The following is a 72,089-nucleotide window of genomic DNA, read 5'->3' on the forward strand; positions in this document are numbered from 1 at the left end:
AAACATAGTTCCATAACCTAATTTTCAGATTTTCTTTTTGTGTATAAAAATTCAATCGTTAAATTTTTATTCAGAAAAAAAATTAAAATAATTTATGAAACTAAATCTTTTAGGAGCCTTAAAATGTGTGTCAAACTCTTGTCCTCCAACATAAACTACTAGGGCACATATGGAGTACTACTTATAAAGATATAGACACATATTAAAATACCATAATATTGGAGACTACCACTATAATTAATTATATACTACTATAATTATAATAATGCTAAAAAGATTAACATAGTGTTAATAATCAAATACGAACCTAACATTAGTGATTAAAAAAAAATCCTTACCCAGCATTAGTGACAAAAAGAAAAAGAAATTATAGTTTAGTGGTAAGTTTAAAAATACACAATAAGTTGGGTGGCGAAAAAATCAATTTTCCCTTCTTTTTATATCCGCTAATACTCCTAAATTGTGATAGCGGTCGTTTGTGTGAGTTTAAAATAAGTGCTTGCTTAAAGTAAACAAGTGAAGTAGAAGTTAGAAGCAAGTTAGCGACCGAACGCTGTCTTTAAAAGTGCCATATCACCACAGTTTCAGCAACCGCGCGTGGTTGCTAAAAGCGGTTGCTATAATATCCCCCTCCCCCGAACAAAAAAGAAGAAGCAGATTTTGTCACATTTCATGTGCGACGAGGAATATTAGTGACCATATGCCGTAGCAGAAAGCTCCACTTCATCAATTAGCTATGAAAATCAGTCGTGGAAGGTGGTTGCAAATGTAATTTTTTATTTTTTTATTTCTTTTGATACTGAGGTTTTTTTATCAGTTATATCTTAATAAAAAATATCATTTTAATTTTTTATTGCCAGTTAATGAAATTTTGAATTATCTATATTATTTTCATTTTGTTAAATAAAAGATATATAGAATTTAGATATTATAAAAATATAATAAATTTACTAGTCTTTGTTAAGATGGTTGAAGCTTTCAGGTGAGTAACTAGATTAGAGTTTTAAATATAAGCCCGATCTTCTCTGCTCTACTTAAATATTAAATTTTGGAAATTCGAATTCATTCTGGTGATAGCTTAGATAGCTTTGCTGATTTTCTTGATCCGTAATGTGGATTTTAAAACTATATTCAGACATTGATACAATTGATTTTGAAAGTATTTTGGAATGAAAAATAAAGAATGTGAAGTTAATAACAAAGATTTTGAATAATGTGCTTAGCATAAGAGACTAGAGAGTAGTATAGTTGTTGAGCGTGTAAGGGGGAAGACTTTATGTCCAGGCAGAACCAAGACTTTATGTTAATGGTCACCCGTATCGTCCAATTAATTATGGAAATGCATCATCTTATTAAATATTTTCAGAAAATTATTATTATTATGAAAGAAGTCTTAAAAATGATAAGTTTAAAAGTTTCATAGAAAGGTTGCAATTATAAAATTTGAACAACAAAGGTTGTTTCGATAATTGATTACGCTCCGAATTTTCGTATCTTGAAAATATTATTCTATTCATTATTGTTTTCATTTAAAACCAATTCTATTGTAATTGAAACAATCTTCTCAACTGAATTATATCCTACTATTTTAGTTATATTATATTTGAAATATATTATATACTTGTGAATTATAATTTTTGGTAATATAAAAATATGAAATAATAAATAACTTATAAATAGTAATACGTTTACAACATTGTATTAAAAAATTTTAAATAATAATATTATTTTATATTGTATGAATAATGATAAGTAAATTATTGAATCTAATAAAAAAATTAACCACAAAGGGATATAGATATTGGTTCACGAATCTTCTCATGCTTGTATAAATTTTTGAAATTTTTGACTGTAATTGCTAAAAATTTAAAATTTTGCACCGTCTTTCAACATGCAAAGACAAATATCCTCAGTTTTACTACCAAACAGGCAATCCACGAGATCCAGGTCATCTAACATCACAAATGTATATAGTCTTACACGGTAATGAACAACAGTTCCACCTGTTTAGCACAAGTTTACAGAGCCTGGTTATGACTTCTTTTCCCAAAGCTCCCTCAGTGATCCAGACCTAAAAACAAAAACATAAATGCTATGCATTAGCACCACTTCTAACAAATAATTGCAAGACACCAAATTTCTCAATATTCAACATGACAAACATATTAAATCTTTTGAGCAATAATGTACAGATTAAAAGTTTGATGTGTTTTCTCGAACATTTCGCATCAACTTCCCCAAATATGAAGAGAATTAACCTCCACCAACTAAATGCACATGACGAGATGAAAGCTAGTTGTGCAGGTGCTTTGTTGAAAGATATGTTCAGGCTTTGCAAGAAATGATAAAGTGAACTTCTCTTCATATTTGGAAATTGCATATGGCAATTGAGGCATTAAAGAACCGTTAAGTTTTGATGGAAGGGGTGCAGAATGAAGCACATAAAATAACCAATGGGTTTCCATATGCAATTTATAAAAGTTTGCATACTAAAGTGTTTTTGGGCCCAAGCATAAGCATGCGAAATACAATTAACTCTTTTTCCACTCACGTTTGTTTTCCAAGGAATTTGATTGATGAATGGTCGAATTCTAGTATTGAACACAATTAATACTTTGTATGTATAAAGAAATTATAGTTTTTTCTCTTTATATTAATTGAATGAAGAAATTATTGCTAAGTATATAGCAAGTGATCAATTCAATTATATAGGCCTATATGTGTAAAAGAGCTTACCACTTTTTTAAGCCTACCTCCGCCTCCTCGTGACGCGTATATCAGTACAGATTTCTTCTTCAAAGTCCAAGTCCTCAACCACATTGACAACCTGAAATGTGGTGGTGCGTCGAAGAGTTGGCATATCATTTGATGGATCTTGATCTTGAGAAAGTAGTTCCTCCTTTATGAGTGGACCCTGTGATGACGGAGAATGTCCTGAAGGTGCTACTCGTAGTAAGTCACGGGCCACAAGACCTGCTACACCATCGGTTTCCCCAATAGACTTTGTTATCCCATAAAGTTCAGACACCAGCATAGTCTTCTGCAGTTTTCGTGGACGAATCTGTCGTTTTTGTACAACCAAACCTTTCTTGGCAGCAGAATCATCATCGGGGACATAGTCATCACATTATTTTCTTCTGAAATTACATATTCAAGAAATCCTCAAACAAAGAGGATAAATTGCTACAAAGGAATGTGAGAGCTCGCAAAAAATCTACATGATAGTATCAACTATCAACTACCTTTGATGACTTCACCTAGTGCTTTACTCAAGGAAACCTCCAATGTGTTATCTTCCATCGGTTGATCCTCATTAGCAACTCCTAATTACAACGTAAAATATTAGTAGAAATAAACAAATTACAAAATTGTCATATAGTGGGCCTAATTATACATAAAGCATCTTACAAGTATGTGTATCTTTAGGGGGGGGGGGTGAGTCTGTGGTTTTTCTCTCAATATGTGAAGCTAAAGTTAGTGTCGGGAAAAACTTTAAAATCATGTACCCGTGGTGATCGTCGCATTCTTAATTGGTGATTTGTTGGCTGCAACTACACTTGAATTTGGTTGTAATGGAAGGACCTCACCGCGTTCTTCATATTGCTTTTCGAGTCTTCTCAGCAACATATTCTCTGCGTCACTTGAGAATATTAAATAAAGTAGTGCTGGTGGTTTAACATCAGCCAATTTAGTTAAATAGGGACTCTATCGAGTGTATATATATGATCAAGTTTATGGCTAGCTATAGAAGGAAAGATAGATTAGAACATTTGCCAATGAAGAAGAGAGAATACTGAAGTCGTTGGTACAATTTCATAACAAATAACTTCAACACCGAGCTCATTCAAATTTCTCTGAGTTTTCTAATCACCCTAAAAATATGTTTGTTTTGATAAATGTGTAATATGGCGGCGGCATAGCCCGTGTATAGCCATCCGACACCAAATTTTTGAAAATAATGAAGAATGGAGGAAGGAAGGAAATATATAAACAATTGGTAACCGCTAAAATTGATGAAGATGGAGTTGATCTTTCTGGGCACCACTGTACATCTGGAAACAGTATTTTCGGGGTTATTCTTCTCCATGCTACAACACCATGCACATCACGCATATGTCTAAGAAATATCGGATACATAAATAGTACTCGGCCCATATATTTCCTAAAAAATATCAATTTCGATTTCTATATTACAAAACTTATCAAAAATAGTAATCTTTATCATATAAAAAATATAATATTATTTATCTCAAATCTTGTCCCGTATTAATTTATTAAATGACATGGATCTGCTTTTAATTTGGTGGTTTATGTGCGTATAGGGTCCATTATATTTAACATAACTGGAACTAATCAAACACAGCAAAGTACCATTTGGAAAAAGTATTTGGGAACAATTTTTGGGCACCTAGTAATTTCCATATAAAATCCAAGTGCAGGCACTTACATCCATCATATTTAGTTTACGCATTAAATATCACATTGTCCCATCACTATACTCATTTTGCTTACTTTCATCCATAATTTTACTCATGTTCTTAATTTCCAAGTCCCATCCAAATGCTCACACCATATGCTAACACGTAGATAGTGGATTTGATATAATTAATACCATCACACATGTGAAAAGAAGCTAGCTAGAGTTTAGCACCATATATTAGACAACCAACATATTTTTGGTGATCAAATAAGTGTGAACATAAAGTTAAAATGACTATAAGTTTTGAATAAGAAGAGAAGAGAAAATTTCTTCTTATTTAGCAAGGAATCATTTTAAGTATTTGGCAATTAATTAAGAGGGGTGTGATTGAAATTTAAACGTGAAAGATCCTTCTTTATGGCTTAGAAAAAATGCTGATTACTCAAAAGAAAGAGAAATAGTATTTTTATCTTAACAAGAAGAAGTTGGAGTCATGACTGAAAACATATTCAAAGATGAAAGTTATTTTTTAGGGTTATTATATGGGCATCAAGTTCCAAACTTGGAACTTTGTAGATTATGATAAAAATATGTAGGTGAGTGGATGGAAAAACAAAACAGGGAGATGAGGATATAAATATTATTTAGAGCAAGATTAAAGGTGTTCGAATGCATTTTCTTATATATATTATGAAACAAAATATCTTTGTGATTTAGCATTACTAATTTGGATGTAAACTTCCAACAACAATTTCTTTGTATATTATTCATTTTATTATAATAATATATTTAAACCAGTAAAGAAGAGTTTGTATATTAATCATGATTCTTATCATAATTATGTATATCAACTATGAAAGGGATAATATATAGTGGGGATAAATGACCTCAGATATATAAATTAGCGGGTTCAATAATATAGAAAGAGATATAAATGAGGTTAAAGACAGTTCAAAAAATAAAATAAATTGCTTAAAGATTTTTTTTCTCCGAGCTATATTTCCCCGCCTAATTATGGTCATTGAATAAATGAAACTTTGATGAATAACTAATAGATTTTCTTTCTTTCTCTTATTCCCCTTTCCTAGTCTATTAATAACAAAGCTTTTTTCCAATGTATAAACTAACAATTCCAATGATTTTGGCTATTATAACCTTCCCGACCGCTATTTTTATTTTTTCGAGACATTTCACTTCGAAATAAGAAATTCTATTTCAAGCAACAAACTAGAATGAGGAAATTCCAATTATACAATTTATACAATTTTTTGTTTTCATTTTTTAGGGCTCTAGGGATATACGGACTCGAACCGTAGACTTTCTCTGTAAATTGGATCAAACTTTTTATTAGAAAATATGGGGATATCCGATACTTACTGCTCACGGAAACTCTTTCTTTATATCGAACCTCAGGCCAATTTTGAATCTAGCCAAAGTGTGGCGATCGGCCAAAAACAACAAATAGCTTCGGCGGCACTTTTTCACCCACTCTTTGCTCTGGACAGGAGCGCTAGAGGAGACGGGGAGGGAGCAGGTGAAGTGTGCGGAGATCGATTGATCAATATGAATCTCGGGAGTGGATGGTTGTTCGCCGCCTCCATGTTTTCGAGGCTCTCTACATGAATGGTGTAACAACTGCCTCGCTGTCTCTGACATGGACCGCGTGAAATTGAATTTTGTTCCAAAAAATGTAATAGGGAATGATTAATTATTACCAAAAAATATGACCTAACTAGTGTTACAGGGATTTAGGGAATCCATGTAACATTGTTGGAGCAGTATTTTATATCACATTCCTTATACTTAAGCTTAAGAGCTCATTTAGATAAATTGTTGGACTTGCTCTTGGGTTTAAAGCATAACTCGTAATTTGTTGAAGTAATTATCTATGAGTATGTTCACAATTCCTTATGATATTAAATTATACGAGGGAGTTGCTTTAGAAAGAAGCTCATATCCTGAAAATTCATTCTTCTACAATGGATCACGTTTACCTATCTGGCTAGTAAGTTTGTGTTACATACCAAATTATGAAATTACAAGAAACGAATAAATTATGAGAATACAAGAAATAAGAGGGAACACAAAATATTCAGATCATAACCAAAGAGTGCTCGCATACACAATTTTTCAAAATCTAAGATTTTAAAAGAAAAGTCTATTATGATCATATTTTATATCAACAACATGCATCAACTCAACCCATAAAAAGGTAACTTTAATTCTACTTGAGCGAATATATTAATCTTGGTTCAAACCTTACCATACTAAAAAAAATTGAGATTTTAAATATGTAGCAATTTTAGATTGAAAAGATAACTAGTACATCAGATTAGGACGTTTTTAGCTTACAACAAACTCTTATCATAATCTTTTCAATTAAGTTCAAGCCATAATTTGACATATAATTTTGTTTATTATTTATATTATATTTTACGATAATACGGTATTTATGAGATGATCTCACGGAAATGATGAGCATATACACGGGTATAAAAAAACATTAGTGAAAATATTTTGTTAATAAAAATACATGAATTTATGGGTCCTTCATGTTGTCGTTATGACATATCACATGATGATGGTGTGAAGCACTTTAAGCCTTGGACAAGGAGAAAGACATATTGGTGTATAATCACTAAATGATAAAATGCTCTAAGAAATAAATAATTAATAAGATACTTGACACTTATGTGGACTACTACTATAATACGGTATTATAAAAAGAATATTTCTAAGAATTTAATGTTTTTCTTCATACTTCATTAAGAGCCTAGTGAACATATAATACCTAAGTAGTACTAAACACATAATACCTAAGTAGGGGATTTAATATACAGTTAATTATAGCCTCATACCATACAATTTAGTTCTTAATTTTAAACTCATTACTTCTTGTGACCAAACAATATATAAGATGGTTGGAGTGAGAATAAGACAAGTAAATCATAGTTGTAAGATTTTAAATTATTGGTAATATTTGTTTATTTGATAAAGAAAGAGACCAGCTAGACTAGCCAGTTGATGGGAGCAAAAAATGCATATTTTCCAGTGAGGTAATATATACTAAAGAGGCACTATAGAAGCCAATAATATTTAAATGTAGATTGTTCCTAGAATAAGCTAAGAAATCATTCTGGTTCATAATTCATTTAGAATACTATTAATCTGGTCTAACACACATTAAATTCACATAGATGAGTAAATCCATTTTAATATCAATGATATGGCTGATTAAAATGAAGAACCTCACAAAAAATTATCAAATACATAAATTAAGTGGTATACTATAATTAGATTATGAATACCTGGGAATGTATGGCAGAAGATTAATCTCCTTTCAAGCAGATGCAATCTCCTTTGGAGCAGCAACGAAATGAAAAGACGTAGAAGCTTGCGATTATTGTATATAGCTGAAAGATCGTGGTGGCTAAACACAACTAGGATTATCTTTCTTCTTATATATATTTATTATTATTCATGGAGAAAAAATAGTTATAATATATCTGTACTTGAGAAAACACATGTTCACAACTGAAAGCCCACCTAACAGCCCACCTAGCATAAAAAATATAAATAATTCATTAAATATTGTTTCTTTAACCAAACTTAAACTATCCAAGTAAAATATGGTTCCTCGATAAAATAATCAAAAGATCAAATATTTATTTTGAGCAAATTCTTAGCATGAGAAATTTATTGATAAACTATGTTATGATATATAGTTAAACTATTTTGTAATCAGATTTTAAAATTCAGGATACAATTAGTATAAAAAACTTGTTCTAGTTATTTGTAATTGTCAAAAGAAAAGAATATTAATTTAAAATTAATATTTTCTTTTAAGCGCGACAAATTACAACCTTTTTTCAAAATCATCACCCTATAATTAGTTTGTGTTATATCTCAATAATATACATGCGGATTTTATCAAATATTTACTGCTATATTGGAAAAACCCTTGCAACAAAGATAAGATATAACATTATGACAAATTTTTGTTACTATAATAACACTCGAAATATGATTTGTTGTGCAAGTAATGTCTAATATTATAACAATTCTTTGTCACTATGACTCCTTTGTGAAGTCCATAAAAAGAGGTACAATACAATACTTTTCTTGGTCATGTCTCAAGATTCAATAATAATGTTTGGAAAGAATACATTTTGTGAAGTGAAAGAAATTTACGTAAGTTATGGACAAGTAACATATGCATTACCTGATGCATTACATGTCAAGAACTCTAGTTTGGTTTATCACAAACTCAAGATATCCACAAGTGTTCGAAAGCCTATGATGATGTCTATCGCAGAATCTCTCCACTCTACGGTGATGTCATCTCCCACAAAGTCTAGGATTGTTACTTGTAGTGAAGTCCATTTACCCTATCTTGAAGTGGAGATGTCGATAAGTCAATATTAATTGTAGTTAACTCAACTTATCAACAAGTCAAATTAGTTGTCGTGAAGTAATGTTGTCGACAAGAAGAAAATACATTGAGAACTATTATGTTGTTCAAACTTATCAGAATAAATCAAGAAGACAAATAAAACAACCATTAGTACAATTATTTCTAGCGATCGTTTTTTGAGAGGACAGGTGACAAGCCTAAAATTCAACTTAGAGTTTACTCAGATATGGATGTATACGATATAGAAGGACAGAGCCGTTATAACAGAAAAGATGTTGTTGTATTTTTAGATTGATTAATACAAATCAATTGATTAACTAAAGGTCATGCTCAGATGGCCCTAAAAATTTAGTCAATAAAACTTCAATGACTGAAAAGAAAACCCAAATAAAAGACACAAGATCCGCAGGAAGGGAGAAAATAAATATGGAGAGAAAAAAGGAGAAAACAAAGCGGACTGAAATGACACAGTTTTTAATTAACGACAAAAAATTCACAATATACGATAAAAAAACCCATCAACTATGGCACTCCCTGAATAGGAACACAATAATTTAAACAGATGATATAAAAAGCTTTAACACAATTTGTAATATAAAGCCTTTTATATCTAGTTATAAATTAATCACAAAAATCAAACTATAAAATATATAATCAATAACAAAGGACATATAAGACAAATGATTTGGAACTCATATCATCATCGTTCGGTCAATTCACACGATTCTTACCTTATCGAAGAAAATAGATGTATACACCGGTTATGTAATTATCTAATTATAGTTGTTTAAAAACGGAGAATAAATGAGAATGATATGTTCTATTTTTCCGTCGTAACTAAATCGCCCTAAGTTAACATATTTAGCTAAAAAACAAAATAAAAATGAAAATAAAATGGTTTCCGTTCCGTCGCAACTACGCGTTGTAAGCTCATATAATTACTTAATTATAGCTGTTTAAAAACAGAAAATAAATGAGAATGATAATTAATCACAACTTTATAAATATGCCTTAGAGCTACTTTTAATATGAATGCTGTTGCATCAGAATTATTGATTGTTTGATCGATTAAAACAAAGACAAGAAGGTGTATTTGTGAGAATGAAAGGATACTGTATTATTTACCGCTTATGACTTCTAATCGTCTTTTCTTCTATGTACAGGGGATGGCCCCCGCTGTAGATGATGGGGACAAAAACCGGGATTAGAGTCCGGAATCTGAAGATGGTGAAACCCATCAACCACCTAATGTAAGATCTAAAGATAGTCCCGTGATCAAGGGTTAATTAACAGTAAATAGGTGGTTAAACTTCGTGAAACAGTCAAACAAAGCTTTTGTATATGTAGTACTAAGATTACGCCGGAATTTTCGGCACCAATGGATGGCCTTTTAAGATTCTTTGGCACAAACGAATAGCCTTTTTTTTTAAATGAGAATAAATCTCAACGAGTAGCTTCGGCAAGAAGATCCTGTCGTAGGGGTTCCTTTCATTCAAGAAAGCTTATCATGTAACCATCGGACTTGCAAGATGACCACGGGCATTTAGATAATAAAACTTTAATGTCTGATAAGAAAGCACCTTTCTTCCAGACAACGTGAAATAGAACACAAAGTGTCATCTCACTGACAAAAATTATCAAATTACAAATAAATATTCTACACTATCAACCACTAACAAAACATTTTGTATAAAAAAAGGTAAATGATATTTCATCAGGAAAACAAAAAATAAAAGCAAAACAAAACATAGTCTAAACATATTACGGACTCCATTGTTTCTTTCACTTGCCTTTTTCTTAGATTCTTCCACCTGAGATTTCCTTTTTTCCTGCTTATCAGCATTGTCCTTTAATAATTTTTCGAGTTCCCTTGAGGTATTCCTGCACACAAGTATTGTTTTTCATATTTCCTCCACACCCTTTCTCATTGTTTTGATTACTTAATTAAAGATCATGAAGCAATGTGAGCACACGCCAAGTGACTACAGATGCACAATTAACTGATAGTTGGAGAAAAGACAGCAAAATGTTTAAGTTTAAAGGTCACCTTTTTGGTAGATTTTTGCCATGGTTTCCACCAACTTGCTGTATTTTATAACAGGTGAAATCAATGTAGATGTTGTTGATCCTCGTGGGTGCAACTATCGGTCTGGAATTACGACTTCCAGGGGAAACAATATTTCCTGGTTTATTGCCATCCATGTCAGAGATGAATACCTGCAACATCATATTACTGAAGATGTCACGAGACTACACATTACGCATATGTATAGAAATATATAAATCTAAAAATACAGGATATGTAATTTAGTCCATATCATGAACCTTCTCATAATAAGAAATATTGTGAAGAGATAGACTATATTTCTTATTATCCTTAATAAAGAACTTGAAAAAGTGAGCAAGTAATATTTAGACATGGCATTTAATAAATCACATCTTACAAACAAATATGAAGCTTGTCATTGAAACTGTGAGTTTCCTTTCCTAGTTGACACATCTCCTTTACGTGCACCATGGAAACGCGTCAATGATATAGTAATTACCAAGATCTTGAACACGGTCTCGAATGATATCAGTAACAGTATGCATTTTATAGATAGTGCTTACGCTATCTAGAATGAACTCGCTCAATAATTTTCTGCAGTTAGTAGTCACAAATTTTATGAAACTCAGCGAGTTCTTTTGAGGCTCGAGCTAGGGAATGACTGAGTTGAGGTTTAATTTCATAAATTCAAAAGATTTTTAAGATGAACTTCAAGCTTTTCAACCTCGTGTTAAGTGCACATGTGCTTCTTCTAAAGATTGGGCTATGCAGCTTGAGAGGACTCGTTTAACTCAGTTCTCAGAGGTCTTCATTCAAGCCAAACGGCAGTTCGTGGTCAACTACTGACGATGAATCATTGGTCGTCTATTAATCAGGCTTTTATGTTCCTCAAGCAAGAAAAAAAATAGTTTCAGTCTCATGATTCTGCTCGAACACCATATTTAGCAATGATGGTCACCTTGCCAGGACAATCATCAACAATTTCGGTCTAAATCCCAAACAGATCCAGTAATAGACCTTCCCTACCAGTTTTTCTGTTGTAAGCTTCTCATTGCCATCTTAAAAGGCATACTAAAGACAAATGCTATAAGCTTATTGGCTATCCCCTCGGACCATACCTTCCAAATAATAAGGGAAAGGAGAAATTTAATCCTAACAGATTTGCTAATTCTTGTGCAAAATCATATGATTTACAGGTTACAACTGCTCCTGATTTATCTACAGAATCTCAGCAATTGTCCTCTAAAAATGGAGGCCTTGGCGAATCGATTTAACACTCAGTCTCTTTGATAAGGTTCTGGCACAACTTCTCATGTGTCTTCCTCTAATCCATCTACTCAATTCAGACTTGCTACTCACATTGCAAGTACAACCTATTCTTTATCCTCGATTATTCACACCATCTTTTATCAATGACCCCATTGACAATTTTCAGAGTCACCCATATCACAAATCACACACTATACCACCTACACACTACACCACCTACTCCCCATCTTGTTTTTCATTAATTGTGAAGGTGAATAATAGAGAGGAAGAGACAGAAATGAGTGAGTGTACTGTTTTGAGATTAGGGATGGGCACGCCGCACTTCGGCGTGGGGAGTGCTATGCCCGCCCCTCATACCCGAATTCATTGCCCATCCCCGACTCCGTCCCACTAGGATTTTTTCCTCCCCGCTCCCGGCCGGGGGAACGAGGATCCCGCGGGTATTCGCGGAATTTTATTCTTTAATAAAAAACATAATAACTGTATAATATATAATATACATTTTAATAAAAAAACAAACCCCTAAATAAATACTAATAAAATTATATTATCTCATATTTTCAACATCAAATCCTATTAAAATAGGTTTCTTATATAAATAAACGACAATTATAAAATATATTATACTACAATATAATTATAATTGATTAATAAATATAAAGATTATTTTCTAATTTTTATAATGTCATAAAAAGTATCTATTTCTTATAATCTATTTAGTATAATATATACAAATATATTATTATTATTTATATATATATATATACAATCGGGGTCGGGGATGGAGGCGGGGCGACACGAATCCCCGCCCCCATCCCGATCACCGAATTTTTTATAAAACACATCCCGGTCCCCGCCCTCCCCCGAAAAATTCCCGTAATCCCCCACCCGAACGGGGCAGGGATGAGATCGGGGTTGGGGGCGGGGTGAATGCCCATCCCGATTTGAGATATAACTTTAAAGAGTCTTTTGTTATAGACCATTATTTTATTTTTTTTCCTTTTCAATTTAATTATTTTAAAAAATATTTGGTTGCTGGTGGTATATTTTACACAAATGTTAGCCATATTTAATTTTTAAGATCTTCTTTTGATCGGCCATATTTTAGATTTCAACATCTTCTCTTCGTGGGCTATATTTTAGATTTCATATCTTCTCTAGCAAAAGTTGGTAGAGAACATATTCTTACCTGACGCGGCCATTGAGTCTACAGTTCCAGACATTTGTGAAGCACTTCCTTCATTGTTTACTACAAAATTTTCAAGAGCCCACGAATCAATATATTAGTAATAATATGATAAAATAACTTTAAAATAAAGTTATCCAATCTCTCATATCTCTCTCTATATATATGTGTGATATTACTTATATGTGTAACCGGTAAAAAATAGAATTGAATCTTTGGATGATGATACAGTTGTACATAATATAGTATCACAAAAATAATTTTAGATTCTATATATTTCTATCATGACTATATAGAAGACACATGGATAGGTGTTATGCAAGTGTTATATAACCATGGTTTAAAACCCAAATAGCAAAGAGTTTTAGGTTAAATGCCTATACACATTTGACACATATTAGATGGCATACATAATTATATACTAAGCAGAAATTAATACCAAGATACCAATAAAGTAACCTATAACACAATTACTTACCATATAATAGTTGAATAACCATATAATTACCCATAAATTAGGAATCCAATCACAAATATCTAAAAGTAAGGAGCTAATGGAGAAAATATTTAAAAGTAAGGAGCTAACGGAGAAGATAAAAAATAGATACTATTAAGATCTAAATCGTAGGTAATGTAAACTTAATTTATCAAACATATGTTGGATAAGCAAACAAACACAAATATAACAAATTACACAACTTATATAAATTCAAAATACAAGTTTGAGTCAAGTGAGTTGGGTCGGTTCTTAACCCTGATTTCTTCGAAACACCCCCATTTAAAACACACATATGCACATTTTACGAAATCACTAAACTTGGTGGTAATTGAAAAAAAAACATTAATTAATAAATTTGTGTGTGTCATCTAATATGAGTTTTACATTTAATATCATCCAACAAAATCATTCACACAACTACACAACTAGAGATACGCAAATGAAAAAGGGAAAAAAATTAGAGATGATTTATAAAAACTAGAGTTACCTGAGAAAAAACACCTGTATTTTCATCGTGTGTGATGGTGAATAGTGGGGAGAAAGAGAGAGAAATGAGGGATCCAATAGGATTGACAATTTAATTTTGAAGAGCATTTGATTTCACATATATTGTACGATAATTTGTCTCCTGCTCTCAACCCTTTCATCTCTCAAAAAACCCTAGTTTGGTTTCTTAGTTGGGGCTGTCATGGTCCTTTATTTTATATTTTGTTATTCAATTTTTACGTCCAAACATAATCTTTATTTGTTGTTTATTGTACCCCATTATCGGGCCTTATTTTAGATTTCAACATCTTCTTTTGATGGGCCAGATTTTCGATCTCAACATCATGGGCTATATATTTTAGATTTCAGTATCTTTTGGTGTTAGAGTTGAATCATTTTGTTCCATGTGAGGATGGGTCATTTAACTTTTTATTTACTATTAATACAAATATTTTGTTTTACTATTGTAGTTCAATGCCTTTGATTGTATGGGTTCCTTAGTCATCAGCTTTTTTCCACATATTTAATCAATTGTATGAACACTATGTTATAAATATGTGACATTAGTTATAAATGTTTTGTTCTTATAATTAATATTTTAGAAATTAAAAAATTTGTAAAATAAACTTTTCATTTAGTTATATAAAAATATATAATTCATTATTATATACAAAATAAAGAAATAATAAAAATATTATCTATAATAATGATTTTGAAATATGGTCATAAAACAGAGTACAATGGATGAACGTGAATTTAATCTATAGATTTTTAAATAAACAATACTAAATTATAAGCTTGATTCGGTGTTCTTTATCATAGTTTTATATACCTATATATATTTCATTCCAATTAAATTGATTAACATTGGAATTTGTCAAGGACATATCAAAATAAAATGTTGGTATAATTATTTTAAAGATAAAAAAGGTTCAAATCACAAGAATCAACCATATATTCTTATATAGATATGATTATAATTTTCGCTCCAATGAATAATAGTATAATCATACACAACATTCATTTTCAAGTAAATAATTTGAGGATAATATTACAACATCGAAGATAGATATCTTCCTCTAAACATGAATTATACAGTAGTTTAATATAACCTATAGATAGAGTGCTAGACCACGAAACAACCTATTCAAGGATTTTAACTAGATATAACTAAAAGAAATCCCGTAAAAAGTTGATTTTATTCAAAACAAAGTTTACCTTGAAAAATGATCCTAATAGTTAAAAAGTGACCACACCCCACACATAAAATTTCATACGGGTTCCAAAAAAATGATCATAGAATCTAAGACAACATTAAAACGGTGGAAAATGAACAAATGAGGATACACTAGTATAATAAGCCTTGACAATAACCTGACCTCATGCTCTTGAGACCTTGAATGAAGCAGGTCCTCCCCTAAATTTTAAGTTTGAGTCAAGTGAGCTCGCTCCGTTCAGAACATTGAATTTCTCAAGACTCCTCAATTTAAATCACACATATATGCATTTTATAAAAAGAAATAAACTTGGTGGTAATGGGTAAATACAAAAATTAATATATTAGTGCGTGTCTATAAATATGAGTTTCACATTATTGTCATGCAACAAACTCATCCACATAATCACACAAGGAGGGATAGAAGAATTGAAAAAGGAAACAAAAGAGATGATTGATGAGACAATAGAGTTATCTGAGAAAAAAAGTTGTTCTTGTTTTTCAATAATTGTGAAGGTGAATAATAGAGAGGAAGAGACAGAAATGAGTGAGAGATTAGTGATGGGCAGGCCGCACTTCGGCGTCCCGGAGTGCTATGCCCGCCCGCCATACCCAAATTCATTGTCCATCCCTGACCCGGTTCCACTAGGATTTTTTTCCTCCCCGCTCCCCGCCCGGGGAACGGGGATCCCGCGGGTATTCGGGTAATTTTATTCTTGAATAAAAAAATAATAACTTTATAATATATAATATACATTTTAATAAAAAAAACAAACTCCTAATATATACTAATAAAATTATATTATGTCATATTTTCAACATCTAATCATATTAAAATTGATTTCTAATATAAATAAATGACAATTATAAAATATATTATATTACAATATAATTATAATTGATTAATAAAAATAAAGATTATTTTTTAATTTTTATAATGTCATAAAAATTATCTATTTCTTATAATCTATTTAGAATAATATATACAAATATTATATATATATATATATATATATATATATATATATATATATATATATATATATATATATATATATATATATATATATATATAATTGGGGTCGGGGATGGAGGCGGGGGGACAAGAATCCCCGCCCCGTCCCGATCACTGAATTTTTTATTAAACATTCCCCGGTCCCCGCCTTCTCCCGAAAAATTCCCGTAATCCCCCACCCGAACGGGGCGGGGATCAGATCGGGGTCGGGGGTGAATGCCCATCCCGATTTGAGATATAACTTTAAAGAGTCTTTTGTTATAGACCAGTATTTTATTTTTTCTTTTTCAATTTTATTATTTTAAAAAATATTTGGTTGCTGGTGGTATATTGTACACAATTGTTGGCCATATTTTAATTTTTAAGATCTTCTTTTGATGGGCCATATTTTAGATTTCAACATCTTCTCTTCGTGGGCTATATTTTAGATTTCATATCTTCTCTAGGAAAAGTTGGATCATGTGTCCGCTGTGAAGATTTGGTCTTTAACTCTTGATTCACAATTACACATATTTGATTTTGTTATGATAGTAAAATGTCGTTAATTGTATGAATTCATGATTGTTTCATAATTATGGGCTTATAATGTAGCTTTAAATAATTTTTAACCATTTGCTTTAGAGTCTCCAGTTATTGGATTACGTGCCTACCTAACATACCTACTAAGATGTTACACAGTGCAAATTGTTAAATGTTAATTTACCAATATTTTCACAACCGATTTAATTGTATTAACAATATGTTATAAATTTGTAACGTTTGTCGAAAACAATAATTAAGTTTATAATTATTTGTTATAAATTTTAAAAGGAATATTTGTAACATAAACTTTTCATTAATCTACATCAAAAATATATAGTTTAGTATTATATACAAAATAAAAGAAATTAAAAAAAATAGCTATAAATATATTTTTGGATAATGACCATGAAATAGGCTAAGAAATAAACTATAGAATTTTGAATTTACTCTATAGATTTTTAATAACTAGTAGGAACTCATAATCATTGCCATGCCGCGGTGTTTTTTATTAGGTATATATATACATATATATATGTATATGTATATATATATACATATATATATGTATATGTGTATATATATATATATATATATATAGACGTACTTATAATACTTTATATCATTTCAATAAATCTAATGTGAATGATTAAATAAATATTTAAAATACTGTCAATGATCTAACATTGGAATTTGTCAAGGACATATCAAAATATCAAATGTTGGTATAATCATTTCACAGTTACAAAAGGTTCCAATCACAAGCATCAACACATATTCTTATATAAATATCATTTTAACTCACCATCTAATGTATCATAGTTTAATCATACAATTACATTCAATTTCAAGTAAATAACTTCATACCTATCTTGCTTTAAATAAGATACAATATTCTAATGTAAAGTAGAGATAGAGTGCAAGACCATGAAAGAGCCTATTCAACGATTTTAACAAGATATAACCAATAGAAATCGGGCCAAAAAGTTGAATTTACTCAAAACAAAATTTACCTTTGAAAAAAGATCCCAATGGTTAAAAAGTGATAACACTCCCACAGCTAAAATTTCATAATAGTTTTGGCAAAATCATGGAATCTAGAACAATATTAACATCTTCTGAAATGAACATATCTGGATACACTAGTAACAAGACTTGAAAATAATAAAACCTCCTGCTCTTCCAACGTGTAATGGAACACGTAATGCTTGTAAATTGAAAAAAAGATCAAACTCCTAACCTTAAACTAGCCACAATGCTATTTGGTGTTTTAAAAACATTATTCAAAACGGACATGTGAGAGGTTATCCATTGGTAAGGAAGACCTTGACAATGGTGATCTTGCATACAACCTTCGTCCAAGTCCGTTAAAGTGGGTCAAGAAAGAACCAAATTTATATTCAGAATAGGGAACATCTGTGACAAGAATATATTTAATGTCGCTGAGTTTAAATCATCACACGGATGGCCATCTCCTTCGACTTTAAGTCATTCACTAACTCTCAGCTGCGAAGAGCTCACCAGTGTTACCTTTGTGGAAGTAACACCAATCAGGGTTTTTAGTATTCTAGTATAAATCTTTGATTTTAAGTTTCGGTTTGAAGAAATATCAAATACAATGTGGTTTAGAAAACTTCCACTCAGAGAAAAAAAACAGGATTAAACAATTAGGTTACCTTTCCGAGCAAAAAGCGAGCAACTTCAATTTCAGCTCCCGAACATCATTTCAAGCTCCCGACCTTTTAAATAGTATACCGTTAAAGTAATGATACCGATGAAACTTCTTAAATCCATCTTAGGGTCAAAGATAATTTACGGACCATGTGTATGGAAATATGTACATAATGGCTCTAAAATTTGCAACTTCTCAGAAAATCATGCATTTGATTAATAATATATTAACTAGAATGACTGTGAACAAAACGTCACAAAATTGTTTTTAAGGTACAACTAAGAAGGTGGAGCACCCTCAATATACTACAACTGTGTCTCGTGCAGATTTCTCAAACACAAAACTAGACTAAGGAAATGTATATCCAACCAACACTTTTTTAACGAGAAGGAAGGAGAAGCCACATGTTTGCCCTGTCAGGTAAGAAACAGGGCAATCAGTGATATGAATCTACTTGCTCAGCAATAAAGGATGGTTCAACCCCAAAAATCTATGAATTGTCTTATACCTAAAAAATTAATAATAAGAGCAAACACTTTAATTCTTTTTTATAAGGTTTTCTCCAAAATTTGCTCAATACCTCTTTGACCGCAAATAAAATCCAACAAACACAACTTACTCTAAATTATAAGTAAAAATTCTTGAAGAATTTTATTTGACCAACGCAAAGCTAATCTAGTAATGAATAAGTAAATGTCAACGATTATAATACCGAATTTTCTGTACCAAAGTCCCATAAAACTACTAACTTATTACCATTTGGTATTGCTATGAAATTAAGCAACCAATCAAAAAGGTAGAAAAAAGAATAACAAAAAATGGCATGATAAGTGAATAAAGACAATGGTACGTGGAGTTTTATAATAGATTCACATAATATACAAATACTTCAGACTTGGAAGTCTTAGAACATAATGTCTTACACAGATATGATCCTAGCAAATGCAGCGGCTCGGCCCGGTGACTACACCAAAAAAAGTATAAATATCACCGTAGCTCATAGGGCATGTGTTCCGTTGTTGCCATCCCCTATGCAGTACAAGATGAAAGTGAAAATGATTCACTACACATCATCACATCAACCAATGAAGAGCACCTGCATTCATAAACTAATAAAAATATTATGGCACTTCATCGAATATCATTCATAAAATTATCACATGATTAGAATCAATAGTGCATGATATGGATCATGTATTAATGTGTCCATTTTTTAACAAAATAAATGCCCCTAGATATTTTAGACCTCTCAAAAATAAAAGGTTCCATAACTGCATCATTCTTCCTGGCGTCTTTCTTAAAACGGAGGCATTAGTTATGAAAGACTACCAAGACAAATACTTAGTGCGGCTTAAAAGTTATTTACATGATAGCCCAAACACTCTATATTATATCAAATCTACACAACCTGCCTATGTGAAATCATGATTCTATGAAGTCATATATTTAGATCAACCTAGAACTAGAACATTCTTTTAAAAAAATTTCATTAGCCAACAATGTGCTTCAATGCAGATTTACCAACACCATTAAGATCAAGGACTACCCTATTCCCTTCCTCAGATAATTGTCCCAGACTTATTATATTGTTTCAAAGGGTTGGTATAAAATATACAGCATTTAAAATTCTCTCTTCACCATTTTTGCATTTAAATGAGATTGATCCCTTACCTTTAATTTCAACCATTGATCCATCGCCAAACTTCACCATTCCTGTTGCAGTCTCGTCCAATTCTCTGAACTTTGAGTGTGCCCCGGTCATATGACTACTGGCTCCATTATCTAAATACCACACATCTATTTTTTCTTTGCAATCTCGAGTTGCTCCTCCAACTTTTTTTCCCTTATCTTCATTCACCAGCAACACTTTATTCTCTTCAATCGTAACATAGCAGAAAAAAAACTTATCTACTTTTACTATCCCCATAATGGAAATTTAATAACCTAGTAAGTTATGGAAGACTACCAAGACAAATACTTAGTGCGGCTTAAAAGTTATTTACATGATAGCCCAAACACTCTATATTATATCAAATCTACATAACCTGCCTATGTGAAATCATGATTCTTTGAAGTTATATTTAGATCAACCTAGAACTAGAACATTCTTTTAGAAAATTTTCATTAGTCAACAATGTGCTTCAATGCAGATTTACCAACACCATGAAAGAGGCATTAAGACGAGATTAGACTCTTGGTTCTAAATAACAATAGAGACAAGGACCTTGAATATGGGAAATTTAATCTGTAAAGACTACGGCATTTCGCAATTATTAGATATCATCTAAAGATGATGGAGATTCCAATGCTCACATACAACATTCAAAAGTTCTACCAAATTTAACCATCTCTCCATCAACACAAACCAATATAAAATTAGATCCTTCAAATCAAAAAAAATTGTGATATGACAATCATGAATCAAATAATTAATAACTGAATCACATGTGTACATCCAATATTCGACAAGAACCCAACTACTGCAATGGTTCATGGTAATAGACAATTCATCAATTATAAACTACAACAAATGATAACAATTACTCGTGTTTCTAGTGTATCACATGTATGGAACCAACAGATGGTGTAAGATATGTCATGTGAACATATTCTTACCTGACGCGGCCATTGAGTCTACAGTTCCAGACATTTGTGAAGCACTTCCTTCATTGTTTACTACAAAATTTTCAAGAGCCCACCAATCAAAATATTAGTAATAATATCATAAAATAACTTTAAAATAAAGTTATCTACTCTTTGATATCTCTCTCTATATATATGTGTGATATTACTTATATGTGTAACGCGTAAAAAATCAGAATTGAATCTTTGGATGATGATACAGTTGTACATAATATAGTATCACAAAAATAATTTTAGATTCTATATAATTCTATCTTGTCTATATAGAAGACACATGGATAAGTGTTATGCAACTGTTATATAACCATGGTTTAAAACCCAAATAGCAAACAGATTTAGGTTAAATGCCTACACATTTTACACACATTAGATGGCATACCTAATTATATACTAAGCAAAAATTAATACCAAGATACCAATAAACTAACCTATAACACAATTACTTACCATATAATAGTTGAATAACCATATAATTACCCATAAATTAGGAATCCAATCACAAATATCTAAAAGTAAGGAGCTAATGGAGAAAATACCTAAAAGTAAGGAGCTAACGGAGAAGATAAATAATTGATACTATTAAGATCTAAATGGTAGGTGATGTAAACTTAATCTATCAAACATACAATTGGATTAGCAAACACACACAAATATAACAAACTACACAACTTATATAAATTCAAAATACAAGTTTGAGTCAAGTGAGTTGGGTCGGTTCCTAAACTTGATTTCTTCGAAACACCCCCATTTAAATCACACATATGCACATTTTATGAAATCAATAAACTTGGTGGTAATTGAAAAAAAACATTAATTAATAAATTTGTGTGTGTCATCTACTATGAGTTTTACATTTAATATCACCCAACAAAATCATTCACACAACTACACAAATAGAGATACGCAAATGAAAAAGGCAAAAAATTTAGAGATGATTTATAAGAACTAGAGTTACATGAGAAAAACCCCCCTGTATTTTCATCATGTGTGATGGTGAATAGTGGCGAGAAAGAGAGAGAAATGAGGGATCCAACCGCATTGACAATTTAATTTTGAAGAGCATTTGATTTCGACTCCCTGTGACCCCCAATATTCTCAGAATTTGTTAAGGACACGAAGGCAATGTTATGCCCCAAAAGATGGGCGCCCGTGATCCACTCTCGACCCATAAATGGGCTTTTGAGTGAGGGGGAATGTTAGAATATGATCCTGGTAAGCCCTCCTCCTAACACCTTGAGGTTTTAGGTGGTCACTTAACATATTCTACTATAAATTTGTCTCCTGCTCTCAACCCTTTCATCTCTCAAAAAACCCTAGTTTGGTTTCTTAGTTGGGGCTGTCATGGTCCTTTATTTTATTTTCTGTTATTCAATTTTTTCTTCCAAACATTTATTTTATTTTATGTTATTCAATTTTTTCTTCCAAACATAATCTTTATTTTTTGTTTATTGTACCCCATTATCGGGTCGTATTTTAGATTTCAACATCTTCTTTTGATGGGCCATATTTTTGATCTCAACATCATGGGCTATATATTTTAGGTTTCAGTATCTTCCCGTGTTAGAGTTGAATCATTTTGTTTCATGTGAGGATGGGTCATTTAACTTTTTATTTACTATTAATACAAATATTTGATTTTACTATTGTAGTTCAATGCCTTTGATTGTATGGGTTCCTTAGTCATCAGCTTATTTCCACATATTTAATTAATTGTATGAACACTATGTTATAAATATGTGACATTAGTTATAAATATTTTGTTCTTATTATTAATATTTTAGAAATTTCAAAATTTGTAAAATAAACTTTTCATTTAGTTATATAAAAATATATAATTCATTATTGTATACAAAATAAAGAAATAATAAATATATTATCTATAATAATTATTTTGAAATATGGTCATAAAACAGAGCACAATGGATGAACGTGAATTTAATCTATAGATTTTTAAATAAACAATAATAAATTATAAGCTTGATTCGGTGTTCTTTATCATATTTTTATATACCTATATATATTTCATTCGAATTAAAATAAAATGTTGGTATAATTATTTTAAAGATAAAAATATAATGTTGGTATGATTATTTTAAAGATAAAAAAGGTTCAAATCACAAGAATCAACCATATGTTCTTATATAGATATGATTATAACTTTCGCTCTAATTAATAATAGTATAATCATACACAACATTCATTTTCAAGTAAATAATTTGAGGATAATATTACAACATCGAAGATAGATATCTTGCTCTAAACATGAAATATACATTAGTTTTATATAACATATGGATAGAGTGCTAGACCACGAAACAACCTATTCAAGGATTTTAAGGAGATATAACTAAAAGAAATCCCCCAAAAAGTTGATTTTATTCAAAACAAAGTTTACTTTGAAAAAAGATCCCAATAGTTTAAAAGTGCCCACACCCCACACATAAAATTTCATACTGGTTCCAAAAAAATGATCATAGAATCTAAGAAAACATTAAAATGGTGGAAAATGAACAAATGAGGATACACTAGTATAATAAGCCTTGACAATAACATGACCTCATGCTCTTCAGACCTTGAATGGAGCAGGTCCTCCCCTAAATTTTAAGTTTGAGTCAAGTGAGCTCTCTCAGTTCTGAGCATTGAATTCCTCAAAACTCCTCAATTTAAATCACACATATAGGCATTTTATAAAAAGAAATAAACTTGGTGGTAATGGGTAAACACAAAAATTAATATATTAGTGTGTGTCTATGAATATGTGTTTCACATTATTGTCATGCAACAAACTCATCCACATAATCACACAAGGAGTGATAGAAGAATTGAAAAAGGAAACAAAAGAGATGATTGATGAAACAATAGAGTTACCTGAGAAAAAAAGTTGTTCTTGTTTTACATTAATTGTGAAGGTGAATAATAGAGAGGAAGAGACAGAAATGAGTAAGTGTACTGTTTTGAGATTAGGGATGGGCACGCCGCACTTCGGCGTCGGGGATTGCTATGCCCGCCCGCCATACCCGAATTCATTGCCCATCCCCGACCCCATCCCACTAGGATTTTTTTCCTCCCCGCTCCCCGCCCGGGGAACGGGATCCCGCAGGTATTCGGGGTATTCTTGAATAAAAAAGTAATAACTTTATAATATATAATATACATTTTAATAAAAAAACAAACTCCTAATATATACTAATCAAATTATATTATCTCATATTTTCAACATCTAATCAAATTAAAATTGATTTCTAATATAAATAAACGACAATTATAAAATATATTATACTACAATATAATTATAATTGATTAATAAAAATAAAGATTATTTTATAATTTTTATAATGTCATAAAAAGTATCTATTTCTCATAATCTATTTAGAATAATATATACAAATATATTATTATTTATATATATATATATATAATCGGGGTCGGGGATGGAGGCAGGGCGACACGAATCCCTGCCCCCGTCCCCATCACCGAATTTTTTTATAAAACATTTCCCGTTCCCGCCTCCCCCCGAAATATTCCCATAATTCCCGACCCAAACGTGGCGGGGATCAGATCGGGGTCGGGGACGGGGTGAATGCCCATCCCGATTTGAGATATAACTTTAAAAAGTCTTTTGTTATAGACCATTTACAATATCCCGATATTAAATTATTATTATTATTATTATAAATTAAAGATATTTACTATATAACATTATGTGTTAGGTTTTATTATATTAATATTGTACTGAGATTCATCGTTGAATCTTAACAGAAGAATAGGATATTGATAAACATAAGCTAGTTTGTTTATTTAGTTGATAACTACGACTATTGTTTTCACATGGATTATGGTTATCTTTTAGGCTTATAAATATATTTTCATCCATAGCTATTCTAGTGTACAACAAGTTCTCGAGGAGCGAGTCAGGTAGGCGTGAATTGAGTTGTCTATCTATATTTTAGTTAGCAGGTATCTATACTAATACTCCCTCCGTTCCATTTTATGTGACCTCATTTCTTTTTTGGTACGTCCCAAAAAGAATGAACTTATTATACTTATTATTTTTGAACACTACTTTTCACTATTACACCCACTAACTCTATATCTTATACTCCTTTTTTATTAAATAAACACTATTACACCCACTACTTTCCTCCACTATCTCCAAAACTATTATTAAATATTGATAGGTCCCACCAATTTACCCACTTTTTAACTACATTTACTACTTTTTTCTTAATTTCCGTGAAAGTCAAACCAGCTCACATAAAATGGGACGGAGGGAGTTGTATTGTTCTAAATTATGGGTACGCAGGAGTAGGCCTGTCAATGGAGCGAAAATCCGATCTGATCCGCTCCGATCCGAGGTCATTTTAGCGGATATGGATTTGATTTAAAAAAATCCGATCCGGTTAAAAAAATCCGATAATAAATCGATTGGATATGGATTTAGTGTGATTCGATCCGTTTATAACCCGATCCGGTTGATATATATATTTATATATATATAATAAAATTATATATATATATATTAAATATTGTATATTACATAATAAAGAATCAGGACTCTGTCTGCTAGTAGAATTATGGTAACTGTGCCCCTGAGTATATGAAATTTGGGGTGAATGTAGGTTTGAGTTTCATACAGTATTATCTGACTTCAATCTTCTGCCAGTGGCTATATGTTTTGACTTTTTTATTGAAATACTCCCTCCGTCCCCTGAGTTATATACATTGGGGGACGGGGACGCGGCACGGACTTTAATACTCGCGTAAAGTATAGTTCTGTAATTTATATTCGTCTTTATGTTAAATTACATACAAACAATGATGGACACCATGGGATTTAATATCATATTAACTCCCTCTCCCACTTAGAATTTACTTTGAGGATTTTAATCTAGATGCATCGCCCTATGTTATTTCTTCGAAGTCCACATGCATATTATCAGGGTCATAGCAACACAAAGAACACATAACATGGCAGCATACTAACATGATTAAAGCATTAATGAAAAACATCCCTATGTCCATGTCATTCTAGCATGCGAATGGTTAGTATCACAAGGCATAACAACACAAACAAGAAACACATAGTAACAATAATCAAGAATCATAATAAAACACATCCACTATTATGGCCCCGGAAAAATCAGATTCGAAATCAGCTTCCAGAAAACTTCGAGAGCCCGTTTGGAGGCCTAAACGGCCTCAGAATGCCTCGAAAAATTCCGAAAACAGCCTTCGAAATCACCTCAACCGGGCATCGTAAAGTGCTCGTTCGCCCAAATCGGACATCGTATGCAAAAGTTACGGCCAAAACAGTGCAGCACCCCCGAAACCCTAAACGCAGCAGCGGAAGATCCTTGTTTCTTGCAGCCCCGTTGATCAAACAATTACATACAAATTGTACAGATGAACCAGCCTATTCTATTACATCAGATCATAATCTAAAACAATTACAAATTGAATTACAAGATCAAAACTATCATGATCAACCCTCGTGATTTACAACAGCCACGATAAACCACGTGGAATCCAAACATAACAGAATAACCACGTGGGATCCAAAACACATAATTAAAACATGGCCATAATAGTGGATAACAACCTGCATCACAGAACCACTAATCATGACATGGACCACATATCATAAAACGCAGAACCACAACCTCGCTCTAATACCATTGTTGGAACAATGGGACCTTGGCCCTGCGTTTTATGATACTAATTGAAAGTTCGAACAGAATATTAACCTTAATCGTCACGGCGCAAGCGATTCAAATCCACGTCTTCTACTGTATTCCTTGATTCTCCTTGGACGAAGTGTGGCCTTCGATCTCCCAAGGTGTGCCTCTCCTTAAAGCTCCGAAAACCCAAAACCCTAGCTCTCTCCTCGAGAAAAACGTTTGCCTATCTCAAACTCTAGGGTAAATCATTTTGGTGTGTCTTTCAGCTTTAGGAGAACGAGAATATATATAGGCTACAGTAGGGATCATAGATCATTAGGTCAGGCCTTCCAATGACATTCCGGGCCAGCCCCAATGTCATTAAATATTAATTCTATCCACTAAAGAATTAATATTTGCACTACCTTTCCTAATTCCGTAAATTAATTATTTAATTTGGCTCCCATATTAATTGCTTATACATTCCCCATGTTTAAGATATCGCATGTGCATTAATTAAATTAATTTCTGACAATTAATTTAATCAATATCTTCTATTTTTGATCATCCACTCAACCTTATAATTATGCAAGAACAAATCTGCCTGCAGGACTAAAGCATAATTATCTTTATGAGCTTTCAAGAGGACATCATCACCCGAATATATTTTTCGAACACGGTTTCCTTCTATAGTCAATATCCCACTTTGTATATAATGTCATTGCCCAATACATAAATTCGTAATTTAAAATAAACTACTTAACTTATGAGTCAAGGCATGTGCATTAAATACAAGTGTCAATCACTATATCCGGATTAAGAACTTAAGCATTAATAACATCATAGAATCTTAGTTCTTTATTGTCAGAATTAAAGAAACAATTATTCTACTATTTTGATCCCGTTCAATATACACAAAGTATATAAGTATTATTCAATAGTCAAGATAAACTATTTCCAAATAATACTTCAGTCGTTCCAATGGTTTGTCTAACACCATTTACACTGTGAACCTTTATTATATTATATAAGGAACTGGACAATCTAATCTTCTACTATCCCATTTGATACTAGATTGTCTACAACATATAATATACAGACAATGTGAAAACATGCATTCAAGATTCTCAAATAATCGTTATATACTTCAAACGAATATTTCAGTATAACCCTAACATCTATGCTCAAGCGTTATCTGCCTGATTCTAATCATGTGATAGAGTATGAACCAATATAGATCCAGCCAGATCTGTCTTTTGTAGAGAGGCCAGTACAGATATTAGACAGGCGAGAGAAAGTACTTAGAAATAAGCCAAGTATCCTCAGTTGTTTTCGTAAATTGATTCTGGGGACAGAATCCTGTTAAGGGGGAAGGATGTAATGTCCGGGAAATTTTTGTGGTATTATAATTATATATATATATATATATATATATATATATATATATATATATATATATATATATATATATATATATATAAATGACTATTAAATGTTTATCTGGCCATGCATGATTATTGTCATTTTCATGAAGCACGATTATTTTATTAATTGCCAATAAGATGAATTCTCGCATAATTGAAAATTTTGTGATTATATTAATTTTGGTGAATAACATGATTAATTGCAATAATAATTGTTTGATGCCATAAATTGATTTAAATGTGGTACGTGATTAATTTTATAATTATATTGTTTATTCTCGACCCGAGTGAGTAGTTTAGAATTCGAGATTATTAGAATTTTTGTTAATCAGAGTTGCCCTTTCGAATAATAAAAATAATAAAATCCGTGTTTATTTATATTACAAAATATTGTCCAAATAAAATTACCAGAATATTTGAGTTTTGGTATTTTTATGTTTTAGCTGATTTTAAAATATTTATAAATCTCGCAGATAATTATTTCGATTATTTGTACTTTTAAAATTATTTGCACAAATTAATTTAAATATTTAAAAGTATTCAAAAATAAAACTTTTCACGGATATATTCCATTTAGAAAATTTAGAATTTTTGGGTATTTTAGTTAAGTGTTTCAGAGACTATTTTCGAGCCCTAAAATTTTAGTATTATTAAAATGCAGTCCTTATTTTCTTAATTCAGGGACTTGGATACTATTGGAATGGGTAGTCACCAGAGTAGAGACGTGTCTAATTCAGGTCACAACGTAGCGCGTGTATTAGACTAGTAATAAACACCAGATGTATTAAAAACAAAACAAAACCCACACACCACATAGACAAAACAGAGTCATCGGCTTATATCAGTAAAAAGGGAATTAGGGTTTCGGTTCTAGCAGCTAATAGATTCAAGCAGGTGAGTTTAGGTTCAATCTATATGATTGGGGTTGTCTATACTATTGTGTGTTGATTGTTATGTGTATATTGGTAGGGCGAGTGTTATGTTGGTTGGTTTGAAATCGAGACCGAGGGTGCAGAGGCGATCGGAGTGGGTGGAGTCGACGGCGATGTCGCCGGAGGGATAAGGGGAAGAGGTTGTCGGGACGGCGAGGCGGGCTGGAAAGGAGACACTAGTTGGTTTCAGGCGGAGACGCCGCTCGTTTATGGAGTGCGGCGGAAAGAGGATTACTACTGATTGCTAGTACCACACTTGTTTAGTTATTAAATAACATGCTTAGTCAAGAGCTGACATTTGTGGACAAAAGCAGTGTATTAACAGACATGGATATTGAATTGTTAATTGTTGAGGTATATTTTCAGGAATGTGTTGTTTGAATCTTTATGACTTAGTGATTTAAATTAAACTAGACGCATGAATAGAATAAACGTCCGAGTCAATTATATCTAATACTTGACATGTGATACCATGAATCGCATATTACATAAAATACCAGATTATGTGATACGTGAATTACGTGACAATACCATGATTAGTATAATCGATTGGGTAGTTTATATTTCGCGAGACGTACAATTACGTCAATTGAGTTGACCCGAGTTGTTGAATCAATACTCTTTGATTTATAGATTCAAGAGTTGATAGAGACTCCAGGTTCTAAAGCAAGTACCAGTTAGAGTACAGCAAAAAGGCAAGTACTTCTAATCTTCTCTTATTTATTAAGAGCAAGTGATTTTATTCCACCACTTTTAATTATTGCCAATGCAACTAGTATATTCTGTATTTCAATTCATAGAATATCATATGCTTGGAATATAATTATTGTTCAGTATTCCATTGTGAAACACACCATACAGATACTCCAATAATGATTGAATTCAATACATTCCAATGATTGAATTTACTAAGTTCTAATAATCATTCTACTAGAATCCTCGAATTACTTTTAAGATAGAGAGTGAGAAACTATGCTATCCAGATATACTCCAAACAGTACAGAGTTGAATTCATAATTAGCAAATAACTAATTATTCTAGTTATGTTGCCATCACTTGATGTGACTACTCCGGACCATGTGAAATGGGGAGTTGAATGGATAAAGGAGTTGATTGATGTGACTCCTTTGAAAAGAATATTTTACTTGTGCATAGGAGGCCGGGACGGTGGTCCAGCGGAGGGCTATCTAGGTATTATTGAAATATTATAATACTTTTCTGCCAAAAGCCAATGTGTTGCCTTGTTTGGTACCATTTTTGAGGCATGTTTCTACGAAACATGGCTCTGTATTATCACACGGACTGATCAGCTGTGATAGTATGCCGTTGACTAATAATTTAATTCAAAATTTTGATTCACTGCCTAAGCTGATATAGCTTTATTCCATTGACATTGTCGTTGATTATCTTATTCTTTCCGAAAGATAGCACTTATTAATGCGTTACATTTAAGCATTTTATATATATTGTTGGGCCTTCTAGTTGCTCATTATTGCTTTGTTGTTGCAGTGCTAATCTTTCAGCGAGACCTAAGTATGTCGAGGATGCGCCTTACTGCTCGCAAGAGGGTCCCACTTAATCATCCTCAATTGTTTCGGTTCAATCTTCCTGCTCACGTAGGAAGAATCCAGAGTGTACATAGACTTTTGGTAATGTGCAATAAAATATGAACTAGTCATAAAATTTATCTAGACTTTTGGAGGATTTGTGTAGTTTCCTGTAGAAGATACTCTAAACAGGTGTGTAGTGTGTAATCACATAATGATTTTATTTAGTGCTTGTTTCATATCATAAGTTGTGTACGATCCAGTTGCATGCAGGGGTCATATTATTATCTTATAATATTAGCATTTTATTCCGCTGTGCATATTATATCATTGCAAGTCAGGTTGTGACCCCGAAATAGAGACCCCTGGTTTGGAGGGCGTCACAGTTTGGTATCAGAGCTACAGTTTATGTTCACTGAAACAAGCTTAGAAGTTGAGTTAAATTGAGTCATAAGAAGATCACATGAGATAAGTACGTTGTGTAACTCATATGGAGTTATCCAGGTTATTCAGTATAGTCTTTAGCCTTAAGTTGTACAGTTTTTGGTATCATTACTATTCTACAGCAGATCTGATCGTGGTTATTGTGTGTTATTCCAGGAATCTCTCACTGAGAATGATTCGGATGGAAGTAGTGTTGAGAGGAGTCCCCGTGTACCCCCGTTACAATCGCATAGTACGTCAGCAAGTGTTGATGTGAACCCAGTACTGTCAGATCCTGAAGAAGACCCGGAAGAAGACTTCACCTAATGCTTTACTCAAGGAAACCTCCAATGTGTTATCTTCCATGGGTTGATCCTCATTATCAACTCCTAATTATAACGTAAAATATGAGTAGAAATAAACAAATGACAAAATTGTCATATAGTGGGCCTAATTATACATAAAGCATCTTACAAGTATGTGTATCCGTATGAGGGGGGCGGGCGAGTCTGTGGTTTCTCTCTCAATATATACATAATATGTGAAGCTAAAGTTAGTGTCAGGAAAAACTTTAAAATCATGTACCAGTGGTGACCGTCGCATTCTTAATTGGTGATTTGTTGGTCGCAACTACACTTGAATTTGGTTGTAATGGAAGGACCTCACCGCGTTCTTCATATTGCTTTCGAGTCTTCTCAGCAACATATTCTCTGCGTCACTTGAGAATATTAAATAAAGTAGTGCTGGTGGTTTAACATCAGCCAATTTAGTTAAATAGGGACTTTATCCAGTGTATATATATGATCAAGTTTATGGCTAGCTATAGATGGCAAGATAGATTAGAACATTTGCCAATGAAGAAGAGAGAATAATGAAGGCGTTGGTACAATTTCATAACAAATAACTTCAACACCGAGCTCATTCAAATTTCTCTGAGTTTTCAGATCACCCTAAAAATATTTGGGAACAATTTTTGGGTACCTAGTAATTTCCATATAAAATCCAACTGCAGGCACTTACATCCATCATATTTAGTTTAGGCATTAAATATCACATTCTCCCATCAGTATACTCATTTTGCTTACTTTCATCCATAATTTTACTCATGTTCTTAATTTCCAAGTCCCATCCAAATATAAATATTTAGATGGGACGAAGAGAATAGTTGGTAAAAATCGTCTCAAATTCATATATAGGGAATCATATCTTCTATGCTCACACCATATGCTAACACGTAGATAGTGGATTTAATATAATTAATACCATCACACATGTGAAAAGAAGCTAGCTAGAGTTTAGGACCATATATTAGACAACCAACATATTTTTCGTGATCAAATAAGTGTGAACATAAAGTTAAAATGACTATAAGTTTTGAATAAGAAGAGAAGAGAAAATTTCTTCTTATTTAGCAAGGAATCATTTTAAGTATTTGGCAATTAATTAAGAGGGGTGTGATTGAAATTTAAACGTGAAAGATCCTTCTTTATGGCTTAGAAAAAATGCTGATTACTCAAAAGAAAGAGAAATAGTATTTTTATCTTAACAAGAAGAAGTTGGAGTCATGACTGAAAACATATTCAAAGATGAAAGTGTGTTTTTTAGGGTTATTATATGGGCATCAAGTTCCAAACTTGGAACTTTCTAGATTATGATAAAAATATGTAGGTGAGTGGATGGAAAAACAGAACAGGGAGATGAGGATATAAATATTATTTAGAGCAAGATTAAAAGTGTTCGAATGCATTTTCTTATATATATTATGAAACAAAATATCTTTTTGATTTAGCATTACTAATTTGAATGTAAACTTCCAACAACAATTTCTTTGTATATTATTCATTTTATTATAATAATATATTTAAACCAGTAAAGAAGAGTTTGTATATTAATCATGATTCTTATCATAATTATGTATATCAACTATGAAAGGGATAATATATAGTGGGGATAAATGACCTCAGATATATAAATTAGCGGGTTCAATAATATAGAAAGAGATATAAATGAGGTTAAAGACAATTCAAAAAATAAAATAAATTGCTTAAAGATTTTTTTTTCTCCGAGTTATATTTCCCCGCCTAATTATGGTCATTGAATAAATGAAACTTTGACGAATAACTAATAGATTTCCTTTCTTTCTCTTATTCCCCTTTCCTAGTCTATTAATAACAAAGCTTTTTTCCAATGTATAAACTAACAATTCCAATGATTTTGGCTATTATAACCTTCCCGACCACTATTTTTATTTTTTCGAGACATTTCACTTCGAAATAAGAAATTCTTTTTCAAGCAACAAACTAGAATGGGGAAATTCCAATTATACAATTTATACAATTTTTTGTTTTCATTTTTTAGGGCTCTAGGGATATACGGACTCGAACCGTAGACTTTCTCTGTAAATTGGATCAAACCTTTTATTAGAAAATAAAGGGATATCCGATACTTACTGCTCACGGAAACTCTTTCCTTATATCGAACCTCAGGCCAATTTTGAATCTAGCCAAAGTGTGGCGATCCGCCAAAAACAACAAATAGCTTCGACGGCACTTTTTCACCCACTCTTTGCTCTGGACAGGAGCGCTAGAGGACACGGGGAGGCAGCAGGCGAAGTGTGCGGAGATCGATTGATCAATATGAATCTCGGGAGTGGATGGTTGATCGCCGCCTCCTTGTTTTCGAGGCTCTCTACATGAATGGTGTAACAACTGCCTCGCTGTCTCTGACATGGACCCCGTGAAATTGAATTTTGTTCCAAAAAATGTAATAGGGAATGATTACTTATTACCAAAAAATATGACCTAACTAGTGTTACAGGGATTTAGGGAATCCATGTAACATTGTTGGAGCAGTATTTTATATCACATTCCCTATACTTAAGCTTAGGAGCTCATTTAGATAAATTGTTGGACTTGCTCTTGGGTTGAAAGCATAACTCGTAATTTGTTGAAGTAATTATCTATGAGTATGTTCACAATTTTTTATGATATTAGATTATACGAGGGAGTTGCTTTAGAAAGAAGCTCATATCCTGAAAATTCATTCTTCTACAATGGATCACGTTTGCCTATCTGTCTAGTAAGTTTGTGTTACATACCAAATTATGAAATTACAAGAAACAAATAAATTATGAGAATACAAGAAATAAGAGCGAACACAAAATATTGAGATCATAACCAAAGAGTGCTCACATACACAATTTTTCAAAATCTAAGATTTTAAAAGAAAAGTCTATTATGATCATATTTTATATCAACAACATGCATCAACTCAACCCATAAAAAGGTAACTTTAATTCTAATTGAGCGAATATATTAATCTTGGTTCAAACCTTACCATACTAAAAAAAATTGAGATTTTAAATATGTAGCAATTTTAGATTGAAAAGATAACTAGTACATCAGATTAGGACGTTTTTAGCTTACAACCAACTCTTATCAAAATCTGTTAGATATAATTGATGATTACTAATGTTCTTAAAGTTTGTTTTAGAACAGGAGTGATCAGAGTTTAAGCTGGAAGCTGATCAGAGTTTAATAAAGTCTGATCAGAGTTTACATAGTCAAGACTCGTCAGAATTTACACGTGGAAGGAGCTCAGAAGCGGATATACTTCAAGGAAGGATAGAAGCGGAGGAGTGATTTGCTGACTATGGAAACTAAACAGAAAACAGTAGCAATCTCTGATTGATAGAATACATAGCTGATTTATAGGATATCAAATCAGAGATTGATTTTGTAACTGTGTCTATATAAACACAGAATAGGGTTACTCTATATGAGTTGAGTTATCGAGTACATTGTTAAGAACCCTAGCAGCTCTTAGTGATAAAATATAAATCACTGAGAGAGTTTTTGTAACCATTCAAGCTTTGTGAATAAGAGTTTATTGTTTTCAATCTCTTATATTGTCACACTGTGTTACTGATTGTGATCACTATATCACTTATATAGTGAGTTTATAGGACCTAACAAGTGGTATCAGAGCCAGCTCTGTTAAGATAACTACAGTGAGATCTTAATCACAATCATGTCTGAAAAATCACAAGCTTCATCTTTTAGAGTTCCAATCCTTAAGGCATCTGAATATCCAGTCTGGAAAGAGAGAATGATCATATTCTTAGACTCTGTTGATCCAGAATACCTTGACAGGATCTATGATGGACCACATATGCCCACCAAGCTCTCTGTTGGGCTTGCAGATGAACCTCAGAAGATGGTTCCAAAAGAAAAGAAAGATTATACCCCTGAGGATATCTTGTCAATTGGTAAAGACTCAAAGGTAAAACACCTTCTGCACAGTGCCCTTGATAATGCAATGTCTAATAGGGTGATTGGGTGCAAAACTGCTAAACAAATCTGGGATGCTCTGGAAACCAGATGTCAGGGAACTCAGGCCATAAAGAAAAACAGAAAAACAATCCTTACACAGGAGTATGAGCACTTTGACTCAAAATCTGGTGAGTCTTCACTACAACAAAAACAGCATCAGACAACGGTTTTTGCCCGTTGTCTGATACCCAAGAAAACCGTGGTCTATTGCGATGCCGTCTGATACGCGTCTCAGACAACGGTACGAACCGTTGTGTGAGATAAAGAAACACATCGGTTTATGTTTAGCTGCGTGTTGTGTTATATCCAGAAACAACAACGGAATCATTTTACAAGGTGTTGTTATAAACATCTCACAACAACAGTCATATTTTGGATTTGTGTTGTTGTTTGGAGTTTCCACAACAGTTTATGGTTTTACTCACTTGTTAGTAAGAGTATCAGACAAGAATTTTTGCGTGATAACAGCTCGTGTTTTACTAGCTTGTACAACGGTTTTAGAGAAATGGCCACTTGTGTAAGGCTCCATATAACAATAGTTTGTATATTAGAACAATTGTGTGAAAGCTAATCTACAACGGTTTTTATTTCAGATGCCTCGAGTAATATTGCTTCAGACAATGGTTTGTGACTACTATTTACTTATTTGTATATGTCTTAGACAACGATTTTATTCTTAATATTGTGTTGTTTGTCGGGCTTGGGACTACTGTTTTCTTTTTCTTTTCCTTTCGTATTTAGTTATGTCAGACAATGGTTTTACATAGCCTAATTAAACTATGATCAAGAATATAATTAACAAGCCATAAATTAGTATAAAAATTTTCATTACTAACTACAGTAACAACATATAATCACGTACAAAATTGTCACAGCAGATCTAAAGAAACAATATCTTAAAGACAAATATGCACTTCTCTAACAATATCCACCAAAGCCAATTCTTTTCTTGTCCTCATCTATGATAAGCTTCAGTTACTCTAAACCAGTAAGTGCTAGAACATCAAGTCCAACTACTCCAGGTACTAGAGGAGCATTTGCCGCATCCCAGCCATCATCGACAATTAGCCCTATAAAAGCCAAAAAAAAAAGTCATAAGTGAAATTAGATGGTGCACAGACACTTGACAACACTCTTGAACACAGACAAAATATGTTTAAACACCATAAACTAGCAGTTTTGTGGAGGAAATCAAACCTTTATAAGTGGTTTAATTACCATAAACCAACAGGTTCTAAAACTTGATGAGGATAAGAATTAGGAGGCAAGCAAACATTCAAAAGCAAAGCATGCTTTTTGGACAATTTTAATTACTTTTATTTTATTTAAAAAGGAAAAAACAAGACTACACTTTGGTCTCTTGGCATATCAATTAAATGTAAGCAATATAGAACATATAAATAACTCACCTGGATACTCCATATAGTATGACATATCAGACAGAACCATCATGGCCAATCCATGTCTACCAACCCAATGCTGACCCATGTCAAAATAGACAAACATTGGATCCAGTATTATCCGCATTGTTGTACTCTCTTTCGCCAGTTCAACCATCCATTGCAGACATATTTGAACCCATACTTCTGGAGTCTCAACCTCTTCTCTGCAGAGGTAAGATATAACTATATGAAGAATCATAAGCAGGCTTCAAAGAATGACATGTATGCATACTTTTATAGCTCTAAAAAGTTAGAAATTATTTATAAGGATTGTTACCAGTTGCATGATCTTCGAAAATTCTGAAAGGAGAACTTTCTGACCAGCATCATCCAGAATTTTATGAAGCATTATATCCTGGAGGGCCACCAATGTGGTTTCAAGCATGTCAAGACCCGCCTGGTTTGCAAAGGAGAACACGGGAGATATCTATGCATGAAATTTTGCCGAAATATTACAATTTATGAGTGTTGTATGCTGACCTTTTTCAAAGAGAGAGGAGGATAACGAAAGCAACAGTAAATCTATATGTCAAGGAAACACTCTAGCATACTTTAAAACTGCGAATAGAATTAATAATATTCAGCTACCAACAAGAAACTGATCCAGTTTATTGTCCATCTTTTAAGCGCAAAGTGATTAATAAAAGCTATCTTTTAAAAATTTATCTCTTGGCTGCACCACTCCTAGTCCACTCACAATAGACACTCATATAAAAACCCTGCTAAACAGAAAGTGAACCCACAACATACAGAAAACAAATACTCCCTCTGTCCCATTTTAACTGATGTTTGACTTTTTGACACGTATATTGAGATGTGAAAAAACAATATCTATACTCAATAAAAAAATTCAATTCTTATATCAAATAAAAGTTTAGATTCTAAACTTTTATTTGATATAAATTTTATAAAGAATAATTATGTCAAGATGTGATTTTTTTAACATCTTAAAATACGTGTAAAAAAGTCAAAAGCAGTTAAAATGGGACGGAGGGAGTACAACCTAAATATTTAGGCAAACATAGACTTGAGCACTTAGGACATAAAAGTAAGCAATAAAACAAGGAATATAAATAGCAGTATAGCACATGGAATAATACTCATAGTGTTCTGTTTCAGTTGTATGATGAAGTGATAATGCATGGTAAAGTTGAGCAAACACCTAATGCTGGTGACATGCTTGTTTGGACAAATCAAGACACAAAATTAAAGTGAAGGAAATATACTTCTGTCATCTCCCTGTATCTGAGCCACGCAACCTCGATATCAACCTCTAACCAAAATTCAAACAAACTCAAGCCAAGCAACTGTCGAGAACTCAAATTCTCGACTACTTAAACTAACAAACCACGATCTACAACATATTCATCAACAAACCTCAACAAAACACAAATCAAACAAAAAATTAACATCACAGATCTATTCAATCAAAAGGATACAGATTCATCAACGAAGTCTTCCCAATCCTAACAACACAAAAACAAAATCAAAATCAAACTAATTAAAACTCGAATTTATCACAAACCAAAAAATAATCAAATAATTCGAAACATATTGTTGAATAACACAATAGGGCATGTATTATGAAACAGGGCAATTACAAGGAGAACATGTAGAAAACCAACAACAAATCAATCATTACCATCCCATACAATCCCACACATAAAATCTAAGATTATAGTACAGTGCGTCATTTCTATTTGATGAGAGACAATATGAAAATTAGGGATCTGGGGAGAGGGAGGAGAGATGAAGAGTGTGTTGTGTATAGAACAAATTATAGTAACTGGTACCCAATTGGAGGTGCTCTGCTGATTTTCTCTAATTGGAGGTGCTCTGCTGATTTGAGAGAAGAATAGATCTGCTAATTGGAGATGACGAAGAAGAAGAGAGATATAGAAAGGAAGGGGGAAACGAAAATTTCGATTAAATCAAAAGGGGGGAAATGAAATGACTAATCTCCAAAGTTGAAATACAAAAATTCTATTACAAATAATAAAAATATTATATTTTAATATTTTGTATAATTGAATTTTGCGAAAAATTGAATTTTGTAAGTATTTATTTATAGTTGATTATCAAAATATCATAAAAAATAGAATTTTAAATATATAATAATTTAGTGATATAAAAAATAAATATTTTATAATTATCTTATACGATCTTTTAATAAATATACAGTACGACTATTGTGTCTAGTAAACAAAATAATTGATCCTAGTAATTGTTAAAGTAGAACTATAAGAAAATTAAAAAAATAATCTTCTAATTTTTTTAACAATAAAAAAGTAATTTTTGTCATTTTGTGTCCTAGTAATTGTTGTATAATAAATTCTTGTATCTTTGATCAATTCTTATTTTTATACTTTTTATCCAAAAAAATATATTTATATTATGCATATATGCAAATATGTATTGTTCATTTGTAATGCCAATGCAATTTTGTAGTTCGACGTAAGTATTAATATGTGTTTTATGTTTACAATTTAGTAAGTACTCGATGGAATCTTTGTTATGTATAAGATTAGCTCTATATTAATTTATAAATATTTTTTTCGATGATTTAACCATACGGATGTCGAGAACTAACAATATTAGTCATGTATAAAAAAAAATCAAAAAAATTTATGTTAATTTTGTATGTTTTTTTAACAATACTAATCAAACATAAATTTTGTCTTATTATAAAAAGGTATTTTTGTCCTGTAGTGTCCAACAGACAACGGTTTTTATATGCACCAATGTTGTATCATTGTAAATGAGACAACTGTTACACAAGTTATACCGTTGTAAGAGAAACCATTGTCTGAATTAGGCTCAAACAACCCTTGAGGGAAATTCCGTTGTATATAAGTAATGTACACAACGGTTTATGAGAAGAAAACCATTGTGTTATAAATTTTCATTTTTATTAGTTAAAAATTCGCATTTCCTTGATCAATTCTTGTTTTTGTAGTCTTTGTGATAAAAAATATATTTATATTATGCATATATGCAAATATGTATTGTTCATTTCTAATACCAAGACAATTTTGTACTTCGGACGTAAGTATTAGTATGTGTTTTATGTTTATAATTTAGTAAGCACTCGATGAAATCTTTGTTATGTATAAGATTAGCTCTATATTAATTTATAAAGATTTGTTTTCGATGATCTAACCGTACGGATGTCGAGAACTAACTATATTAGTCATGTATAAAAACAATCAAAAAATTTAATGTGTTATAAATAATATATTTATGTGGATGTCCTTTGGCTTTTCAGTGACTAGACTTTTGGTTTTTCACTAGCTAGATCTTTGAGTTGCTTGTAACTGACACTTGTAATCCTATATAAAGGCCATTTGTATAGCCATATGATAATACAATGAAATCTATTCCTTTATCTCTTATCTAGCTCTCTCAATTATCTTTCTACATATATTATTTCATAACACGTTATCAGCACGATTCGCTTTGCACGTATGTTGTATCTCTTTTCACTTTGTTCGTATGATTGGTGTACCTTCTATTCAGGAGGATCATGGTTTGTAAAATTTCGATGTGTTGATCGATGAAGATTGTTTTTGCTATGAGGAGTGAATTGTTTTTCCGATATTAAAGGTCTTTCAAAGACATTCTTGAAGTAAGGAATCATGAACTCAAATGATTTGATCACTTAAGATTTTAAGGTAAGTCTCCCTTCACCATTCTTTACATTTTATGATACTATACTATATGTTTGAGAGATTTTGGATATTTTGGAATAGCCCCTTAATTTTCTAAAACTTAAACTAGTTAATATTTTTGATGTGATACATGTAAGTTGCGAATTCATGATGTGCATAAACTGAATCATTTTATATGTTTACATGTTTTAGAGTTTGCTTTTGGAATAGATCGATTTTGGATATGTTGATGTTTATAGTTTTTGGAGTTAGTATAGACCGATATGCATATGCTTTAGTCTCTTATGGATTTAAACACATTATTTGGATATGTTTGGATTTGAATAAATTTTTTTGAATACTTACTTTTGGATTTGCGTAAATTAATTTGGACTCTTTTGGATCTGAATAATTCTTTTGGATTTCAATAAACTATTTTGGAGCTTTTTGGAATTGGATGAAATATTTTGGATCTCTTTAAATCTGAAAATTTGTGAGAAACTTGTTTTAAATGAAAATCATGTTTTTTAGTCATATATCATATTTCTAGTGATCATATTTTATATATAATTTTGATGATTACCTTTTGTGGATAACTATCGATTTATATATTATGTCACTCTCAAATATGTGTACATTTCATTTAATATGTGATGATTCTCACTAGCGTTCTCTTTTGCGTACACTACATTATTTTATTTTGATAAATAGGATATGAGACAAATTTATATTGTGTATATGTGATCATTTTATTCAAAATGAATACAAAAAAAAACATAAATTCTTAGTGACTCTCTAATCCAAATATTTTACATCGTTAATAGATAGTAAGTTGCTTTAATCTTTAAAAGGTCATGAGTGTAGTAAGCTTAATTAATGACTTAGCTAATATTCTATGAAAAAGACAAAAGTTTCATATCATTCACACCTATATAAATTATGTCTGACCTTATCTCTAGTCTTTGTCTATGTATCTCAGATTAATATATGTTTCATGATCATATTTAATCTTTCGATTTTAAGGACACCCCAAATTTTGAGATAGTCAAAACTTTATATATTATGCTTTGAAAGAGATAGCTTATGCGCACATTATGTCACTTGTATTAAGTTGTCTTGCTCACTTATTAAAGTGTATTACATCTTATGCATGCTTCAAATACGTGATATTTCGAAATCTTTATATGATATCTTGGTAAATGATAAAATCACTATGTGCCTTTGTGATATAAACTTAGGATTTGTATAAATGATTTTTTTTCCCACTTGAGCGAAATAATGTTGGTATTATCTACAACACCTATTTAACGTTGTTTTTAATAGATTGAGTATATGATTGCAACCAGTAGTCGCACGTAATAACAACCAGATGCTATCTATATGATAAAATTAGTTTATTTTTTTTATCACACATTTTTGATATGTTTAATTTCTGAAGATGAAGGATGTCAACAGAGTATATATAATATGTTTAAACACTTGATTACATTACAGAAGAATGATATATTAGTATAATATTCAATTTATGAGTTTATCCCAAATGATATAATACCCCTGAAGGATGGTTCTATATAAAGAATAGTATAATATTTGGATATAATAGATTTTAATTGAATAAATATTATATTGTGTCCCGCAGATACAATATTATGAAATTGATGTAATATTTGGGTTGTTAAATTCATGAGTTGATATCGTGATTAATTATGGTTTACTAAATTTGAATTATTGATGAAAAGATTATGAATTGTAACAAATGATATCGTACAATAATATGACAGTATTAGAAAATCAGAGTATATTAACCATGATCGTAGCAATGGTCATGACATTACAAATACTTTAAGTCTATTCTTATTATGTGTATAAGAAATATTTCTCTCGATTGATATAAAGATGACTAATATCAATGCTTCATATCTAAAATGAGTCATCCAAAGGGGAGGATTATATAGGATGTCTCATTATAGTTTTTCTAAATATAAGAATTGGAAAGAGAAAGTATAAAGCTCCGGAAGAGCATATATCAGGCTCCTGAAGAGCATGCACAAGGCTCTCGAAGGGCATATATATTTTATCTACTCTCTGAAGTACATTTTACTCTGGAAGAGCATGTATAGTATTGATGCAATTATACTCTCCCAAGAAGATTGAAGAATGAAATTTATATAATTTATCGCATTGAGATATCAAGGGCCTTTATATATTGAATTTCATTCAGTGCACTAAAAAAAAAAAAATTGGAGAAAGATTCTCCACTACTTTATAATAAGCATGATTGAAATTGATTTTGAAAGTAAACCAGAAGTTTACTTATAAGTTTATAGTTTGGCCTGACTAGCTAAGCCATCTGAATTTGATAAAGATGCGATAGTAATTTTATATGCACTTTTGTTGAAAAACCTGTAGATTCTTTTTATCAGTGATACATATAGTATTTGCCTATAAAGCAAAATTAATCACCAGCAAAGATATAGTTGTGATTTATCATCTTTGAGAATGAATTTATGAAGATATGGCATGAGATAAAAATATCATATTGTTGAACAGTGAGATATTTTGTGAAATATATGGTTGTAGACAAAGTTATTATCAACTCGCAGCCTCAAGCATGCGAGATTCATTATTTAGAATATATGCTTATAATGCTGGTGCATCTCATAATGAGTATTATCTCGTTCATAATAATTGTTGAGTATTTTGTATCAAATATTTATCGATTCGCATCATATAAACAATTGTTCTTAATCTCTCCCCATCATAAATAAATTATTTGGTCATCACAGATTTTCCACCACGTTAGTAAGATCGATTCATATATTACATACGAGTGCATTTGGAATCATGTATTTGTTATGACTTGATTTAATGAGTTTGTTTTCCCAAAATTAGGGGGAGAAAATAAATAGCCGGTGAAAGTAGAAATATAAGAATGAATTATCATTGCCTCATCTTGATCCTCAAAATAAAGAATATGAACCAAAAGTTCATCAGATAATTCATTTTGATGACCAAAAATAGTGACTATGACACAAACACCGGCTACATATGCTCCTATGATATTAATGTCGCAGAAGGACAACCTCAAGATATTACTATGTCTAAAGAACGCCTGAAGCGTGATAGACAAGTTGGTTCCATATATATCTTATACAAAAGGTGAAAAGGAGCAATAATTGATGATGACTAGATTGAGAAATCAATAATTTTTGAAGGATCTCCGGAAGAGATTATAGACATGACATTGAAAAATCTCTGGAAGAGATTATATACATGAAACTTTGAGAAAATAAAAGTAATGAAAAATATTGAGATCTAAATATATTATTATGTCTTGTCCAGAATGAAGTGGAACCATAAATAGAATCGACGTCGATGATATTTATAGAACTTGAGGTTATTGAAAATGAGGATCATGAAGCAGAATTTGTTAGAAAATATTGATATAATTGGCCAAAGAATAAAGGATATAATCGAGGCAATTATAAAGAAAAATTATTTGGACCAGTAGTCCTCTCACACTTGAAGTTGTGAAAATAGTACGCCCTACGAATCATTATCTCTTGAAAATAGAGAAATATTTGAAACTGCAGTTAACACACCTGAAGGTGTAAAGTCAGTGGGATATGAATGATTATTTGTGTGAAAACAAAATGAAGTTTCAGAAATTATGAATGTAAAGCTCAAATAATTGTATGATAACCTTGTGTTGGTTATGAAGAGTAATAGTATTTGTGGTGGAAATGATTATTTGATTGCGAATTAGTCCCGCAATATGTGAAGGTTCAGTTTAAATTTTATACGACCCACTTGAAAATAATCATCCTAGAAGGATCTTGACTGCCAGAAGCAGTATAACAAACTCTCGAGAATTATACCCTCTCAAATGGAAAAGGGATTTGGACTAGCAGTCCAACACAAAATACATGTTATCATTGTATACCAAATTATAGGTGATAACTCATAAAGTCTCTGGCCAGAGCAGATGGAAACTAGAATGTGTTTCTAGTTGACATTGAAATGAGTTGCACCTCATAATTAAAATAGATCTATGTTACTTTTGGTGATAAAATATTTCGTGGTGTATATATTGAAAGAAGAATATCTCTCAATGAGTGATATTTCGTTATATGTGAATCCCAGAAGGATTATAAATATTGTACGCTGAACTTTGTGGACAGTTGAAAAAAAGAAATTCTCGGTCCTGGAGAACCGTACAAAAATGTTTTATGTAACATGTTTTGATATAATTATAGATTTATTAAAAGCATATTTTCCGCTTTTGATTAGTACTCGTTGCTAAGTAATTGCTCGCTCTAAAGGCGTGTGAATCCTGAAAGTTTATTCAATCTCCACAAATTTATCTCATAAGATTTTTAAGTTTATTTTGCAGGAGCAAAGTCCTCAACGGTTGATCAATATTGAATAAACTATATTAGAGTTTTTCCTTTGGTATAAAATGAGTTGTTGCAGGAACTTCTTATCACACTATTTTGACTTGGGCAATCTAAGATGACCAAAGCTGGAAAAATAGTGTAGCATGACAAGATTATGATATTTTACAAGGATGGGAACTCCATCAACTATATATCTGAAAGCTCCACTGACTGCTTATGATGATAGCTACACAACTCAATGAAGGCAAAAGTTCTGGAACAAAGGAGCTCATCAACTCAGAGATATTATTTGATATAATCATGAGGGGGAGCAAATGCACGCTGCACTCTTTTTCCCTTATCCATGGTTTTTCCCACTGGGTTTTCCTGGAAAGGTTTTTAACGAGGCAGCATCACGTGCACATCATGAAATAAATGTTTTTGTTCCTTCTCTTGGTTTTTCTCCCAAAAGGTTTTTCCAGGAAGGCTATAACAAGACATTATTTCATTTGACGGACATCCAAGGGGGAGTGTTATAAATAATATATTTATGTGGATGTCCTTTGGCTTTTCAGTGACTAGACTTTTGGCTTTTCACTAGCTAGATCTTTGAGTTGCTTGTAACTGACACTTGTAATCCTATATAAAGGCCATTTGTATAGCCATATGATAATACAATGAAATCTATTCCTTTATCTCTTATCTAGCTCTCTCAATTATCTTTCTACATATATTATTTCATAACATAATGATCATTTTGTATGTTTTTTTAACAATACTAATCAAAAATAAATTTTGTCTTATTATAAAAAGTTATATTTTGTCCTCTAGTGTCTAACAGACAACGGTTCTTATACACACTTATGTTGTATCATTGAAAGTGACACAACTGTTACGGAAGTTATACCGTTGTAAGAGAAATCATTGTCTAAATTAGGCTCAAACAACCCTTCAGGGAAAATCCGTTGTATAAAAGTAATTTAGACAACGATTTATGGGAAGGAAACCGTTGTATAATAAATTTTCATTTTTATTAGTTAAAAATTCGCATTTCCTTGATCAATTTTTTTTTGTAGTCTTTGTAATAAAAAATATATTTATATTATGCATATATGAAAATATGTATTGTTCATTTGTAATACCAAGACAATTTTGTACTTCGGACGTAAGTATTAGTATGTGTTTTATGTTTACAATTTAGAAAGTTCTCGATGGAGTCTTTGTTATGTATAAGATTAGCTCTATATTAATTTATAAATATTTTTTTCGATGATTTAACCATACGGATGTCGAGAACTAACATTATTAGTCATGTATAATAAAAATCAAAAAATTTTATGTTCATTTTGTATGTTTTTTTAACAATACTAATCAAACATATATTTTGTCTTATTATAAAAAGGTATATTTTGTCATGTAGTGTCTAACAGACAATGATTTTTATACTCACCTATGTTGTATCATTTTAAATGACACAACTGTTACTGAAGTTATACCGTTGTAAGAGAAACCATTGTCTAAATTAGGCTCAAACAACCTTTCAGGGAAAATCCGTTGTATAAAAGTAATGTAGACAACGGTTTATGGGAAGGAAACTGTTGTATAATAAATTTTCATTTTTAAAAGTTAAAAATTCGCATTTCATTGATCAGTTCTTGATCTAATGCAAGACAAATCTATGACTTTAATGAAATTGAGTATTTTGTTATAATTTTGGCTAGGACTTTTGAATGTTTGCACTCTATTATGTACATTTATTTTCTTAAAAGTCATTCAGTCAGACAACATTTTATTAGTTAAAGTCTTGTCTATAAGGCCATGATACGATGCGAGCAAAAACACTTGTATGTTAGCTTCCCAGTCACACAACACTATGTGGAACCCTTGTTTGAACTTCTCCTAAACAACACAACAAACAAAACACTTGTCTCATTACAACAACGGTTTTTTGAGATATTGTCTGAAGTTTCTTCACACATCGGCACTAAAAACAGTTGTCTATCGTGCATCATCACACAATACCACTATTAAGATACCATTGTCTGATTAAATTTGTTAGACAACAGTTTTTTAACCGTTGTAGGTCGCAGGTGTTAGACAATAGTTTTTCGAGGACGAAAATAAAGTGTTGTGTCTTTCCTTCGGCCAACACTTTTTCCAGCGTCCGTTGTCTGACGAGTGTTGTCTAATGCCAGTTTTGTTGTAGTGCTTTGACAGATCTGTATGACAGATTTGTCAAACTGTTGAATGACTTATCTCTGGTGAACAAGGAATATGATCTTGAAGACTCAAACCTCAAATTCCTTCTGGCTCTTCCTGAAAAATGGGATTTGAAAGTCACTACAATAAGAGACAATCTTGATCTTGGAGAAATGTCTCTTGATGATGTTTATGGAAGACTGAAGACTCATGAACTTGAGATGGAGCAGAGGAGCAAACGTCATGGAGGAAAATCAAAGTCTGTTGCTCTGAAAGTTCAAGAGGAAGTTGCTAAGAGCAAAGGAAAAGCTCATGTCACAAAGTCTGACATTGAGTCATCAAACTCTGATGACTCAAACTCTGATGTTCCCTCAGACTCTGAAGAAAGTGATGATGAGATGATGCAGTTAGCAGCATTGATGGTGAAAAGCTTCAAGAAGTTGGCCTACAAAAAGTTCAACAAAGGCAAAAGTTTTTCAAGGAAAGACAGAAACTCTGACAGAGTTTATGATAAGAAGAACTTCAAGAAGAATGAGGGCAAGGAAGGGAAAGCTGGAAAAGCTGACAAGTATACCTGTTTCAACTGTGGTGAAAAGGGTCACTTTGCATCTGAATGCAAGAAAGCCAAGAAGGAAAAAGAAAAAGCCTTTATCACCAAGAAAGGAAACTGGACAGATACATCTGATTCAGAAGAAGAAGTCAATTATGCTCTGATGGCAAACACTGACAACAACTCTGAATCTACTGCTAAGGTACCTCATTCCACTCTTGCCTTTGATACTGAAGATATAACTGAGTTAAGATTGTTCCTTAAAACTTTGCATATCAGCTTTAGAGATCAGACTTTAGAGAATGAAAGATTAAAATCTGAAACTCTAAGTGTAAAGAAAAGGAATGATTATCTAGAAAAAGAATTAGTTCAGATGTTAGAAGTTCAGAAAGAAAGAGATGATGCTGTCATTGTCAAAGATGAATTATTAAAGAGGTATGCATCTCTTCAATCAGAACTTGCTAAGGAAAGGGATATTATTAAGACATGGACTAATTCAGGCAAAACTACTCAGGATATCTTAGGTAGTGGAAACTGGAAGAAGGGACTAGGTTACACTGATAACTCAGAAGCTGAGTCATCAAAAACAGAGTTTGTTAAAACTCAAAAACCTAAGGTTAAACCTGTTAAATTTGTTGCTGAATCCTCTAAGTCTAAACAGAGTAGAGCAGAATCAGAGATTAACAACAATTTAAAATCTGATAAGCCCAAACAGGTTAACATAGGACTGATGACTCAGAAACAGCTTAAACATAAGCTTAAAGAGGTAAAGTCTGATGACAAAAACAAGGAGCCTAGGAAAAATAGAAATGGCAAGATTGGAATAGACAAGAGTAATAACTACATGCCTATTCCAAATGCACCTAGGAAGACATGCCATAACTGTGGAAATACTAATCATCTTGCTAATTTTTGCAGGAAGAACAAGGACATTAACTCCTTACCTACAAAGTCTGGAGTTAGAAAAAGTAGTATTAGATATAAACCACAAGATCCATGTTTTCATTGTGGTAGTTTATGGCATTCTATTTATACTTGCAAAGAATATCATAGTTTGTATTATGATTATTATCAATTGAAGCCTTCTTTGAAAAAGGTTAATAAAAACTCTGCAAGTACAAACTCTGTTTCTAGTACAAACTCTGTTACAAAGTCTGTTAGCTCAAACTCTGATAATAATAATAATTCCGCTGCAAAAGCTAACAAACTTAATAAGGCCAAGGGATCCAAGCAAGTCTGGATCCTTAAAACTAACAATTAGTGGTCTTTGTGATTGCAGGGCAACAGGAAGAATATTCTAGTCTTGGACAGTGGATGTTCAGGACACATGACTGGAAATAAGGCCCTGCTGTCAGAGTTTGTGGAGAAAGCTGGCCCAAGTGTTTCTTATGGAGATGGCAACATAGGAAGGACTCTGGGATATGGCAACATCAATCTTGGAAATGTCATCATATCAAATGTAGCTCTTGTACAAGGGCTGAAACACAATTTACTCTCTGTCAGTCAAATCTGTGACAGAGGATATCATGTTGATTTCTATGAAGAACACAGTGAGATAGTAAGCAAGTCAACAGGCAAGGTGGCAGTGATTGCTCACAGACATGGAAATATTTATGAAATCCACTTGCCTACAAACTCTGAAGGAAAAGCAATTTGCTTGTCTACAAGAATCTCTGCAGAAGAAAGTTGGAAGTGGCACAAGAAGCTCTCACATCTCAATTTCAACTCCATAAATGAGCTTATAAAGAAAAAGCTTGTGAGAGGACTCCCTGAATCACTACTCACTTCAGATGGTCTATGTGATTCATGTCAAAAGGCCAAGCAGAGAAAAACATCCTTCAAGAGCAAGACTGAATTCTCAATAAAGAAGCCATATTATCTTCTACATGTTGATCTATTTGGACCAGTTAATGTACCATCCATTGCAAGGAAGAAATATGCTCTTGTCATTGTTGATGAGTATACCAGATACACTTGGGTATATTTTCTTCACTCTAAAGATGAAACAGCTTTGCATCTGATGGATCATGTGAAGCAACTGGACCATGGATCTGAAGACAAAGTAAAGATCATTAGAAGTGATAATGGAACTGAGTTCAGAAATTCAACAATGGAAGAGTTCTGCAAAGAAAGAGGTGTAGTACAACAATTTTCTGCACCTGGGACACCACAACAAAATGGTGTACTTGAAAGGAAAAACAGGACTCTTATAGAAGCTGCCAGAACTATGCTTGATGAGGCTAAATTACCTACTTATTTCTGGGCAGAAGCTGTTCAAACAGCTTGTTTCACTCAAAATGCAACACTGATTAATAAGCATGGCAAGACCCCATATGAGATGGTGAAGAAAAAGAAGCCAAATCTGAAGTACTTTCACATATTTGGGTCCAAATGCTTTGTATTGAAGACTCATCCAGAACAGCTTACTAAGTTTGATTTAAAAGCTGATGAAGGGATTTTTGTAGGTTATCATCTGACAACAAAGGCCTTCAGAGTCTACAATCTAAGAACCAAAGTGATCATGGAATCCATACATGTGTCATTTGATGACAAGAGAATCATTGGTTTAGCAGATATGGATGATCATGAAGAACTGCATTTTGAGAATGAAGAAATATTCTCTAATTCAACAAACTCTGATGAACAGTCAAACTCTGACTGTGACCAAAATACAGCAAACTCTGGTGAAAATTTACAAGTTCATGATGATGAAGCAAATGTTGAGGGGGAGCATCAAAATGTTTCAGACTCTACTCAAGACTCAAGCTCATCAGAGAATGCTGACTCAAACTCATCAGAGAATACTGATTCAAACTCTGATAGCACAACTGTAGGGGGAGCTACAGAGAATAATCAACAGAATCAAGAGAGCATGGATCAAGGGGGAGGATCCAATGATGAAAATGGTCAACTTCCACATGCTAGGAAGTGGACAAAATCTCACACACCTGATTTGATAATTGGAAATCCAGAAGCAGGTTTGCAAACAAGGACAGCTACAGCAAATGAGTGTTTACATCATTGCTTTCTGTCACAAACAGAACCTAAAAAGGTGGAGGAAGCTCTTCAAGATGCTGACTGGATTCAAGCAATGCAAGAAGAGCTAAATGAGTTTGAGAGAAACAAAGTCTGGACCCTAGTACCAAGACCAAAAGATAGATCCATAGTTGGTACAAAATGGGTTTTCAGAAACAAAACTGATAGTGAAGGTGTCATTACAAGGAATAAAGCAAGACTTGTGGCAAAAGGGTATTCACAACAGGAAGGTATTGATTATGATGAGACATTTGCTCCAGTTGCAAGATTGGAGGCAATCAGAATCTTTCTAGCCTATGCTGCTCACAAAAAATTCAAAGTATTCCAGATGGATGTCAAGAGTGCTTTTCTTAATGGGAAACTGGATGAAAAGGTATATGTTGAACAACCTCCAGGCTTTGTGGATCCCAAGCATCCAGACTATGTTTATAGATTGGACAAGGCACTTTATGGACTAAAGCAGGCTCCAAGGGCATGGTATGAAACTCTAGCTCAATTTCTTCTTGAAAGTGGATTTACTAGAGGTACCATAGATAAAACCCTGTTTTATTTGAATCATGGTAATGATCTGCTTTTAGTTCAAATCTATGTTGATGATATCATTTTTGGCTCCACTAATGCTAAACTCTGTCAAAGATTTGCCAAGCTCATGCAGTCTAGGTACCAAATGAGCATGATGGGGGAACTCAGTTACTTTCTGGGTTTACAAGTTAAACAGACTGAAGATGGGATTTTTATAAATCAAGCCAAGTATACCAGAAATCTCTTGAAGAAATTTGGTATGCAAGACAGTTCAGCTGCAACTACTCCTATGGCAACAGCAACCAAGCTAGACAAAGATACTGGTGCATCAGTGGATATCACAAACTATAGAGGAATGATTGGATCTTTGATTTATCTGACTGCAAGTAGACCAGACATAATGTATGCCACATGTCTATGTGCAAGATTTCAGGCAGATCCAAGAGAGCCTCATCTGATTGCAGTAAAGAGGATATTCAGATATCTCAAGGGAACCACATCATTGGGATTATGGTATCCTAGAGAATCAGATTTTAGTCTAATTGGATACTCTGATGCAGATTTTGCAGGTTGCAAAATTGACAGGAAAAGCACAATTGGGAGTTGTCAATTTCTGGGTGGAAGACTTGTTTCTTGGTACAGCAAGAAGCAAAAGTCAATTTCAACATCAACAGCAGAGTCAGAGTATATAGCTGCAGGCAGCTGCTGTGCTCAAATTCTTTGGATGAAGAATCAATTGTTGGACTATGGGTTATCCTTTTCTAAAATTCCTATTTATTGTGATAACCAAAGTGCTATTGCTATGACAGGAAACCAAGTTCAACATTCTCTGACAAAGTACATCAGTATAAGATATCATTTTATAAGGGAGCATGTACTGGAAGGAACCATTGAACTTCACTTTGTTCCCACAGAACAGCAGCTAGCAGACATATTCACCAAACCAATAAGTGAAGCAACCTTCACTAGGCTGGTGAATGAGCTAGGAATGATATCAGGAACTGAGTAAACATAATGGTCAGATCTTTCAAATTTCAATTGTCAAATTACCATCTGTATTGCTCACAAATTTGCCTTGATATACTCTGATTGTTAAACTCTGATGACATTCTCTGATGATATACTCTGTTTGTTATACTCTGATTGACATTCTCTGACGTCATTCTCTGACGATATTCTCTGATATTTGTAAACTCTGAATCTTGATAAATGATCTCATTTTTATTTCTCTGAGACAAATAACCTGTGAAGATACTATGAAGCATGATCTGAATTAGTAATCATGAATCTCAGTTAAGTTCTTTAATCTTGATCTCAATTTTGTGCTACTATTTTACACTATATGCATGTTGATATCATTGAGACTCTATTACTTCACATATCTTAATTATAAGTGAGACTGACTAATTTACATTTTCTCTCAGTAAAATAGACAGTGATTATAAACTCTGATGCTATACACACCCCTGCAAATAAGCATGGTACTCCTTTGAGATCTTAGATGTTTATATGACAGTGACTGGGAAGACCCAAACATTTGCTGGTACTAAGTAATTGCCAAGATTTTATAATCTATGGTGACCAGTCACAATCTCTGATTACTGGAGAAATACTGTTGCACAATTATATTTAAAGGTCGTGATTCATTTACACTGAAAAGCGTCCTTGAATTAAAAAAAAAAAAAGGGGGTTAGTTTATTTTATATATTTCTTCATCAGAGGATGTCTGTTGTCTATGTCTTGAGAGTTTAAATAAATTATTTTTGTCTACCTTATAATTACGAAATTGTGAAATTCTTTAGTCTCTGATTTAATATGTTAAATCACACACATTATTTCACAAGCACATTATTGAGCTATGGATTTTATAACAAACTCTGATTTTTTGATGAATTTTCTAAACATTATGTCTTATTCTGAGGTGCTTAGAAATTTATTTTCTTTGTTTTAAATCTCAGAGTTTAAAATTTGAGGGATTTGTCTTGATTTTTTAAAATCTTATACATTTCAGGGGTTCAAAATATTCAGAGAATGTGAAGAGAGTGTTCCAAACGGATGTATTGTTAGTGGGTTTACATGAAAAACATTTTAATAGGAGAACGTGTAATCAGCATTTATAACTGCACATGTTTTACTGCGCTCATGATTATTACTCTCTCTTCTCCATGCCACTAACTCTCATCTACCAGTTAAAATCTGACAGGTGTACAGCTCAGCAAAAAGCCCAAGCGTGTACAGCTAAACAAAATCTGAAGAGTTTATCACATCAGATTTTATTGATTACTATTCACTTATACACTTCATCTTTACACACACTCTCTCAACAAACTCTTACGCTTTTCTCTCTGCAAATTCAAATTTTCTCTTACACACCTTCTCAAACACTTTCCTTTCTTTAACAAACTCTGTTCTAATGGCCACTACAGCTTTTACCTTTGCAGGTGTGGAATTTGTTCCCAACAACCATGCTGCCATCCTTGACACCACTGATGTTCCAGGGGATTATCATCCCATTCAGCAATTCTTGGCACAGAGTGCCCTGGCCACTGCCCTTACAGCTCCTGCCAGACTCTCAGGAAGCCAAATCATCACTTTCTGGAGAACAGGGCATTATGACAATGGTGGTGAAGCTGGGTCCCCATCCATTGTATTTGAGTATGACGGAGCGGAGTATGCTGTCACTCCGGCCACCGTCCGAGCAGCACTCAACCTGCCAGAGCATGCTGCTTACATTACCAATGGGGATGCTAATCTCAGAACCATGATGATTGATTTGGGCTACTACGACTCACTTGATAAATTGGGTCAATTAAAGCGTCCAGGACTCAGGAAGGAGTGGAGCTTTTTCTTTGATTGCATTACCAGGGCTTTCCAGAAGAAATCTACAAACTGGGATGCCATACCAATGGACATGCTGCAGATTGGGTATTCTCTGATCTATTCTACTAATTTCGATTTTGGTAGATTAGTTATTAGAAATATTGGTGAAAGAATGCATGAAAATCGTCAGATTATATATTTTTCACGATTTTGCCAATTGCTGTTTAATGCCACTGTTGGAGAAGTGGCTTTTGATGCTGCAGATGAGATCAAACCTTTTAAACTTCATAAAAGGGTTTTCAAAGATCTCATATCTAAAGATGAGAAGAGACCAGTTCTAAGGCCTCTACAAATTCCAGCTCCATTAAGAGCTAGGCTGAATCTGCCTCAAGCACCACAACAACAGCCTCAACCCCAACCACAACATCCAGTCTCTCCTACAGTCACCAGAAAACCCAGATCATCAACACCAAAACCATCAAAGTCTACAAAGTCTGATGCCCCTTCTACTAAGAAGACCAGAACCTCTGTTGCTACACAAGTTCTGAAGACAAAGTCTGATAAACCAGCAAACTCTGATGCTGCAAACTCTGATGCTGTAAACACTGAAGCAGCTTCTCCACCAAAGCAGAAAAGAAGGAGACTTGTTGCAGCCTATGATTATGAAGATCTGGAAGCCCCTCCTGCAACAAACTCTGAACCTTCCCAGGCCAGTCCTCAAACAATGACAGCAAGATTCAAAAGAAGGGCAAACAAGCCTAAGAGGGCAAAGGTGCCCATAACTGAGATCACAGATTTTACTATTGAGGAAGAGCAAGCACCATCCACTACAATTCCTGATGATCTATCTCAAGCTCTGATGGTGCATCCTCTTCAAGCTGTTCCACTCTCAACTGCTACAGCATCCTCTACTTCATCTGAAGTAGATGAGGAAATTATATGCAAGGAACAAGCTACAGCTGAAGCTGGGACAACAGTGTCTGACTCTCAAATTCCAATATCTGATCATGGACCCTCCACTCCAATTCCTCATTCTCCAATGAAAATTCCTGAGGGTGCCATTGTTCATGATACAGCTCCAGAAAACTACAAGTCAGATGCTGTAGTTGAAGAATCTGATAAGATAGCATTGGAAGCACTGCAGTCTCTTGCTAAGGCTAGTGAAGAGCCTAGTAAATCACAGTCTGAAGCTCAAGAAAAATCTGTTCAAGATCCTGTTGAGAAAGTTGCTAATCCTGCATCTGATAATGATGAGGATGATGAAAGTTCAGATGATGACAATGATGATGAAGTCCCTTTGTCTCATCTACAACAAAAGTGGGAGTCCACCAGCCAATATAATGCCAGGCTGCAGACTCTGAACACAAACTCTGAGCCACTTCCCAGGGATCTTCAGGTTGATCCACCAAGTGAAGTATGGGATAAACTCTGGCTGAGCCACCAGCATTCTCTAGAGCCAACAAAAGCTGAAGATTTCCTATCTATGGCAGAGAATAAAATCACAAACTCTGATGTCATGTCAAGCCTCAAAGCTACAGTTCTTTATCTAAAGACATTTCATCCTGCTCATGCTCAGACATCTAAGTCTATAGATGGTCTCAGAACAGAGGTAGCCAGTTTCAAAGAAACTTAAAATATGGATAAGAAAAGGCATTTGCTACCTCTAAAGGAAGACATGAAGAAGTTGGTGACTGCCAATGAATCTCTGGAAAAGAGGATGTCCACCATTGAGTCTACTCAAGAGAAAATGTCCAAACAGCTTGAAGCCATCCAATCTTCACTTTCTCTGATCACATCAATTCTAATTCCTGATGAGGATGATGTCAAAAAGGGGGAGAGCGTAGCAAAAGTCAAATGCAAGTCTACTTCTCAAACTCTGAAGAGAAAGAAAAATGATGATGATGATGATGTGGATGACTTTACAAAGAACAAAAGATTCCAAGCTGCAACTGGTGGAAGAGGTTTAAACTCTGACAGTTCAAAGTCAAAGAACAAAAGATTCCAAGCTGCAACTGGTGGAAGAGGTTTACACTCTGACAGTTCAAAGTCTAAGCAAAGCTCAAAGTCTGCTCCAGTTCCAACTCATAATGTCACATCTGGATCAAAGCAAAGACCAGTGGCTGGATCAGATAAACCTATGACTGATGAAGAACTTGCTAGACTGATATTTGAACAAGAGAATCCAGAAGCCAAATTGGATTTGGAGTTGATTGCTGCAGAGGAAGCTGAACTGAAGAAAGAACATGTTGAAGCTATAAACTCTGGTAAAATTCAAAAGCCTGCAAAATCAACTACCAAGCCAAAAGAAAAAGGGATATTGATCAAGGAAGCTACTGTTGCTGATCAGAGTTTACCAGTCAAAAAGGTATACTCTGAAGATGAGTATACATCCAAGGGAAAAAGCAAACTAGATGAACACCTTGAGAAAGGTTGGGTTAAGAAGAAGCCTACAACCTCTGACAAATACAACCTCTGACAAAGATCAAGTTGTAAAGGAAAAGAAAACAGAAGCTGCAATCTCTGACAAAGCTCATGTTGCAGAATCACAACAAGAAAAATTAACCTCTGACACAGCTCAAGTTAATAAGGAAACAAAGAAAGACACAACCTCTGACAAGGCTCAAGCTGTGTTCAAACCAACTACAACTCCATTGCCAGGTTTTGCAAAGCCAAGTCTGATGACTGAGATAAACTTTGAAAAGGGCTCAATTCAACCAATCTCTCATCGAAAAGCAGGAAGAGATAAAGGAGGGCTAGGATCTAAATATGAAAAATTTGATCAGAGTATAGGATCAATGTCAACAGACCCCTCATCTCTCTGTGCTCCCAAGACTGGAGCATTGCAAGAAAGAATGGACAAACTGGATTCAGTCCAACTGGTGAAGAATGACAGAGGAGATAACATTCTTATCTACTTCATGTCTGATGGAACAGTGTTTAGAGTAATTGAAGCTGATCTTTATGCTAAACACTGGGAGGAATTGAGATATGTCTCACACATATTTCAAGTAAAGAACAAGTCATGTCAACACATCTCCAATCTGCTCACAGATCAAATCAGAAGAAAGATGGGTATTACAGGAAACAAGAATGCTGGACCTTTTATTCCTAAATACTTCAATCATCAAGGACAGCTGGTTGAGATGAAGAAGAATTCAGCAAAAATAGTAACAATAGCTGGAATCAGTACTCTTGCATTCAATGAAGAGTCTGATAAAGCTTACAATATCAGGCTGGATAGAGACATGAGAAGAAACAAGATCTATGATCTCAGAGCTGCAATTTACCAAACTGGAGTTTCAGATCTAGAGCTAAGAGAGATCAAAAGACAGATGATCATAGCACTTGAAGAAGCTGAAAGAGAACTCTTCAGAGGATATCTAAAGACAGCTCATGGTGTCTATGAAGCCAAGGAGTAAAACTATCTGTAAGGTTTAAAAGTTTTCTGTTATATAGCTAAACTCTGTTGCATTTGACTTATCTGTTTTGACATCATCAATTATCTGTTAACTTGCACATAACATATTTATGCACAAGTTGGGGGAGATTGTTAGATATAATTGATGATTACTAATGTTCTTAAAGTTTGTTTTAGAACAGGAGTGATCAGAGTTTAAGCTGGAAGCTGATCAGAGTTTAATAAAGTCTGATCAGAGTTTACATAGTCAAGACTCGTCAGAGTTTACACGTGGAAAGAGCTCAGAAGCGGATATACTTCAAGGAAGGATAGAAGCGGAGGAGTGATTTGCTGACTATGGAAACTAAACAGAAAACAGTAGCAATCTCTGATTGATAGAATACATAGCTGATTTATAGGATATCAAATCAGAGATTGATTTTGTAACTGTGTCTATATAAACACAGAATAGGGTTACTCTATATGAGTTGAGTTATCGAGTACATTGTTAAGAACCCTAGCAGCTCTTAGTGATAAAATATAAATCACTGAGAGAGTTTTTGTAACCATTCAAGCTTTGTGAATAAGAGTTTATTGTTTTCAATCTCTTATATTGTCACACTGTGTTACTGATTGTGATCACTATATCACTTATATAGTGAGTTTATAGGACCTAACATAATCTTTTCAATTAAGTTCAAGCCATAATTTGACATATAATTTTGTTTATTATTTATATTATATTTTACGATAATACGATATTTATGAGATGATCTCACGGAAATGATGAGCATATACACGGGTATAAAAAAACATTAGTGAAAATATTCTGTTAATAAAAATACATGAATTTATGGGTCCTTCATGTTGTCGGTATGACATATCACATGATGATGGTGTGAAGCACTTTAAGCCTTGGACAAGGAGAAAGACATATTGGTGTATAATCACTAAATGATAAAATGCTCTAAGAAATAAATAATTAATAAGATACTTGACACTTCTGTGGACTACTATTATAATACGGTATTATAAAAAGAATATTGCTAAGAATTTAATGTTTTTCTTCATACTTCATTAAGAGCCTAGTGAACATATAATACCTAAATAGTACTAAACACATGATACCTAAATAGGGGATTTAATATACAGTTAATTATAGCCTCATACAATACAATTTAGTTTTTAATTTTAGCTAGACCAGCCAGTTGATGGGAGCAAAAAGTGCATATTTTCCCATGAGGTAATATATAGTAAAGAGGCACTATAGAAGCCAATAATATTTAAATGTAGATTGTTCGTAGAATAAGCTAAGAAATCATTCCGGTTCATAATTCATTTACAATACTATTAATCTGGTCTAAGACACATTAAATTCACATAGATGAGTAAATCCATTTTAATATCAATGATATGGCTGATTAAAATGAAGAACCTCACACAAAATTATCAAATATATAAATTAAGTGGTATACTATAATTAGATTATGAATACCTGGGAATGTATGACAGAAGATTAATCTCCTTTCAAGCAGCAGCAATCTCCTTTGGAGCAGCAGCGAAATGAAAAGATGTAGAAGCTTGCGATTATTGAATATAGCTGAAAGATCGTGGTGGCTAGACACAACTAGGATTATCTTTCTTCTTATATATATTTATTATTATTCATGGAGAAAAAATAGTCAAAAGATCAAATATTTATTTTGAGCAAATTTTTAGCATGAGAAATTTATTGATAAACTATGTTATGATATATAGTTAAACTATTTTGTAATCAGATTTTAAAATTCAGGAAACAATTAGTATAAAAAACTTGTTCTAGTTATTTGTAATTGTCAAAAGAAAAGAATATTAATTTTAAATTAATATTTTCTTTTAAGCACGACAAATTACAACCTTTTTTCAAAATCATCACCCTATAATTAGTTTGTGTTATATCTCAATAATATACATGTGGATTTTATCAAATATTTACTGCTATATTGGAAAAACCCTTGCAACAAAGATAAGATATAACATTATGACAAAATTTTGTTACTATAATAACACTCGAAATATGATTTGTTGTGCAAGTAATGTCTAATATGATAACAATTCTTTGTCACTATGACTCCTTTGTGAAGTCCATAAAAAGAGGTACAATACAATACATTTCTTGGTCATGTCTCAAGATTCAATAATAATGTTTGGAAAGAATACATTTTGTGAAGTGAAAGAAATTTACATAAGTTATCGACAAGTAACATATGCATTACCTGATGCATTACATGTCAAGACCTCTAGTTTGGTTGATCACAAACTCAAGATATCCACAAGTGTTCGAAAGCCTATGATGATGTCTATCGCGGAATCTCTCCAGTCTACGGTGATGTCATCTCCCACAAAGTCTAGGATTGTTACTCTGATATCTAATATAGCAAACTCATAATATGATATGGTGACGTCACTTGTAGTGAAGTCCATTTACCCTATCTTGAAGTGGAGATGTCGATAAGTCAATATTAATTGTAGTTAACTGAACTTATCAACAAGTCAAATTAGTTGTCGTGAAGTAATGTTGTCGACAAGAAGAAAATACATTGTGAACTATTATGTTGTTCAAACTGATCAGAATAAATCAAGAAGACAAATAAAACAACCATTAGTACAATTATTTCTAGCGATCGTTTTTTGAGAGGACAGGTGACAAGCCTACAATTCAACTTAGAGTTTACTCAGAGATGGATGTATACGATGTAGAAGGACAGAGCCGTTATAACAGAAAAGATGTTGTTGTATTTTTAGATTGATTAATACAAATCAATTGATTAACTAAAGGTCATGCTCAGATGGCCCTAAAAATTTAGTCAATAAAACTTTAATGACTGAAAAGAAAACCCAAATAAAAGACACAAGATCCGCAGGAAGGGAGAAGATAAATATGGAGAGAAAAAAGGAGAAAACAAAGCGAACTGAAATGACACAGTTTTTAATTAACGACAAAATATTCACAATATACGATAAAAAAACCATCAATTATGGCACTCCCTCGATAGGAACACAATAATTTAAACAGATGATATAAAAAGCTTTAACACAATTTGTAATATAAAGCCTTTTATATCTAGTTATAAAGTAATCACAAAAATCAAACTATAATATATATAATCAATAACAAAGGACATATAAGACAAATGATTTTGAACTCATATCATCATCGTTCGGTCAATTCACACGATTCCTACCTTATCGAAGAAAATAGATGTATACACCGGTTATGTAATTATCTAATTATAGTTGTTTAAAAACGGAGAATAAATGAGAATGATATGTTCTATTTTTCCGTCGTAACTAAATCGCCCTAAGTTAACATATTTAGCTAAAAAACAAAATAAAAATGAAAATGAAATGGTTTCCGTTCCGTCGCAACTACGCGTTATAAGCTCATATAATTACTTAATTATAGCTGTTTAAAAACAGAAAATAAATGAGAATGATAATTAATCACAGCTTTATAAATATGCCTTAGAGCTACTTTTCATATGAATGCTGTTGCATCAGAATTATTGATTGTTTGATCGATAAAAACAAAGACAAGAAGTTGTATTTGTGAGAATGAAAGGATACTGTATTATTTACCGCTTATGACTTCTAATCGTCTTTTCTTCTATGTACAGGGGATGGCCCCCGCTGTAGATGATGGTAACAATGATAAAGATGGGGACGAAAACCGGGATTAGAGTCCGGAATCTGAAGATGGTGAAACCCATCCACCACCTAATGTAAGATCTAAAGATAGTCCCGTGATCAAGGGTTAATTAACAGTAAATAGGTGGTTAAACTTCGTCAAACAGTCAAACAAAGCTTTTGAATGTAGTACTAAGATTACGCCGGAATTTTTGGCACCAATGGATGGCCTTTTAAGATTCTTTTGGCACAAACGAATAGCCTTTTTTTTAAAATGAGAATAAATCTCAACGAGTAGCTTCGGCAAGAAGATCCTGTCGGAGGAGTTCCTTTCATTCAAGAAAGCTTATCATGTAACCATCGGACTTGCAAGATGACCACGGACATTTAGATAATAAAACTTTAATGTCTGATAAGAAAGCACCTTTCTTCCAGACAACGTGAAATAGGACACAAAGTGTCATCTCACTGACAAAAATTATCAAATTACAAATAAATATTCTACACTATCAACCACTAACAAAACATTTTGTATAAAAAAAGGTAAATGATATTTCATCAGGAAAACAAAAAATAAAAGCAAAACAAAACATAGTCTAAACATATTACGGACTCCATTGTTTCTTTCATTTGCCTTTTTCTTAGATTCTTCCACCTGAGATTTCCTTTTTTCTTGCTTATCAGCATTGTCCTTTAATAATTTTTCGAGTTCCCTTGAGGTATTCCTGCACACAAGTATTGTTTTTCATATTTCCTCCACACCCTTTCTCATTGTTTTGATTACTTAATTAAAGATCATGAAGCAATGTGAGCACACGCCAAGTGACTGTAGATGCACAATTAACTGATAGTTGGAGAAAAGACAACAAAATGTTTAAGTTTAAAGGTCACCTTTTTGGTAGATTGTTGCCATGGTTTCCACCAACTTGATGTATTTTATAACTGGTGAAATCAATGTAGATGTTGTTGATCCTCGTGGGTGCAACTATCGGTCTGGAATTACGACTTCCAGGGGAAACAATATTTCCTGGTTTATTGCCATCCATGTTAGAGATGAATACCTGCAACATCATATTACCGAAGATGTCACGAGACTACACATTACGCATATGTATAGAAATATATAAATCTAAAAAAACAGGATATGTAATTTAGTCCATATCATGAACCTTCTCATAATAAGAAATATTGTGAAGAGATACACTATATTTCTTATTATCCTTAATAAAGAACTTGAAAAATTGAGCAAGTAATATTTAGACATGGCATTTAATAAATCACATCTTACAAACAAATATGAAGCTTGTCATTGTCACTGTGAGTTTCCTTTCCTAGTTGACACATCTCCTTTACGTGCACCATGGAAACGCGTCAATGATATAGTAATTACCAAGATCTTGAACACGGTCTCGAATGATATGAGTAACAGTATGCATTTTATAGATAGTACTTAATCTAGAATGAACTCGCTCAATAATTTTCTGCAGTTAGTAGTCACAAATTTTATGAAACTCAGCGAGTTCTTTTGAGGCTCGAGCAAGGGAATGACTGAGTTGAGGTTTACTTTCATAAATTCAAAAGATTTTTAAGATGAACTTCAAGCTTTACAACCTCGTGTTAAGTGCACATGTGCTTCTTCTAGAGATTGGGCTATGCAGCTTGAGAGGACTCGTTTAACTCAGTTCTCAGAGGTCTTCATTCAAGCCAAACGGCAGTTCGTGGTCAACTGGTCGTCTATTAATCAGGCTTTTATGTTCCTCAAGCAAGAAAAAAAAAAGTTTCAGTCTCATGATTCTGCTCCAACACCATCTTTAGCAATGATGGTCACCTTGCCAGGACAATCATCAACAATTTCGGTCTAAATCCCAAACAGATCCAGTAATAGACCTTCGCTACCAGTTCTTCTGCTATAAGCTTCTCATTGCCATCTTAAAAGGCATACTAAAGACAAATTCTATAAGCTTATTGGCTATCCCCTCGGACCATACCTTCCAAATAATAAGGGAAAGGAAAAATTTAATCCTAACAGATTTGCTAATTCTTGTGCAAAATCACATGATTTACAGGTTACAACTGCTCCTGATTTATCTACAGAATCTTAGCAATTGTCCTCTAAAAATGGAGGCCTTGGCGAATCGATTTAACACTCAGTCTCTTTGATAAGGTTCTGGCACAACTTCTCATGTGTCTTCCTCTAATCCATCTACTCAATTCAGACTTGCTACTCACATTGCAAGTACAACCTATTCTTTATCCTCGATTATTCACACCATCTTTTATCAATGACCCCATTGACGATTTTCAGAGTCACCCATATAACAAATCACACACTATACCACCTACACACTACACCACCTACTCCCCATCTTGTTTTTCATTAATTGTGAAGGTGAATAATAGAGAGGAAGAGACAGAAATGAGTGAGTGTACTGTTTTGAGATTAGGGATGGGCACGCCGCACTTCGGCGTGGGGAGTGCTATGCCCACCCCTCATACCCGAATTCATTGCCCATCCCCGACTCCGTCCCACTAGGATTTTTTTCTCCCCGCTCCCGGCCGGGGGAACGGGGATCCCGCGCGTATTCGGGGAATTTTATTCTTTAATAAAAAACATAATAACTGTATAATATATAATTTACATTTTAATAAAAAAACAAACCCCTAAATAAATACTAATAAAAGTATATTATCTCATATTTTCAACATCAAATCCTATTAAAATAGGTTTCTTATATAAATAAACGACAATTATAAAATATATTATACTACAATATAATTATAATTGATTAATAAAAATAAAGATTATTTTCTAATCTTTATAATGTCATAAAAAGTATCTATTTCTTATAATCTATTTAGTATAATATATAAAAATATATTATTATTATTTTTATATATATACAATCGGGGTCGGGGATGGAGGCGGGGCGACACGAATCCCCGCCCCCATCCCGATCACCGAATTTTTTATAAAACACATCCCGGTCCCCGCCCTCCCCCGAAAAATTCCCGTAATCCCCCACCCGAACAGGGCAGGGATCAGATCGGGGTTGGGGGCGGGGTGAATGCCCATCCCGATTTGAGATATAACTTTAAAGAGTCTTTTGTTATAGACCATTATTTTATTTTTTCTTTTTCAATTTAATTATTTTAAAAAATATTTGGTTGCTGGTGGTATATTGTACACAAATGTTAGCCATATTTAATTTTTAAGATCTTCTTTTGATCGGCCATATTTTAGATTTTAACATCTTCTCTTGGTGGGCTATATTTTAGATTTCATATCTTCTCTAGCAAAAGTTGGTAGAGAACATATTCTTACCTGAAGCGACCATTGAGTCTACAGTTCCAGACATTTGTGAAGCACTTCCTTCATTGTTTACTACAAAATTTTCAAGAGCCCACGAATCAAAATATTAGTAATAATATGATAAAATAACTTTAAAATAAAGTTATCCAATCTCTCATATATCTCTCTATATATATGTGTGATATTACTTATATGTGTAACCGGTAAAAAATCAGAATTGAATCTTTGGATGATGATACAGTTGTACATAATATAGTATCACAAAAATAATTTTAGATTCTATATATTTCTATTATGACTATATAGAAGACACATGGATAGGTGTTATGCAAGTGTTATATAACCATGGTTTAAAACCTAAATAGCAAAGAGTTTTAGGTTAAATGCCTATACACATTTGACACATATTAGATGACATACATAATTATATACTAAGCAAAAATTAATACCAAGATACCAATAAAGTAACCTATAACACAATTACTTACCATATAATAGTTGAATAACCATATAATTACCCATAAATTAGGAATCCAATCACAAATATCTAAAAGTAAGGAGCTAATGGAGAAAATATTTAAAAGTAAGGAGCTAACGGAGAAGATAAAAAATAGATACTATTAAGATCTAAATCGTAGGTAATGTAAACTTAATTTATCAAACATACGTTGGATAAGCAAACAAACACAAATATAACAAACTACACAACTTATATAAATTCAAAATACAAGTTTGAGTCAAGTGAGTTGGGTCGGTTCTTAACCTTGATTTCTTCGAAACAACCCCATTTAAAACACACACATGCACATTTTACGAAATCACTAAACTTGGTGGTAATTGAAAAAAAACATTAATTAATAAATTTGTGTGTGTCATCTAATATGAGTTTTACATTTAATATCATCCAACAAAATCATTCACACAACTACACAACTAGAGATACGCAAATGAAAAAGGGAAAAAAATTAGAGATGACTTATAAAAACTAGAGTTACCTGAGAAAAAACACCTGTATTTTCATGGTGAATAGTGGGGAGAAAGAGAGAGAAATGAGGGATCCAATAGGATTGACAATTTAATTTTGAAGAGCATTTGATTTCACATATATTGTACGATAATTTGTCTCCTGCTCTCAACCCTTTCATCTCTCAAAAAACCCTAGTTTGGTTTCTTAGTTGGGGCTGTCATGGTCCTTTATTTTATATTCTGTTATTCAATTTTTACATCCAAACATAATCTTTATTCGTTGTTTATTGTACCCCATCATCTGGCCTTATTTTAGATTTCAACATCTTCTTTTCATGGGCCAGATTTTCGATCTCAACATCATGGGCTATATAGTCCTTTATTTTATATTCTGTTATTCAATTTTTACATCCAAACATAATCTTTATTCGTTGTTTATTGTACCCCATCATCTGGCCTTATTTTAGATTTCAACATCTTCTTTTCATGGGCCAGATTTTCGATCTCAACATCATGGGCTATATATTTTAGATTTCAGTATCTTCTGGTGTTAGAGTTGAATCATTTTGTTCCATGTGAGGATGGGTCATTTAACTTTTTATTTACTATTAATACAAATATTTGATTTTACTATTGTAGTTCAATGCCTTTGATTGTATGGGTTCCTTAGTCATCAGCTTTTTTCCACATATTTAATCAATTGTATGAACACTATGTTATACATATGTGACATTAGTTATAAATGTTTTGTTCTTATAATTAATATTTTAGAAATTACAAAATTTGTAAAATAAACTTTTCATTTAGTTATATAAAAATATATAATTCATTATTATATACAAAATAAAGAAATAATAAAAATATTATCTATAATAATGATTTTGAAATATGGTCATAAAAGTACAATGGATGAACGTGAATTTAATCTATAGATTTTTAAATAAACAATACTAAATTATAAGTTTGATTCGGTGTTCTTTATCATATTTTTATATACCTATATATATTTCATTCCAATTAAATTGATTAACATTGGAATTTGTCAAGGACATATCAAAATAGAATGTTGGTATAATTATTTTAAAGATAAAAAAGGTTCAAATCACAAGAATCAACCATATGTTCTTATATAGATATGACTATAACTTTCGCTCCAATGAATAATAGTATAATCATACACAACATTCATTTTTAAGTAAATAATTTGAGGATAATATTACAACATCGAAGATAGATATCTTGCTCTAAACATGAAATATACAGTAATTTAATATAACCTATAGATAGAGTGCTAGACCACGAAACAACCTATTCAAGGATTTTAACTAGATATAACTAAAAGAAATCCGGTAAAAAGTTAATTTTATTCAAAACAAAGTTTACCTTGAAAAAAGATCCTAATAGTTAAAAAGTGACCACACCCCACACATAAAATTTCATACGGGTTCCAAAAAAATGATCATAGAATCTAAGACAACATTAAAACGGTACACTAGTATAATAAGCCTTGACAATAACCTGACCTCATGCTCTTCAGACCTTGAATGAAGCAGGTCCTCCCCTAAATTTTAAGTTTGAGTCAAGTGAGCTCGCTCCGTTCGGAACATTGAATTTCTCGAAACTCCTCAATCTAAATCACACATGTAGGCATTTTATAAAAAGAAATAAACTTGGTGGTAATAGGTAAACACAAAAATTAATATATTAGTGTGTGTCTATAAATATGAGTTTCACATTATTGTCATGCAACAAACTCATCCACATAATCACACAAGGAGGGATAGAAGAATTGAAAAAGGAAACAAAAGAGATGATTGATGAAACAATAGAGTTACCTGAGAAAAAAAGTTGTTCTTGTTTTTCAATAATTGTGAAGGTGAATAATAGAGAGGAAGAGACAGAAATGAGTGAGAGATTAGGGATGGGCAGGCCGCACTTCCGCGTCCCGGAGTGCTATGCCCGCTCGTCATACCCGAATTCATTGTCCATCCCTGACCCCGTCCCACTAGGATTTTTTTCCTCCCCGCTCCCCGCCCGGGGAACGGGGATCCCGTGGGTATTCGGGTAATTTTATTCTTGAATAAAAAATAATAACTTTATAATATATAATATACATTTTAATAAAAAAAACAAACTCCTAATATATACTATTAAAATTATATTATCTCATATTTTCAACATCTAATCATATTAAAATTGATTTCTAATATAAATAAACGACAATTATAAAATATATTATACTACAATATAATTATAATTGATTAATAAAAATAAAGATTATTTTTTAATTTTTATAATGTCATAAAAAACATCTATTTCTTATAATCTATTTAGAATAATATATACAAATATATATATATATATATACACACACACACAATTGGGGTCGGGGATGGAGGCGGGGCGACACGAATCCCCGCCCCGTCCCGATCACCGAATTTTTTATAAAACATTCCCCGGTCCCCGCCTTCCTCCGAAAAATTCCCGTAATCCCCCACCCGAACGGGGCGGGGATCATATCGGGGTCGGGGGAGAATGCCCATCCCGATTTGAGATATAACTTTAAAGAGTCTTTTGTTATAGACCAGTATTTTTTTTTTCAATTTTATTATTTTAAATAATATTTGGTTGCTGGTGGTATATTGTACACAATTGTTGGCCATATTTTAAATTTTAAGATCTTCTTTTGATGGTCCATATTTTAGATTTCAACATCTTCTCTTCGTGGGCTATATTTTAGATTTCATATCTTCTCTAGGAAAAGTTGGATCATTGTGTCCGCTGTGAAGATTTGGTCTTTAACTCTTGATTCACAATTACACATATTTGATTTTGTTATGATAGTAAAATGTCGTTAATTGTATGAATTCATGATTGTTTCATAGTTATGGGCTTATAATGTAGCTTTAAATAATTTTTAACCATTTGCTTTAGAGTCTCCAGTTATTGGATTACGTGCCTACCTAACATACCTACTAAGATGTTACATAGTGCAAATTGTTAAATGTTAATTTACCAATATTTTCACAACCGATTTAATTGTATTAACAATATGTTATAAATTTGTAACATTCGTCGAAAACAATAATTAAGTTTATAATTATTGGTTATAAATTTTAAAAGGAATATTTGTAACATAAACTTTTCATTAATCTATATCAAAAACATATAGTTTAGTATTATATACAAAATAAAAGAAATTAAAAAAATAGCTATAAATATATTTTTGGATACGTGTTTTTTATTAGGTATATATATACATATATATATATGTATGTATATGTATATATATAGAGAGAGAGAAACGTACTGATAATACTTTATATCATTTCAATAAATCTAATGTGAATGATTAAATAAATATTTAAAATACTGTCAATGATCTAACATTGGAATTTGTGCTCATTTGTGTTCCACTTTCCACTTTTTGAAGGATTCTTTTGCCAAATTTGGGCTTGGTGTTCCTCTAAGTAAGGCTGAACTTCAGTCATGTGTTGTAGGACAAATAAATGGGCTCTATTTCGTAGTTCGGCACAAGGAGAAATTATTTTAAGTCCTAATGTACCATGCCCTTCAAGTCTTCCCTCGTGTCGAGACAAAGGAATCCCAATAGGATCAACAGATCCTAAATAATCAGTGCAAAATTCAATAGCCTCTTCAACAGAATACCCCTCAACTATACTACCTTCTGGTCGTGATCGATTCCTCACATATCCTTTCAAGATACACAAGTATCTCTCAAAAGAATACATATAATGCAAATATAATGGGCCGCATAATTTAACCTCCCTCGATAAATGAATAACGAGATGCACCATGATGTCAAAGAATGAAGATGGAAAATACATCTCAAATTGACAAAGTGTCACAATAACATCGGCTTGTAATTTATCCAATGTGCTAGGGTCAATCACCTTGCTGCTTATGGCATTGAAGAAGAAGCAAAGTCTCGTAATAACAAATCTTACTTCTTTTGGTAAAATACCTCGGATTGCAATTGGCAATAACTGTTGCATTAGCACATGACAATCATGTGACTTCATACCCACTAATTTCAAATCTTTCATCGACACCAAGCCCTTTATGTTTGAAGAATATCCATGGGGAACTTTCACACTTGACAAACACTTGCAAAAACTAATTTTCTCTTTTCTACTCAAAGTATAACAAGCTAGAGGCAGATATGTACGATGTGTCGACTCTTGTGGTTCTAGCTCTTTCCGTATTCCCATTTCTTTCATGTCTAGTCTAGCTTTGATCCCATCCTTTGTCTTGCCAGGAATATTCAACAACGTCCCGATGAGACTTTCACAAACATTCTTTTCAATATGCATAAAATCGAGGCAGTGTCTAACTTGCAAGTGTTCCCAATACGGAAGATCCCAAAATATAGATCTTTTCTTCCAAATACTCTTCTCCCCGGGCCTTTTATATAGCTTCCCAAGTTCAACATTAATGTCTTTAACCCGCTCATAAACCTCTTTACCAGTAAGAGGTAAACGAGCCACCCTAGTCTCAATATGTCCATCGAACTCCTTTTTCTTTTTACGATAAGGATGATCAGGCGGAAGAAATGTTCGGTGGCCCATATACACATTTTTCTTGCAATGTTTCAGACGAATGTCAATTGTAGCATCTTCACAGATTGGGCATGCTTTGGCACCTTTAGTACTGTACCCTGAAAGATTTCCATAGGCTGGAAAATCACTTGTGGTACAAAATATCATGGCACGCAAATTAAAATTCACTTCACTGTATGCATCATATACCATCACGCCTTCTTCCCACAATAACTTTAAATCATCAATAAGTGGTTGAAGATAAGTATCTATGTTATTCTCGGGTTCTTTAGGTCCTGATATTAGCGAAGCCAACATCATGTACTTGCGTTTCATGCACAACCAAGGAGGCAAATTATAAATCGTCAAAAGAACAGGCCAAGTGCTATGTTGACAACTCAAAGTGCGGTACGGGCTCATGCCATCTGCACAAAGTCCAAGCCGTAGATTTCTAGAATCCGCTCCAAATTCAGGGAACTTCCCATCAACAGTTCTCCACTGTGGAGAGTCTGCTGGATGTCTTAGCATCCCATCTACTTTTCTTCCGTCTGCATGCCACCTCAAACGTTGTGCATCTTTTTTATTGACAAAGAGACGTTTGAATCTTGACACTATAGGCAAGTACCACATCACCTTTGCTGGAGCACTTCTTTTTTCATCCTTCACAGTGTTGTCCCCCTCTCGCTTGTATCGGGATGCTCCACATTTAGGACAAGTGTGTAAATATTCATACTCATTTCTAAATAAGACACAATCATTAGGACAAGCATGTATCCTATTTACATCCATACCCATAGGACATAAAATCTTCTTGGCCTCGTACGTGGAACTGGGAAGCTCATTATTATGCGGAAGTATTTCACCTAGAAATTTTAACAATTCTGTGAAACTCTTGTCTGTCCACCCGTGCTTTACCTTTAGCTTGCACAACTTCAATGTTGTCGACAACTTCGTTAACTCCTCTTTACAACCTGGATATAGAGGTTTTTTTGAATCATTAACCAGGTTGTCAAGAATGTCAGGTCGATGCATCAAATGGTCTTCCACATCTTGTAGCATTTCATCTATCCTGTCAACGTCCTCGTCATCATCCTCGTCATTGGTAGCCATGTTATTTGCATCATTTTCATCATTAAAGGACTTTCTGGAGTCTATTCCTTCACCATGCCAGAACCAATTTGTATAACCTTTCTTAAAACCATGACGAAAGAGATGATCACGCAATGTCTCAACGCTAGGAAACTTTTTCAAATTGCCACATTGATAACACGGACATACGATCAAATCTCTTTTTCCTTGTTCTCGGGACCTTTTTTCGTGATGTTCAGAGGCACATGTAATAAATTCATTTACACCTTTAACATACTCGTCAGAGGTACGTAAGACATTGTACATCCATGTTTCACGATCCATGTATTAACCTCCTATACAAAGGTAAGTTGTATTAAAGATATATAATAATTAAAAATATATGGATATAAGTTGACATGCCTGCTCAAATTTCTATGAATCATTAATAGACAATCTATACACAGATTTGCTCATATGTTATATTTTTACTAAATTTAATAAATTATTTTTATATAATTCTAGGAAATTTAAATATACATTTTAAAATTGATCTGAGTGCATGCATGAGATGTTTATTTAGATCTGCTCTGCACTTGCTGAGCAGATTAGTGAATTCTCACCGCATACAAAGACCTTGAGACAAAATAAATTAGTCTCAGCTCTGATTTTTTTGATCAGCTCTGCTAGCTAGAGCCTAAATGTTTACAAACAGATGGAAATAAATGTTTATAAACTGCATTCAGCAACTCAATATCATGCAGTCATGATATACTTCCTCTTACAGTTATGATAATGTTAAGTTCCCAGAGCCTAAATGTTCTTGTAAAT

At 32.8% G+C, this 72,089-nt stretch overlaps 1 protein-coding gene and 1 long non-coding RNA gene across 5 annotated transcripts in view; one reads left to right on the forward strand and one right to left on the reverse strand.

Annotated features, from left to right (window-relative positions):
- Positions 1-29,141: 29,141 nt before the first annotated feature.
- LOC135150892 (uncharacterized) lies at positions 29,142-31,185 on the forward strand. Its single transcript, XR_010289351.1, has 3 exons — positions 29,142-29,753; positions 30,033-30,094; positions 30,909-31,185. It is a non-coding gene; the product is annotated as an uncharacterized LOC135150892 (long non-coding RNA).
- Positions 31,186-61,720: 30,535 nt separating this feature from the next.
- The window catches only part of LOC108203488 (uncharacterized), an 11,973-nt gene continuing 1,604 nt past the window's right edge, over positions 61,721-72,089 (reverse strand). For 2 of the 4 annotated variants that reach the window (XM_064086376.1, XM_017372455.2), the window contains exon 2: positions 69,012-71,614. In XM_064086376.1, coding sequence (XP_063942446.1) covers positions 69,015-71,603 — 2,589 coding nt within the window. In that variant the 5' untranslated portion in view covers positions 71,604-71,614 and the 3' untranslated portion in view covers positions 69,012-69,014. Of the gene's footprint in view, positions 62,081-62,246; positions 62,417-64,677; positions 64,738-67,154; positions 67,262-69,011; positions 71,615-72,089 lie in introns of those variants that run through there. The other 2 variants (XR_010288522.1, XR_010288523.1) reach the window with 2 other exon arrangements.

Source organism: Daucus carota, chromosome 2 (genome assembly GCF_001625215.2).
Source record: "Daucus carota subsp. sativus chromosome 2, DH1 v3.0, whole genome shotgun sequence".
Classification (NCBI taxonomy): Eukaryota; Viridiplantae; Streptophyta; class Magnoliopsida; order Apiales; family Apiaceae; genus Daucus; species Daucus carota.